Consider the following 72,089-nt stretch of genomic DNA (forward strand, 5'->3'; position numbering starts at 1 on the left):
ACACCAAAGAGGACAGTTAACATTCCATCTGTCAACTACAAAAAAAAAAATAAATCAATTAAGCTCAGGAATTTTAACCAACTGTAAAATTCAACAATATTTCAGGTAGCAATACCTCACATTTGCAATCCACTGTTGTTTATGAAACACAGTTTCAAATACCGCACATCATTTTGTTCTCCCAAGGGAGAAACCCTTCCATGAGGATTTAAAAGGAACATAATCTCCGTGTAGGTCTTCTACTGACCTTCTGTGCAAAGGTGAATTTTATACTCAATGTTCAGAAAAACATTAGAACTAGAGCAACTGGTAAAACTAACTTTGCATCCATGACTATCACATTTTGACATACACTTATCTTGTAACAGCAAATATTTTCACATTTTCACAAAAATATACCGTTACTCAACTTCTATCTGTAATACTTATTCCACTTGTTTTGTGTTGTTTCTACCTCAGCGAAACTGAATTTAGGAAGCAAGAATCAACATGCAACAGAGCTCAAAATGGGTAATTTGTAACTTTTCCATCTCAATTGTGTATCAAATAGCATTCTCCTTCGCCTTTAAAAATACCTTTAAAAAGATCTTGTGTCCTGTTAAACCTTCCCTTCATTACAACAGTTTCCTAGAAAAGGCACAATGTGTTCATACTTCTGCATGCAGTAAATGGACTGGGAAATAAGGATTATTTATTGAAGCATCTTCCACTCAAAGCATCTCCTTAGGAGAGGTTCAAATGGAAAAAAAAAAAATATAATACATAAAAGCATTTTGACAGCAAATTGAGTCCTTATTTTTAGAAAGTCATTCTTGACAAAAAACACCGCACAGTCATACACACACGCACACACAGGACACATGCAGGGTTCTCCCCAGAAAAGTATGGAAGTGGTGGTTCACATATATCTGAGGGAATAGTGTTGGCAAGCCAAAACATGGCACCTTCATACATTATATACCTAAACTGTATATAAAACTAAGGAAAAACTCCTAAGATTTCAGCCTGAAAAAAACTGTCCATTGTATTAGATAGTTTTATATCTGCTGCACTTAGAACTGACAAGTGAGGTTTTGAAGGGCAAGTTCTTGAGAGGTGGGGAATGAAAACAAGCTACTGAATCCAAAGAAGGTGGTTGTAATTACCAGCTACCCCATTCCAGTGAGAACACTGCATGTAGCTAATTAAAGAATAGAAGAGGTGAATAATTAGTGCACTCACTTAAGAATACAGCAACTGTTTTACCTTTCCCTTAAGAGCTGACAAAACTTGAAAACATACGTAATAAATAAAATCAAATCTAAACAGATCAATTATCATGTGGGTTTTTTTCTGTTAGTGTAATATATGGTACACACTGCCTGACTTGAAAAGTGGATGCTCCACCATGTAGATAATATTACAGCACAGTGTCTGACATTTTTTGGTACAAAGTGTGCTATTAAGCTTCTAAACAGAAGTTTTCATAAAAGTCCTTAAGCTTTCCATTTGATTACTGTATGCTGTTACTTTAGAACAAGCTGAACTGGACAATCATTACAGCATTAAATATTCAAGTCACTTTGTATGTTAGAGCTGCAAGTTTTACCAGTGATGAGTACGAGGATATATAGTCCTAACACATTACACAGTGCAGCAAAAACATCACTATTTTGGAGGGACCAATTACCATCACATCTTATTGTGAAGAATGCTTACGAGACCTTATTTTAGATAAATATGTACAAATCGATAAAAGGATAAATCTCTGTAAATATATAATTTGATGCCTTTTGTACTATTAAAGTCTCTGATTTTACATTTTATCCATCATAAAGACTTAGTTAGAAGGTAAGAAGAAAATGCATGGTTTATTCTTCAAAATTGGACTGGGCGTTTTTTTCCAATTTACCTTTGCTAATGGTTTACTAGATGCCAACGTATAAAACTATATACTCTTTCCTCTAAAAATTTCATTCAGAGCAATTCAGATGAATCTCAATGAAATGAGGATGGAGATAAATTTTAAGATAGTAAACAATCTGCAATTCTTCCTCTCTCCTCCCTGCATAACTTTTTTTTTTTAATAGGCAACTAAAAGTCTTACGCAAATATGTTTATAAATTAGGTGAGATTTCCTCCCACTCCCCATTGCTAAACCCAAGTCTTCCCAAAAAAAGAAATATAGCATATTATCACTATTACAGTAAACTCAATGCAATAACTCAGGAAACATTTAGAGTGTGCACTACTGCAGACTTTTCCTCCCAATTGTAAACAAAGCTATCAAACACTGAGGATGTTGATATTAAAGCTAAGGTTCATATAATAAAGAACTGGCCCATGACAAGCAGTTTACAAATGTTTCACCCTTTTCACATTATGCAGAATTTCAATACCATCCACAATGCTAGTACAATAACTGAAATGCAAGGCTGAGCAAGTCTCTGCTTGCAAATACCATCTGACATTTCAGGGAAATATTCCTCTTGATATGTACATAACCTCCTGAGGTGTTAATGGAAGTTGTGCACATACGTCAAGATGTGAAAAAATCCCTTCAAAATTTTACCATTCACGTGCCTTTTTCAAATAAGCGAAAATATTCTGTTACTTAAATATGAAAGCTTGCAATAGCCACCTTCAATTGAGTCTTAAAAAAAGACATGCCTTTCTTTTCTAACAAAACTAAATCCCATGTGGCTGTGGGCATCTTAAAATGTATCTAAAAAGTTAAGCCACAATTACCTGTACCTCATCAATTCATCAAAAGCAAAATATATATGTACCACACAACATACAAAAGTTACACATTAAAAGTGCATATTCGGAATCCATTTGGCCCATTTCTTCAATTTACATTTGGTCATTCTATGCATCCTTTACTCTTCTATGTAAGCATACATGTTGGATATATTTTTTCCATATACAATACTATTCTGTTTTCACATTGAACTCTTCATCTCTCGTTCAGTTCTGCATTAAATGTAAACTAACGATGGACCGTAAAGAAACACAAGCAAGAGGTTTTTCTGTGTTTCTTTTCACCATTTGGACAGCTTTGACACACACACACACGGTAAGCATTACAAACTGTAATGAAAATACATTTCTGGGCCAAACCATTGCATATTTGCCCCCACAATGAAAAATAAATTATGTTCAAAGCAGAATATTGCCATAAATAGCCTGTAGGCATTCGCTGAAGGTAAACAGGCTCCTGCTATATTTACCCTTGTCTAGGGTACATTGTGTGCCTCTGGTTCAAGCGCTTTCAATGAGAGGCAAGTTAAAACCTTCCAGTTAGCACAGGACCAAACTATAAGCATTTTTTTTTCTTCTGAAAATAATGGAAGATCCCTTTCAAAAAATTAATCTTCAGTTATCAACTTTACTGCATTATGGAGCTAGTGCAATCCTGCAGAGCCTAGTCAAAAAGACAAGGCACATTAAGAAATAATAATAAAAAAATCAAGATACATTAGACTATATGGACTAGAGAGTCATTGAAGATAATTTAAGGCCTTTCAGTGAATTAATCAGTCTAATTTAAAGCTGAGGATTAAACCATAAATTATCCATCTGAAAAGCAAACAATAGGCTTTTTCAGCTTCTGTTCTGTGGACAAGGATAACAAAAACTCTTGTTATGGTTTGTGAAAACACCTCTGGACATGGAGGAGTACAGTCAATTCAATTTCTCTAAAGTTCATGGAAGATTTCATGACTGTTTTAGCCGTTTGCGTGGAATGCCAAACTGTGGACACTGTGCAGATGCTAGTGCGCGAAAGGCCTCTGCTACTAAGTGAGGGTGGGAGTGGATCATGGACTTCCAGCCTGCTGTTTCCATTATGTCTGTTGCTTGGCTGAAAACAGAAGTATTAAGAATAGTCACACAATTTTACAAACCAAATGCACAAACGCACAGTGGAGAAGAGCAGGCAAGGCAGAACTACTGCAGAAGAGCAGTTGAGCATTATGAGACAACACACTTCACGAATGCCAATAAGGATGCCATTGGAAAGTAGTAGCAAACTGCAATTTGGGTATATTAATATCATCACATGTAGGACATAGGGTACTTATTCTGCTCTACTTAGTATCTGCAAGACCTCAGCTAGAGAACTGCATCCAATACTGGGCACCGTGTTAAGATAACTGCCTTGAAATTGCTCAGGAAAAACAATACAAATAAGAGGAAAACCAGAGGAACATGAGGTCTAGTGTAGAGAAAAAAAGGAAGGGAAGACATGATAATCTCATTACACAGAAGGGCATGCTCAATTTGGGGAGAGAAGGATGACAAGATGAATCAGCTGAAACTGCAGCAAAAGCGATGTAGTTCATATATTAGAAAAAGCCATGAAGACAGATTAGCTAGCTGACTGCAGAACCCTTCACCGGCAGCTCGCAGTTTGAGTACCAGTGGAGCACACTTGAGAACATTCAATCCTTCAATACAAGACCATGGACTACATTCAGAATGGCTTTCAATGGCCACTGTTGATTTTTAACTAATACAGAAGCAACAACAGATTTCAGCAAGTATCACATTGACATCCAGGAGATTAAAACCAAAGTATTTACTCGATGTATATATTTATTTTCTGTGAAATAATATAAAACAAAACCATAAAATTCACTCTGCACATGAAGAGTAGTACACCGGTTGGGATGCATGCCACATTGACGCAGGATAAATTTGTAATTTGGAACCCACAGCTTATGCGTCAATCCCAGTTTTCCATTGCCTTGCATTTTCAAAAGACCCTCATACTGTTTCAGGAACACTGTTAAGCATAAAGTTAGCAGCTGACCTCTACACTATAGGATCTCTCAAAAACCTTTCGCAGATTTGTAATGCAATCCTTTAAATCTTCTGCTGCAAGTCGGTAAAGGTAAGTACCTTGAGAAACAATACCAAAGTTTAGACTCCCTGGTGCCCAGAGTCAATAAATTCAGCCAGGCCTTCTCACATTATTTCCCCGATTCACTGCAGATGCTTTAGCTGAAGCAAAGATGACCAGCATCTTTACTAGCAATTTTTCAAGACAGAAGTCAGCTCAGTAAGTTCCAAATCACTTGAGAAGGAACACATCAACTAGTTTACATTGTTATGCATTCTGACATCTTGGTTCGTTTTCCTACTGGTACTTTACTATTTCCCTTCTACCACCCCCTTCCTTCTCCACATCATGCTCAAGTGTTAGGCCTGTGAAGACTTTTTTTTTTTATTTTTAAAAAGGAGAAACACTGAAATTAAGAGTGTTTTAAAGTAACTGGTACAATGCAGCTTTTAACTTCTCTGGAGATGCTGATGGTAAGAAATAAGTGCTCTGCTGTTCTTTTACTGTTTCAGTCTACCACTGAAGCCATTCTGAAGCTGGCTATCTTCTATTCCATCATTCACTTGAGCTGCTCTAAGTATATGCTGCACTCGGTCCTAAAGTCTGAGACACATTTTCTCAGTCTACTTCCAGTGTAGGCATGAGCACTTACAGAGTCAGCCAGATCAGAGGGACCTGACTGACTAGTTGTGTGACCTCGACAATACCAGTGCTGCCATGTGGGAAGGTGCACAAACATGTTGCCGAAGGCAAAAAGAGCAACTGCTCTCCTTTCTTTGGAAATCCTGCAGGCTCAGGCAACACTGCAGGCTCAGATTGACCTCAGCAAGCCTTAAAACCACACTGGGGTTGCCACTCCTCCAGGCACAAACCTGGTTAGTCAAGAGAATGGTTTCTTTTCTCTTGTGGTGGCTGCTGCCACCATCTCACAGCACTGATACGTCCCTAGGAGAAGAATGAAAGCGAACTGCTGTTAGATCTCAAATCAGAGGGCAGTTAACTCTCCCTATCATTGAAAGGGGAAGTCACAATCATAACTGGGGTAGCACCTGCTGAATCCTGCTTTACTTACAGTCAGTGACTGGCCTCGGCAGTGTGGAAATGAAGCAATAGTTCTTAAGATCTGCAGTCTATTTAGCAGTGTTTGTACAGAACATCATGAGGCAGGGAAACTTACTTGCTATTCCAGTTTTTCCCATCTTTACACCCAAGTTGTCTAAGAACACTGCACCTGTAAGAGAGAACTGTGCTAATGTTGAAAAGGTACACAAAGCATAAATACAAATATGTTTAGAGTCTCAGAAATATTACTTGCCTGTTAATAAAGTCTATTGCTTGTGCTTTTAACTGTTCAGCGCTGTGCAAATCTGCGAGGATAAGAATGTCAGCAACATTTTCTACCGAGAGGTTACTACAGAGTGCTTCCTCACACATGACCTTCAGCCGTTCCAGTGCATACTGACAAAAGAAAAAACTACACTAATCATTCTTCAAACTCATTCCTTCTACAGTTATCTCTACAGTTTAAGACAGTTCCAGTCATGAAAATGCTTGGTGCCTCCTAAGCTTAAGATCAAACCGCTTCCAAACAGGTTCTTCAAAAATTCACTATGCTGCACTGCAGAGTCCTCAAATGGCAAGACATGCATTAGGTTTGACACAAACTGATCGAATGCTTTACTGGGAGGACTTTTATTAAAACAACAAAAATAACCCATTTAGAAGTTTTCTTTTTGCTTGAGTTGGTAAGGGAGGAAAAGCAACAGACACAGGCTCGTTATCGAAATTGTCATTAGACAGGTTTATATCTCAAAGAGAGGGGCAAGAAATTATACAATGGAAAGTTTCATGAAAGCGTTCAAGATAAAATACATTGGCCTGTTTGAAACTAGCTTGTTCCAGGTTTACTCCCACCCCCATCTCCGAATTTCTTAATTTCTTCCATATCTTTGATGCAGCCTACCAGAAAATGGATGCAAAATAATTACATTCCCATATTACATTTTGCATGAATAAACTGAGCTGCTTTCTTGAAGGATGTCACAGTCTGAACAGGTTTCATTCAGCTGTACACATTTCTACTGAGATCTTACCCATTCCATTTAGTTTAGCACCCTTCAGATACAGTTATCAAGTTTGAAAAGAATTTTAGACGTATAAGTGTCATATATTCAACTTGCCACTCATAAATTTGTATTAGCAACTGCTCTATTCAACAAAGAAATGCCACTGAAAAGTGAAATTAGTGGCCTTGGCCTAACTTCTGTGTTTTGAGATTGACGCATTTTTACTTCCTTTTTATTACTATACTACTCCTCAGGATACCTCTATTTAGAATAAATAAGTATCAATTATAAGAAATCTGTACCTACGAGGTAATACAGCAGTGTAATGCCTTTGGTAATATGCAAAACACTCATTTTCAGATTATTTCACATTCAGAAAGAATATCAGAAAGTTTCTAGCAGTTTTTAACTGTTACAAAAAGCTATATGGACCTCCTAGCTCACCATTTTTATTTCATGCTATTGCAGACAATCATACAACTGTACCTTATAATATTCTCTACATTTATCAATTATGCCCTAAATAAGACCAGCATTCATAAAATAACACCATTTCACCTCCCCGCTTGGGTGTACTGAAACTTGACAAAACATCATCAGTTTTGGAACATGAGATGCTGGCAATGAGAAGTGAAAAGAATGAGTGGTAAGTCACCAAAGCCAGGGCAGTACCAGGTCAAGAGATCTTGGAAAAAAATAGAACACATTAAGTTGCCAGGAAAAAAATTATAATTGTTTCTTGAAATTAACTACTGGGATGATTTATATTATCTTATATGATTTATATTAGGATTCATTATGAGAACAGGCAGTTTTCACCACTAATGTTTTACGGATATGATTGCACAACCAACTCAGAAATTGCAAAGGTAGTTTAAGAAATTGCAATACTCTCAGCTGAGAGTGAATAAGTTTCAGATTACACATACTGAAGTGGATATTTTCTAGATTCTAAACTACTTATGCCTCCTCCGGGAAAGACAACTGTGTCTCCTCTGAGGATAGCTAACTAAAATTTCAAGTCAAGCTGTAAAGCAGAGAAGAAAAAATAAGGTATCGGGTCAAGTTTTTAGGAAGTTAGACAACTGTGAATTATGATATGAAAGGGAATAATCTCACCTTAATTGCTGTACTGTTGTAAGTCCCCTCATCTCAAAAATCATAGTAGAAAAAGTATTTCACAGAGCAACAATTTAAAGAATAGACAAGATCCCAATACAGAAGATATGAAAGGTTACATTTATAGGGAAGACAAAGAGATGAAAGTTCTGAAGTAGCAGTACTTTAGGGAGCACAGTTAACTCAAAGACTTGTATAAATCCTCTTCAAGAATACAAAAACATAGGATATATTTTATTCAAGACTGATTTTCCAAATCATATTAATGGTCCCCAATTTCTAAAAAACTTTGGATAGTAAATATACTTAATATCTGAAACACTTCTGGTCAAGAAAGATTTATCAGCTTTCTAGTGCTAAAAAAAGTCTATTCTTTCCCACCTTTATCCATTTCTGATGAGATCTGTTTCTCAAACTTAAAAGAAAAATCAAAATATATATCAATCTGGAATAAGGTATTCTCTTTGTAGAAGAACATTCCACAAGCAAATATCAGGTTTGAGAACTTAGTAGTCAATTACTTACTTTGTCTGCAGCTGCCAATAAGTTGTCAGCCATTTTTTCAAGGTTTGGAGCTTTTCCTGTGTAAATGAATCTCATCATTTCTTTAAAAACTTCAGGATCTACATCATTTATTTCTACACGATTCTAGTAAAGAAGAAGAATCAATAAAAGCCTCTGGAATTTAGCTACAACATTAAAGTGAACATGTCAAATATTATCTGCATGCATGCTGTAAGTTTTCATTTGCCATCCTTCATACAAAAGCCTTACAAATTTAAGTTAACATTCAACAAGATTAAGCAGAAAGAAATCAAAATCAGTAGCTCTTACAGTCAGGTAGAAATCATTGGAAAAGCTTAGGCAACAAAAAGTAATTGCAACTTTTTTCTAGGAATGTCTAACTCTGGATTATATTGCACTGCTGTACACAAAAATCAAGGCACAGTTTCAGGAATATTTAAAAGTGCTGCTGAGTTTCCAACCTGACAATTATGTGCTTGGAATATCAGAAGTCAGAGCAGCAAACAGAACAAAGTGAGCATTTTTGGCTCGACTTAAATTCAGTCAAAAGCAAACAAAGAAGCACATCTCATTGACATCACGTAGCTAAAGGCCTTCCTAACTAATCTGTGGTATTGCATGCTCGACTCCATCCACTAGTAGTACCCCGTATAAGCAATTAACAAAGTAGGAAATTATGTCAAAGATGTAGAATCAAGCACCATACTTTTAAATGGAGTATAAAAACCACAAACTATCAACACGATATGTACATGTTCTGGTTTCCTATCCACTGAACCACATCCAGTATTTAGGAGTCGGGCTGCACTGGAGATATACTACTAACATGAAGGCAAAGGCCCCTGGCACAATACTGCAGCTGGGACTTTTATGGGTTTCTTTCGGTCCAGAAATACCAATAAAATGCTTCCAATATTCCAATTCTACCTGTGAAAGTTTGCAGACTGGAGAGTGCAGGGAAAAAAAAAAAGCCACGTTTGTGAAACTCAATTCTACTACAGCACTATGTTCATCTGAAGCATTTGTTCACATAAGTGGCATCACTGTAGCCTTCAAGACTAAGCGATGATCATCTATTACAATCCTTTAGTAAGCTGATCAGTTCCTTGTCTTTTCATGGAGTCTGCCTATAACCAACCCATTTTAGATATTCTTCTTCATGAAAGACACGAACAACTCCTCACCGTGGGAGATATCAAGTGCATAAAAGCAGAAGCAGCTCTCTGTGCTGATTAAGTAACTATCCATCCAAAACACTTATACAGGTCAAGTGCCTGCAGAAACTGTGAATGAAAAGGAGTGCTTCACTGCCTCAGGGCTTAATTTGAGTCATAATTCACCTGTTGTTTCTTTGTGTCTTAGCCACCCTATAAAACGTTTTAATACAGTATAGCAAAACCTTAGTCAAGTCAATGGGCTCATGTGAGGGTATAAACTAAAGCAAAAAGGGGCAGAGGTTACTAGGCCAACTGCACCAGTAGCTCATGTTAAAAAAAAAAAAAAAAAACAAAAACACAACAAAAACCACACACCAATCTATGGCAGATAGAAGTACTTGAAAGCACAAATCCTCCAGACACCTCTCCACAGTTGGCCCTATCTGCCCTGCACAAAGAAACTCCTGCAGAATTCACTGGGAAAGTGTTCAGGAGTAGTCCTCATCTTCCTCAATTTGCAACACTTCGTTTTCTGCAACTTTCCCCTTTTTCACAATGTAAAATATTTACATGTAAACTTTTCAGTAAGGCTCACCTTTTTGCTTTCTTCCATTTCATGTTCAAACATTGCATTAAAAACTGGAGATCGCGCTGTAGCAAGAAAAGTAACATTAAATAAATATAATCAAATTTTAAACTTTTAGCAATTTTTTTAACAAAATAATAGCAATACAAAAGTAGAAAGTACCTGCAAGGACAGATTTATGAGCTTTGAATTCTTGTCCTCCTACATAAAAACTGCAATCTGTAAATCTTGTTGTTTCCCAGAGATTCCCTAAATCTTCTGCTAGTCGACATTCAGGTACCTTCAAAGTGTTTGTATTAGACTGTCCTGATATATTTACCGAGTCTTGGACCACGCTTACCTAACAGAAAATCACAGCAAGACAACTCCTTCATAACTGAATGCCAATAATAATGAAATTCTAGCAATAGGTATTGCAATTTCAGCAATTCCAAAGCAAAGCAAAAAAACAGTGGTGTTTCTGGCATTAGGCCGGAACCATAAACCAATGCTTTATAGTTTGCTTTTAAGAAACATAAGTAAGGCTTTACTTAGAGACTCTAACATTGTGTATTTATCCAACCGAAACAAAAAGAAAGCATAATACCACATGCCACCTGACAGAAATGCCAAAGTAAATAAGTCAAGGACAGATATGGTTCTTGAGATGCCAGTGGGATTAAAAAATGTTAATGCTACTTCAGAGCTAAATTAACAGTTCAATACTCTCCATATGTCTAAGTAAAATACATACTTCTAAACAGATCATCAGGATCACAAGGTCATAGAAAAGTTTCATAAGAATAATCCATCAAAGTCTTTAATAGTATGATATTCCTAATTTAATTACAGTAAATCTATACTTAACCTGCAATGCAATAATGCAAACTAAATGCAAGTAACACAGCTCCTTCATTATTTCATTTTACTGTGTCCAGCTGAGGCAGGAATCATGAGTGATTGTCTTCCAAACAAGATTAAAAGCCATTATTTTAGAAATATATTTCAATAAAGTATAAAATGTAGTAGGTAAGTAACTTCAGTAATGAAATGTATGCTCACAGGATGTAATTTCTGTACAGAACTCATTAAGAAAACAGTGAAATACATGTATCTGAAGTTAACATATTGCCGTTATTCCCTACGTTTAAGTCTTTCACATTTTTTCAGGTTTTACTTCTGTCATCTGAGAGCACACGCCTGAGAATAAAACCTTCACAAAGAGAGTCATACTACAAGATCTTGATTGCTGCCTCTCCCAAATACAGAAAATTAGGATTAATATATTAAGAGAAAACGCTGAAACTGTTAAGATCAGTGCTTTGTTTGATTTCCAGAGGCACAGCATCTGGAATAAATCTGGCATACAGCAAAAATAGTACAGCTAAGCTTCACAGAAAGCGAGAGCACTGCCAACCAGACTCCAGATCAGAGGAGGGGGATGATCCAATTAAGACAGCAGCTTGGGGATTTGAATCATTGCCTAATTCCCTGTTTCATCCCATACCCTCTTGTGATTATAAGAAATTCCTTTATATTCTTCCACCTTTCAAAAGGAAAAAAAATACCCCAAAGCACTGCAAAATTCCACTTTCACAGTACAACTATACATTCACAACACTGAAATATCCATAGAGCTATTGTATACTCTATTTTACAGTTCTCATACACACAGACTGATTTCAGGAGATATACATACACACAAACGGAGTTTTAGCTTAGCAACGCTAGTCTTCGGTTGTCAGAGTTCTGCTTCTCCAGAGACTTGACCCAACTTAAAGTTCACGATCCAAGTTGTCCACATAGCATCCTCTCGTTAGCTACAGACAGTGTCATCTCCACATTGTTTGAGTCCACTTAAACTGATCTCTGATGTTCCAAGCTTCCGCTATTTTAGAGTGGTTTCTAATTTATGTTGATATTTGTGCAACACAACAATTCGCTATGACCCACTCTTTTAAGATATAACCCAAGCAAAGTTTTAATTCAACTCTCCTACATCTGAATGGCCTGGCATGTATTGTCTATAGGTTGTAACAACTCCTAGAGACCCTAAATACAAACACTTACAGGGGTCTGATATTTCATATCTCACTTGTCCAGATGATAGGCTTAAAATCAAGTGCATTCTCTTTTTTAAGTTTCTTTAAATCAAGCTGAAATCCAATCAAGCCAATCCCACATAACTACTGAAAACTCATCTTTGGCTAAAAATGACTGTTCTATGATTATCTCAACACCTGATAATAAATGCTTACTTCAGGCACCTTAGAGTTGTGTTCATAAAAATCACTCAGCAGAGTGAAGGTATTTCTTCACTTAACTGCAGGATGATGAGGAGATGCTAGAACTAACAAACAACCTATCTTGAAGAGTCGCAACCATCTAGCCAGGATTTCCAGGTACTTCACAAATTCTGATTTACCTTACTTCTTCGGAAGCTCCCCAACATACAGCTTTTGCACAGCACAGGTCACTTGCATTACATACCCTCACGTGTAAGGGTATATAAAAATGTATAAACTAGGACTTGAACAAGTTCTCTGTGCGATGACAGTTAATATGGATAATGTATTTCGTTTTCCTGGTTTTAAATCTGTTGTGGTCTAATAGTAAGTGACTGCTCTCTCAGTGTAAACCAGGTAAGAGAGCTGTGAAAGCACTCACTAGGAAAAACATCCCTGTGGAGAATTTACTATTCAATTAGCAAATGAAAAAACTTGCAATATTTCAGTAATTTCAGATGACATGGAAATCAAGAACTAAGTGACAGAGAGATCAGTTTGCTCAGAAAAATAAAATAATGAAGTTGTAGTGAATCAACAGGTCACTTGTCAGCAGCAACGCTAGACTTTGCAAAGTACTTAACCTAATAACCCTTCAGAGTTTCCAATCCAATGACATATCCAACTGATTTTAAGAACACTTGGCAAGAAGAAGGAATATCTCTGCTGCCAAGGAAGACCAAATAATCCTTCTGCAGCCCAACAGGGAGTAAAGAAGAGCCAACCAGCACAGCTGGCTGGTGACCTTTACTAAATACCTGCTAGATCTGGCAAGTTTTACCAATTGAAGTGCAACATAGTTTTAAGAAGTGCTAAATCAGTCTTCCAACTAGGATACAAGCAGGAAGGCAAACAGCAAAATTAGAACTTACAGTTAAGTTTTAAAATGACAAAAACTTGAGACCTCTATAGAAACAGGTCATTCAAACAACTGTTACTTCTAATGACAGCTGAACAGCTAGAAGAACACATCCAAATAATCAAATTTTTAAAAATATTTAATTTTTTTTTTTTTTTTTGCTTTAGCCTGAAACAAGCTGGAAGTTATTTTAACATGCTCACTGTGCGCAACTAAATGTTGTACTTCCTTCTGCATTTATAATCAGGGGAGGTCAAACACTTCACAAAAGCCACTCACATTAAAACATTAAGAAGTTTTGTAGGGAAACAGTCATATTTAAAGGTTAGCATCAATATTTAAGTGACAATATTTCTCTCTGGAAAATTCAGTATTTGTTCAATTTTTTTTTTTTTAAACAAACTTTCTCTCTAAAATTAGATAGTGACCTATTTCCAAAGCCAAACACTATTTTTAACAGCTGTTCATTTACATCAAAGTATTCATTACCAGGAAAACTTAAAATGAGAAAACACTCAAAAGTATCTTTACAGAACCATAAAACACTTGTTACATCTGCTTTTATCACCCAAATAATTGTATTCATAACAAATTTATCATGCAGCTAATTTAACTTGTCTAAGTGAAAATAAGATGCGCTATATTTGCAACATCTAGTCTCAGGGGCCACATTTCAATTATTCTTCCTACACAGCATAATGACATATAATTAAATTGTAATCTTGCCAAGACAATTTTACACATTTCCTGTAAATACACAGATCAAAGCAAACTTATTAGCAGTTAGAGCATCTATCATCCTCCTAAGCCACTAATCACTTTATGGCAGCAAAGATAACTGGCCAATGTATATTTAACATACACTGTACTTACATTGCAACTTTCTCTAGTTTCTATTTTTAACATTGAGTAAGCATTTTACTGAATTTTAATATGACAATTTAGGTTACCAACATAACTGATATTAAAAAAGTGACCCATAATACAACATGAAGTTAAATTTATACCACAGTTCTCAATATTAATTCTCAGTATTAAGCAGTCCTTCTACAGGATACTTGCACTTGTTCAAAAAACAAAATGTAACAATGACTATGAAAATAGAGTGTTTCGTTTACTTCAAAGACCTGTTCATTGGTTAAAGCCATCAGTTACAATATTACAGGTATATAGATTCTGACCATGAGTTGATTTTTTGTATAATGCAAACCAGCATGCAGACATTTCCTTTTGCTTATCCAGTGAAAGACAATCCTATAATTCCAAATACAACTTCTTTAAAAAAAAAAAAGTGACCTCAGTAAAATACTAATTCTATAGACAGCATATATCAGCAGCCTTTTGCATAAATAGTTCTATAGTCGAATATAATCCTGGCAGATTCATGAAGAACCAACAGTTTAGAAGTGATCCATTCGGACTTATTCTACACTTCACGAGATGTGAATCCAAAACCAAAATACAATGCAGACAGAGCAAGTAAATGTGCATCTTACCATATTTACAGTTTACAGAAGACAAGTTTTATAGCATATTACTTTTTAAATCAACATAAACCTCTATTTATTAGAGCAGAAAACATTTTATTTTAAAAGCTTATCGCTTAAAAAAAACATACCCACCTCACAAAATAACGTCAGCTTGTCATCTGGTAGAAGACCATTAGCTTCATCTAGTAAAAAATCTCTTCGGATAAATTTCTTAAAACCCCAGTCTTTGCCTTGCACAAATCGATATGCTCTTTGGCTTTCTGATAAAAAAAAGTTATGTACAAATAAATCAAGTTAAATAAAAATATTAAGAAATAACAACACCTAAAAATTCTATATTAAGCCTAAGTGTTAATCCAAAAATTAACCAATTTAACACATTTGGATTGTATGTGCCACATCTTTAGGAAACCCACAACTGATTAAAACATTTTTTAATGCTGTGATAGTGTTATTTCATAAAACACTTGATAGAACTTAGTAGAGCACAATTTGCAATTCAAACCATATCATCTCGTTAGATGTTATCTTAGTCACCAACCAGCAAGAGAGGAGCTTTTCAGTTAATGTTTAAGAGCACTAATGTGTCAAAACAGAAACTATTCACAGGGAAGTACCATTACAATGAATTTGTCATCACAAATGCATTCTGACAACACTTCTGCAGTTGTCATAACAATCTGTTTTGACTTCTTCCTGAAATGATAAATCTTGTTTCACAGGTTGAAATTATTTTGAAATACAGTAAAAGCATTAAAAAAGCAAAACAGAAATAAAAGCTTTCAAGTAACAAACTATTTATTTGGTGATAAAAAGCTATTACTTGTATTTACCTTTTACCCATAGCTATGAGGGGTTTTTTTTTAAGCCATTAGATTTGCTCATTTTATATATACATGCATATAGACAGCATTCTTCTACCATGTCCAAAATAAAGACATCAGGAAAGCGACTTCTCTACACTACAGTTAATTTGGTAGCTTTTACTGGTTCTTGCTGACAACAGTGTTAACCCTCTGAAATTAAATGATCAGTAGCAATTTAAGTATACAAAACTACAAAAGTAAAGCAGCATAAAAGTGTAAATGTATTTTTTTCTTTCTAATAAAGTTAAAATGTTAGTTCGTTACCTATTTTATACACAGCTTCATCACTTGAAGCAGCAGTCTATGCATGAATTATCAATTTACAAAGGACATCTACAGTCAGGCATCATTATACTGTATAAATAAAAACAGAGCATCTCCAGAAGCAGATGGTAAATGGCTGGAAAGTCCAAGAAATAAGATTTCTGTTGGTAATTTTCCAAAATGAAAAAATGTTTATAATTCCTGTACTGCCAAATACGGGATAGCTACTGCAGAAAATGAAGACACATCTACTCACAGGATTTGGGGGTTTTAGCACCCTGTGATTATTGGCATTTGAAGTACCACTTGGCACATAATCTTCAGATGCTCAAAATCCTTCCATCTTACCTTGCGTGTCCCTCACTTAAGACAGCATTATAAAGAAAGCTCTCATACATTTTCTGGAAAATCAGTACAACTGAGTCCCTCTCTGAAGCGCCTGTAAACTCATGTACACAGGATGGGGAAGAAAGAGGAGGAATTCAAGGTGTGTGCAGTTGCAGGGCTATGATCTGCTTGGCCTCACAGAGACATGGTGGGATAGCTCACGCAACCGGAGCGCTGCAGAGGACGGGTACCGGCTCTGTAGGAAGGCCAGGCCAGGAAGGTGAGGCAAGGGAGCTGCCCTTTACGCGAGAACCACAGGAATGCGCGGAGCTCTGCCTCACGATGGATGACGAGCCAGCTGAGAGTTTATGGGTCAGGATTACAGGGCAGGCCAATGTGAGCAGTGTCTCCTACAAACCTACCGATCAGGAAGAAATATGAGACTGGCGATTGGGGTCAACAAATTGTCCCGGTGGACAACAAATGCACAAGAGCCAGCAATGAGCGCCTAAGGCAAAAAGTGACCAGCAGCATCTAGTGAAACACTAGAACTGGTTGCCCAGATAAGTTGTGGAATCTCTGTCCTTGGAGATATTCAAAGCATGACGGGTCCCAAGCAAACTGCTCTTAGCTGACCTGGCTTTCAGGAGCAGGTTTGGACTAGGCAACCGTCAGAGGTCCCTTAGAACCTCAACAATTCTGTGATTCTATTCTAATTATCTCAAAATATTTTTTGATGGTGTATCACACACTGCAGTTTCATTTAATTACACACAGCGATTCACTACTGGACTGGAAGACTGTCTCAAGCCAAAAGCTATGATCCACCAAATGTACAAAACTGTAGCTTTGTTCATAGAAGCTCCAGAACCAGGAGGCTTGCAGGGATTGAAGCAACCAGCTCCATCAGTGAAAGATGATAGAGTGAAATAGATACATTTACTTTCCTTCTAAAAAGTCCAAACATTTAATTTTTAGATTTGAACTCAGTTTTGTGCATTTACTTTAAAGATTACAAGTGGGCAGAGTTACATAAGGAGAAAACAGCATGAACTTTGGGTATGAGTACTGGAAACCTATAGATTTTTTTCAAGAAATTCAGAACTTGCAACAGAACAGACCCTGCAAGATCTCTTAAGCCCTGGAGCAGGAGAAGGGAAGAAAAGTAGACAGATTCTTCATACACAGGCCTAGCAACAGCACAAACTCAGTGCAGACCAGCATTAAATTACACATTTTCATGAGAATTCCAGCTTTCTCAAAAAGTGTTTCCAATGAAGGTTGTGCTTATAACTTTGAAACTCAGCGCCACGCATTTTTCATATCAAGAAGGCAATTAAAATCAAATCACCAATTATTTCAAAGTCTTCTAATTCCTTGGGTACATGGCTCATGTTTTTAAACTGATTACAATGTAAATCAGATGAAATAGACCAAAACATTGTAAAGCAGTGTCTGAAAAAACAGCCATGCATGTTTATCCTAATTAACTATGGAAATCAAACACTTACTTCCACTGTACCTAGAATCAAGCAAATGCACCCCTACTAACAGGAAGCAAGAATAATCTGCTAGAAAACCTAAGTTACAAGAATCTGGAGCGACAGCAGTTAGTAATGCGCTGCAATTTATACCGCTCGGGATAGAATTAACATAGCTCAGTGATCAGAAATGTGTGAAACACGAATAAGATTTTTAATTAAGTTTCTAAAAGGATATTAAAAAAGGTATTTTTAAAGTTTATCTCAGTATTAAATTCTGTTCTCAACTGAAAAAAACCTACAACTCTGATTTTCTTTGGAATGTTCTTACAATTCCACATGCAATACATTAAGAATCCCTTACCCATTGCTTTTGTTTCTTCTCTTTTAGCATTCAGCAGGGAAAATTTGAATTTTGCTCTGACTTCACTTTTTGGACAACTGACTAAAAGTAAATATAATGACAGGTAGTCTTTGCTTTCATCATCTAATCCCTTTGGATTCACTCTCAGGCACCTGAAAGAAACAGAAATCTTACATTTTTAAATTGTACCCAGAATAAATTCAGAAATATTTTTATAAGATACAATGATAGTGAAACAAATGTTCCCCTTGTGACCGTTGAAATTTTGAAATTAAAACAAATACGTACCTATAGTAAAATTTCAAGAGACAATAGAGTTTTAGTATTTATTTGAAATTTAACTTTGCAACTTTTGCAAGTGGAAAAAAAACCACCACAAACCCAAAGCAGTTGCTAGAATAAAGACCTTACCACTTCATTTTGTCATTTGGCCCTGATGAAAAGGTAGAACTCTTTAAGACTTCACCCATTTCTTCTCGGCAAAAACTGAAGTTATTAATGGTCCACATGTAGGAAAATTTTACTACTTTAACCTGAACAAAAGATGTAGACAATTTCAATAAAATTTAACTTACATATCAAACATTAACGATAAGAACTAGTTAGACGGTCAGCACAACTCAATAAGTCTAGGATTTTTTTTTAAATTATTACTAGAAAATGAAGCCATTGGAATTTATGTAGATTACCTGTGTGTAACACCAGCTTTCAGCCACAGGTCCACAGGACATCTCCCCAGGAGGAGGTGGAGTGGGAACCCTTGACATCATTGCCACTTATTGCAGGTTTATAGTCTCAAGATAGCAATCCAAACTTCAGCAATTCTCCTAAAAAAGTAATTCATATATTTTGTTCACCCTTTTTAAGTGTGGAAAAAAAAATAAATCCATATTTTGATATCCATATTACTGTGTTTACTAAATGATGCACCTGAAATTTAAACTTGAAAAGAGGACAATGGCTTTGCTGTTTAGACAAGCTAGGTGTCACACATTAATGACCCCTTGTATTCAAAATCTGCAGGCTGAATCCTCATACAATACTTTATAAAAGCAAGTGCCTATGCATCATACAATACCACTAACAACATTATTTCAACATCACCTTTGTAAATTACTACCTTGATCATTCCAGTCATGTTACAACTTTATTCAGAATCTTTTCCTTTGATTTGGAGAGTAACTAGGGCGCTGTGAGCACACAGTTATTAGTACCAATGCGTTAGCTGTCCACACATGCATAATTCAGTTCTGAAAGAGCCCCTAGCCACCTGGGAGTAGAATAGGTTCAAAGAATCCTAGGATTTCTCAAGGGAGGGCAAGAAATTAAACTTCCATTTCAAGTACACTTTCTTCACACCTTTCATGATTGCCTTGTATCTTTAATACCAACAGATTTGACTGAAGATCTATAATGGTCAGAACCACATGCTTGCTCCTTATCAAATCACAAAGCTGAAACAGTTTCAAGTCAACTCACCAACTCTGGAGAACTTTTTAATAGGAAAAAAAGCAATTTTGTTATGGATTATCTCATAACAGAGCGCTACAATTTCTCCAGCCCATCAGAAATTGGGTCATATGCCCAGATTTATCACAACTAGCTAACGTAATTAGTCAGCCTCCTCACACTAGCCTTTGTGCATAGCTAATGAAGGCAGGCCCTTCAGAGGGTAGCTGGGTTACTGGGCTGACTCTCCTTCAGGTAGGGTTTGCTGTCATCTTGAGACAGACTCCTGCCAGAAGTGCAGCGTCTCACTTAAGCAGCCCCATTAAGCTGCTAAAAAGAAGTTAAATGAACCCTGATCAAACCAGATGAAAGTCACAAGTGTTTCTGCCACGAAACATCTTCGCTCTTAGTACAGAAAGTTTCTTTAAACATATGCTGCTATTGCTAAAGCAAAATCAGAAGGCTACAATATTTCTGCAACATTTGAGTGCTTCACCATATAGGTCTTTTTACTTTAGAACAGCATTTATTGTCTGATTCAAAAGATGCGATTGCACATCACTAATCACGCTGGAACCCTTCCTTCAGGGATGGGCAACACTTAGAAACAAGGTTTATGCAAACATTGCTAAGAAGACACTGCAATACCATGTGCATCTCAGTCACGATGTGAGACAGTTTATTATTCCTACAGGAAGAAGAATTCTCTGTGAATCACTATGATGCTCAGTGGATGCTTTCCCTCCTGCCTTGCTGTTACCTCTTCTCACTCGCTTGAGATTTGAATTAGTCCTTCCACATTAAAGCCCCCTGACATGGGAATTGCTCTGAATCACGAATGTATAAAACCTTAAAACCAAAATTAATTCTCAGGTTTTATCAGATGAGGAAGCAGATGCTATATAATCAGATCCCTTAATGGATCTCTACCAAGAGATCTACTATGACATGATGAAAAAAAGCAATAGCTCTCCTGCAAGATATGGATCACCGAGACCTTCAAGTGTAATCACAAATACAATTCAGCTTAGTTAGCACTTACCATAAATGAAAACTAGTAGCAAATACCCACCCTAAATTTAAGATGATGGAACTTATTTGCCCCATATTTAAGCAGGAATTGCATGTATTGGGGAAGCTGTGTTTATATAAATTTTGTTTACAGGTTTACAATTTGCGATTTGTTTTGATTCTCTGTACAGAGCCACCCAAAGTAAAGTTCCTGGGAAGGATACATGTAAACATACCTCTTTCATAAAGCAAATATTAGTTCTTATATTACCATTATTTCTGGAAGTACATCCTATTCAATAGTAACAACTGAAGGTGTAACCCAAATACATGACGGATTTTATACAAAACCACATCCTAGAAGTGTTAGAACAGCTTACCTCAGCCTTACTAAACCTGTTTGCTCTTCTTCAATTCTCCAAAGCTAAAACCCAAAAGAAATATAGCCCGTTCCTTATTCTGTCATTTGCACGAGATGCACAGGACTGTCTCAGCTCTGATCCGTTCCTCAATTCTTTCAGTCCGTTAGACCAGTCAGCCTCTTGTAACCACGCAGGAGCTGCAGATCTGAGCCAAGTTCGCTCTGAAGGGGTCTCTAAATTGAGAGAGGCTGAAAACTGTTGTATAGCATCCTCTTTAGAGAGTGTTCAGTGACCTTATGCCAGCTACCAGTAGTTACCTGCCCCCTCCTGTCTCACAGCTAAGTCAGCTTGATTCACTGAGAATTTAACTCTAAGCAAAGGTGGTTATTTTCAATTATTTTCAGGTCCATCCGCTACCTTGTCTCTGTACCTGTTCCACCCAGGGCATTTGTACTTCAGAAGCTACTTCCACCTGCTGTGTGGCTTTTATTATTTATTTCAGATTCTGACAGAAGCCATGATTTTACATTAAGTACACTTTTCAGATCCTTCTGAATAGCTTCAGCTTTTTGTAAAGTTTCCTATTACAGCTTAGGACCAAACTGATTTTCAAGAGCTCCCGATATGTCTTTCAGGAACAGTTTTGTATCTCACTTTTTTTTGGCATGGATTTACTAAGCCAGACAAATTTTTAATTGAAAAAATGGGAGAAAGCAATAACTTTGAACAGTTTGATATCATACTAGGGGCCTGTATTGAGGAGCAATCTTTTTTATTTTCTAATATGCCTGGATGCATAATTAAAAAAAAAAAAAAAAAAGAAACCAACCAACAACCAACAGCAAACTGAACAATGGAGAAAAAATAAACAGAGAATCAGATGCTCTGTTAAGACATATGGAAAGACTGCCAGAGAACAGCAGGGGAACGGTTTAACAGTACTGCTGATCTGCCCCTCACTTTACTTAATCCATTAATCAGGATTTGGGTGGGGATGCGGGGATATTTACCAGAACTACAAGGCGAAAGAGAAAGTTTCAAAGATGTTATTGTGAAGCGTAGAGGTGTTTGGGGAAGGAAGGATTTTTCCAGTCCCCAGGCTGACACCCAGATCGAGTGGGCTACCGCATGCCTTACCTGCTTCGTGCGGCCACCGATGGCTACCAGGGTAAAGTGGACCTCCCATGGGCAGAGTGAAGGTGAGAAGAAAGATGCAGCTACACACTCACCCTTTGTTTTACATACTGTACTCTGCTTGGGGAGAAGACTAAATACTACTTCGAAGAAAGTGTTTATGAATCAAGTACCAAACCCTCATCACAGCCTATTAGATCAAATAGTTGGGAACAGACAAAGCTGCAGTTCTCAAAACCAGTCGGAGAATGACTGGGCAGAATTAAATCAATGAAGCGCAGGAAGACACGCCTGTCATCTGCAGGACAAAACAACTTTCATGCTAGAACCTGCATTTATTCCTCTGCAGGCTATCACGAACAAAGCATCAGAGGTGACAGGCCATTATCAGGTCGTACCTCCGAGAGTTTTCAGGCAGTGCCATGTATCATGAACAAAGCATCAGAGGTGACAGGCCATTATCAGGTAATCCCTCCGAGAGTTTTCAGGCAGTCCCACGCCTGTCTGGACGTGGCTTAACAAGCCAGTCAGCGTGGCCACTTTGCCAGGCGAAAGTCTTTGACCATCAGAAAAAACATGCACTGGGAACACTAAAACAAGTGTTAATGGATGAGGGCAAAAGAATTTTCCTGCTTTCAAAATGGAAATTGAGGATGTATTTTTAAAAGAACGTCAAGTACCTTTGTTGCTTGTTTGGGTTTTTTAATGAAGTGATAAAACCACGCTGACTGCGGTGCAGCAGTCGGCGATTATTCCATGCTGAGAGTTTGCTTTCATTGTCTTACCTCAAAAGAGGAAAGAAAAGCTCAAAGCTGTATTACTTAACCTGTACTCCCAGACCCCAAACATGATGGGCTTATCACTTCTACCGGTCTCTTAAGGGAGGTGTTGGTTTCACCTGCTAATCACTGCCAAATAGACCAGTCGCTGTTAAATCGGGATCTCCATGGAGCTGAGTACTACTTTCAGAGTAGTACTGCACAAGTAGGTAGACATAACATGAAAAAAAGTGACTTCTTAAAGCATGTTTCATTTAGGAACCGACTGAAGTATTTTCCTATTCAAACAAATACTTGTGTTAAACTTCAAGCCATCCGAAGTTGATTACCTCTAATTAATTACCTGCACATAGAGTGTAAAGAAAGCATGGGCTACCCTCCTTAACACACATTTACACTAAATTTCATCAAAAGCTGTATCAGCTCCCTGTTTTCCAAACTGAAGAGATCTTAAGATTCAAAGCTACTTCATATATGTTTGTCTGATGAAATTCATGTCATTATCTTCTTGTTCTTCCCAGAAAACAAATATTTGTCAACATTATTCTAGATAAAGTTACTTTTCAACCTCTTCAAGCTAGACAGGAATACATTCCCAGTCTCTTACATCTTGTGTTGGAATCATCTCAACTTTTTCACTGAAAAAAAAATTACTAGCTCATTAAGAAAGTAACACATGCAGATAAACACAAAGAGGATTCTTCTACTCCCCCAATAATAAACCCTCAAAACACTTCATAAACCTCTTTGAAGAATTGCCTCAAGTGTTAACATGATCTTTTGCCAGCTCTCATACCTAAGAGCAGAAGCTCAGTATAACAACTATATCCTAATAGTTCTTCCAGCGTAATAATAGTGTAACAGGTACACATAAGCAGGTGTGCATGTTAACCAGTGACTATAGCAATGTTTTATCTTTGTATTTCAATAAGGTATTACAGTCAACAAGCTACTGGCAGGAATGGCTAGATAAACTGCCTTCTCCAGGATATCCAACACACCCTGAAAGTCAAATCCAGCCTGCCAGAGCCTAACCCATAGCTCAGTTCACCAAGCAAATCAGTGACCTTGTTGCGTGCCCTCAACAGCAAGGAGGAAAGTACATTGTGAAATGGATGATCAGGTCCTGCTGACCCTTTCTGCTCTCCCTTCCATTCCCAGGGCTTAAGCCTCCAGGATCAAAGTGTTTCCCTCCCGGGCTGGCCATATTTTAGGACATCATAGGACTTCCAACATCTCATCACATGGTATAACTGAACATGAGTTGAGCACAGCATGCCCTTATTCTCAAGTCCTGTCCAGAAACTGAGTAACAAAGCAACATTTAACAGCAATGTCATGGTGCGCTTCCAAACCACAATGGCACAAAATCTCCACAATCCCCCAGAGGGGCTACGGAGCCTGTCTTGACTGAAACATCAAACATCTCTACCCAACAAACTACTTCAAGCATTGAACAGCTCGTGTAAAACTTAGAGTAACTTATTATATAAGAGTGACCAATATCTATACCACTTAGTAGTCTCTACGGCAAGCCTAATGAATGACCATACCAACAAATCCCACATGCAGGTATTGCATATTCCATTTGAATGGTGACAGTCTTTTCCTGAACAGGGCTGAACACTTTAAGAAATGCAAAGCTGCTATCAAGTAACTTTTTTCTCTCCTTTGAAAATATTGATATATCATCACTGGCTGAAATAAAAGATTGCCTTCTGAAGGTTAACTGGCATATAACACCCTGTTCCTCCAACTTTTTTTTCCTAGTAAATCCATAATTCAGAAACCAAATATAGTCTGTCTAATTGTACAGCCAAAACTTTAGGTTTAAAAAAAAAAATAATTTTGAAGTGAATAAGCCTTCTATTCAATAAAATCTGTTTCCAAAAACCCATTCAAAATAAACATGCTCTAGCTACAGAGATACTGATTTCATTTCCTCTCATTAAATGATCACCATTGAATAAAGTATTAAATAGTACTATATATTACAAGTATTATATATAATGCTACCTATCAATATTTGTTATTCAAGAAATCAGCTTTGTTTTTCAAATTATTGAGAAGGCAAATTCTTGGGAAAAGTATTGAATTGCTTTAAAATTCACTATCTTATCCATTTTGGGGTGAGAGAGAAAATATATATGCAGCTAAAGACTGAGGAAACAAACAAACCATATTAAAATGGTTAAGTCCGCAGTGAAAGACATTTTAAGGCCAAGGCTAAGTTACTTTTGCACACCTCTCCCATCTGAAGCAATGCTCCAGTTGACTTGTGCAGTTTTAGGTAGCACCAACTTATGAAGGTCAAACTGTTTAAGAGCCAAGAAAACCCCTTTCTCCTTGGTAACAGCCAGCCACCACCTGGGTCAGTCATCCCTATCCAGTAGCATGAAACTCCTGAGGCTTATTAAACTGGCTTGAATGCTGCTCAAATCAACACAAGAGCCATTATCTTTCTCTCCAAATCTGAGAGACTTAAAAAAAAAAAAAAAAACAAACACAACAGTTGAAGAGAGAAATTTAGCATTTTTTTCTGTTAAGAGTTTGTCTTGCAAGCCAATTATGCTTACGAAAATTCATAAGACATTACCAGTAGAAAGAAAAAATCTGAACTTTGTGAAAGACGGGATTGTTTCTTAATTAGCAGGATTTGCATCTCTTCACAATTGATCTTTTTGAAAGAATTGCTGCACATTTCCTATATAGCTAACTATTAAACTGAATTTTCTGCTGGATGATACACAAGATAACAGACATTCAAAAGGTCTATTAAGCACAGGCAGTTTTCCAATTTGTTCAGTATCATCACTTGCTTCTCTGAAAACAGACACAAGATATACCTAGAAAATTTAAGTACAGTGTTTAGTATTTATTGAATTTAATCCCCATCTATCACTGCAACATTTGAGTGACCAGTATTACTAATAATTAAACAATTGCAGTCATACATATCCACCCCACTAAGTCAGAAAAACTGTAAGTTGAGGATATACTACATTTTACATTATTTGTAGTACTTCTAACAAGCAAAATGTTTCCTTTTCAGGGCAAGCAGAAGGCAATAGCAGTTGGGCTATGTGCAAGAAAACCCTATGACACTTAATGAAAAAGTGAGAGCTCTATAATAGTTAAAAGGAAGAGGATGGGTTTTTTTTTAAACATAATATTAAAAATGGTTATTTAAGTATATGTTTGCTTTGGAACCACACAGTAACAACAAAGTTTACACAAACCTAAACCAGCTTTGGGGCTTAAATCATAAGCTTTGGCTACATACTTCAAGCTCAATATCTTATCCTTGCCATCCACCAGCTCTGCTGGAAGCTACCACCCAGCCAGGAGAAACACACACACACACTTCAGCACCCACACCAAAAGCCAATTCATAACCCTCTCCCCACAGCTCTCCAAGTGGGAAAAAAAAATACTAGCCTGGGCTGGACTATGACAGCTGAGAGACTACATATACATTGCCTGTCACCCCTGCTCCACAGAGAGTGAACTCCAGCAGAGATAGGGCAGGAAGTTAGGGTCAGAGACACCTTAAAATAGCTGCAACTAAGACTCCAGAATTTAAAAGCACGTCCTCAAGGTAGTTCCAGCAGAAGAGCCCCAGAGAGGCAAAACCCAGCATGTGAGAAATGCCCAACTTTTCAGCAGGATGGTGGTGTAGCTTTAAACGGTAACACTGAAGTCAGCAGCTCAACATAAGCAAAGTGCACTATTCGTTGTAAAAACTGTAAAGCAGACTACACATAGTTTTCAGGCTTTTTCTTTTCTATCTTAAGCCTCTGAAAAATAAAGCTGAATTTTACCTCAGCTGAGAGAAAACCTAGTGCCCAGCTGAGCTGGAACTGTAACTGTCTAGTTTACATCATCCACGCTTATTAATAAAAATCCCTCAGCATCAGCTTTGCATTACTGTTCTGTAATATAAGAAACCCATTGCGCTCCTTTATTTAATAACCTAGACCATTCCCTACAGGAGTCATCTATGCATTTTCCCTGGAGAAGAAATGCAAGATTATTTCTTACAGCATATTTCAATTCCATTGCCCATTTTAGTTTTATGGGACCTAAAAGACAGGTATTTCCACCACGATTCCTCTTGGGAAGCTATTGTATTTGAATAATCTATTGCTATTGGGTTTTTTCCTGGTATACAGCCAAAGTGATCTTTTCCCCTCCTTAGTTTCACTCCATTACTCTTACTCAAACAAATCATTGGCATGTGAAAGTACATTAGATGCAGACATTTTTTCCCCCTAAATACTTCAGTTACACACAATCAAGAGTTCACCAAATTGAAAACACTAATCATTACTTTTGATTTTGCAGGTGAAACATGTATGTATTAGCCAACAGAAAGTAACAAAAAAATAGCTTTCTTCAGCAGATTCAGAGTTAGTTTGGGGTGCTTTGTTTTGTTTCTCTTTTTAATTTTGTAAGATTTCTGAAAAGCACTGGAGACAGGTGCTTTCACTTGCTGCAAAGAAGTTGTACAGAGCAACAGCAGCATAATGCTCTTCTCATTAACCCCTGCAGATTGTTATCACCTGCAAAGTTCACATTGAAATGGCACAACTGCTTTCAGCAGCCAAAAGTTCATACTCACAGATGTTATCAGGAGAGGTTTTCATTCATTTGTCACCTTATTACCTACCCTAGCAAACAGTGGACAAATTTGTGCACACAGCTGCACCTTCATGGAAATGTGGAGAGGTACAGCTCTCCTCAGGCCTGTTCTGTGCCTCTTACCAAACCAGTCACAAAGAGCATTACACTTTGTGCAAAAAAACAACTGACACTTACATGCTAGGAAACAGAAGAAAAACTGCATGTGATTTCCAAACCCTAAAATTCAATTCTGCCATAGGACCAAACTGCACTTGATGCTAGTTCTCCCAAACAGACTTGAAACTGAACTAATTTCAATGAACCGGGTATTAAGTTTCATCCACAACAGTTAATTAGGCAACATCCTAGGAAAGACAGGTAGGTCAAGAGGTAGAGACACACACTCACTTGCTTTGGTGAATATGAAGTAGGAATCTCTGAAAGCATAGCTGTATGAAGACCTGGTGAAAGCCATCAAGACAAGAAAAACTTGACATCTCAGTCTTCGACTGCAACTAAACAGGTTCAGACACAGAGTTAAAGAAACTCCTAAAAGTTCAGTCTAATAGAGACTGGTTTATAGAGTCATAGAATCATTTAGGTTGGAAAACACCTTAAAGATCACCAAGTCCAACTTCTGAAGTTCAAAGACAAGTAGACAATTTCTCCTGTTCCATTGTTTCGAGCACATCCAGATATTAGTTGTTTTGGTTATACTTTTGGATTTAAGAACAATTCCAAAATAAGCTCCTTACTCTCCATTTTTCCACAACAAAAGCAATTCAAACCTTTGCAGTTTCCTACAACTTTTCCCACCTACAGCACAGTCTTACTTCCTCAAGACAGAACAGAATTTTTGAAGTATCTCTTAACTCTCCAGACAGAGAAGTTGAACAAACTCAGCACTCATAAGCTTTTAAAATTATGGATTAAAAAGAGTAAGTCCAGAGACCAAAAGTAGGATTCGCATTTTTTCCTCGCAAAAGTTATTTTTTTAAAATTAGTTACAAGATTTCTATAGCTTTCAATTTCCATGGAACCATTTGATGCCTTACAGGAAAGTGCTACTGTGCAATAATGGCTTCTTGCTTTGCAACACCAAGCCCTGCTGCTTCACCAGCAGTTGAGACTGCAAAACTCACTGCTCCGATTTACAGCCTTGGACTGCTTATCCAAGGTGAGAGGGAAAGGGAGCAGGAATGGTGCGGTTTGCCCCACATCAGGCTCCTCTGCTACAGGTCTTTCTCCAAAAGACTAATGTGTCACCTGCTCACTTGACAAAACCCGTGCAAACTCTTTGAGGGTTAAATTGAGGCCTAAAACAATATTCAAAACTATAAGAAAAATGCTGTCTTGCAAAAAGCCCTAGCTACCAAGGTGCGAATGTGTAAAATCTTACTCACAGCTTGTTGAACAGGATGTTTGCTCACTTTTTCCACCCCTTTCAGCAGTCTCCTTATGCCATCAGTTTGTTCCTCTACAGGTAGGTTGTTTTACTTAAGTTTAACAACAACAGCAAGGTAAACACAACGCAAACAGGCTGGCATAGGGCTATTGGGGTGGCCCCGCTAATCCAGGCACAGTTAAGCAGATTTCAGTTTGACAAAAGCAACAGGGTTGATAAAAAGCAGTTAAGTTCTATCAGACCAAACTCTCTTTTCATAAGCTACTCCAGCTGCGTTTGACAGGTTCTTGCTGGCAAGATACTCCACAAACCACCATGCAACCAGCAGTAGTAATTCCATCACCAGAAGCCATGCCTCCAGAAAGCGTGTTGCACGGGCTGCAGACCGCCCAGGCAATCACCCACCAACATCTACTCTTGAACAAGCCAAATATGCCTCCTTGCTTTGCTGATGTCCTGGCACGGCTGAGCTTGCAATGTCTTCCACTGCCTATGGCAAGGAAATAGATTCAGTTTCATCTTTGGTGCTGTCAAATACAGCAGACCAAAAGCAGACGCAAGTTTGCTGCTCTTTCCCCTCTGTCCACAGGAGACACAACCCCGCTGTGAGTTGTTCCGACAAGGCTGGCTCGTTAAACCTAGCACAGTGCAGTCACAGAAAATTGCTTTCACAAAAAAGAAAAATCAACAGAAAGAATAAATGCAATTTAATACCAGGAAATCAAAAAGTCAGCTAATACCAAGTGATGAGCCCAAGTGACTCTGAAAACCTCTGTGAAGGCTTAGACACTATAATTTATTAGTTACCCAGACTAGCATTTGATAATGCTACTGCCTTTTTTTTTTTTTCTCCTCTCACCACTCAGTGAGAAGAGTTTCAGAGTTGTTGGAGGGGAGAGTACATTTCCAAACACAGCTGGTATTTAAAGTATTAAAAGTGATGCCTGGCCTGTAAAATGATGTTCAGAACTACTGACTACAGAATAAGAATTGATTTTTCTTGATAATCTTCTTAATATAATTAATCATAGCAACTAACTCTGGATACAAAGTTTACCACATACAAATTTTGAGTGGGCTACTGCCTGTGTAAGCTTTTCTTCCACTTCTACTAATAGCATGCTTCCCCTCCCTCCCCTTAAAAAAAAAAATAAAAAGAGAACCACCATACTCTAAGAGAACATTATTGAGAAGGCATCTTTTGCCATAAGCAAGACAGGACCTCCCCTAATCAGAAGCCGCTCAAAGGATATAATAGTATTAATTCAAGTCTTTCAGGTGCATTTACTGTATTTCCTGCCCCTCCCTGACCAACCACCTGCCCAGTGTATTTAGTAAAACTTGCAAAAAATGTATTTATGCGAGCTTCTTCAGTATAAGAAGTTTCAGTTTCTTATCAACTATATCACCCATTGCAACACAAATATTATTCTGCTGCCATTTTTAATTTAAGAAGTTTGTTTGCTATGTGCACATAAGTAACAAGCAAAATCTACCTTGACATATTCTTCAGGGAGATAAAAAAAAATCTGAAACTAGATTTCATACATTCTATTCTTCTGAAACCACCCTATGCCAAACACTGTAACAGACCTAAGAGTAAGATCACACCAACTTTGGCAGTCAGTACAGAAATATATTATATGAACCCCCAGTTACACAAAAAAGCTACAGATTTCAGACAATTTGGTTTCTAGTACAACATTTCCAGAACTGAAGTAGTATGATTCAAGTCTTCAAATGAGTTTATACAGACTGTCAGCAGAACTTTCAGAATGCATGAAAACACACCTAAAAATAGGTACAAATCCAGATGTATGCAAATAATTGCTGCAATTAACTTCACACTTACCAGAAACACAACACATTAGTTGAAATTACTGTATTTTATCCTCTGTTACAAGAATAGTTACTGAATTTGATATGTAAATATCAGTGTGACCACTGGTACAAATGATGTTTATAAAAAGGAATTAAAGTTCAATATTTTCATTATATATTGCTCCATCCCAGAAGTGGAAGCAAGCTATACTAAGCCCTTGTTATCTAAATTCATAACAAAACAGTTCTGATTTTCTCTTCAAGAGTTTTGATTACAAACAAACAGGCGACTCAAATTAAAGCCAGTTAACAAGGAGTCCATCTGTTTTAAAATTCAAGAAAAATTGCCACCAAAGAGTGCTGGTTTGTTGCTGAGGTAATGTCTACAGATTAAGTAATTCAGAGCCCTATTGTATCAAATGCTGCAGACAGTAAACAAGCACCTCCTCTAAAGAATTTTAAGAAAGTATCCGCTAACTAATCTGAATCATTAGATTAATACGTTAAGCGCTCAAAGCAACAAATTACTCGTATTTAGATTTTATTTCAACTTAAACCAGTGATTTTTTTACTTTAACTCCATATATTGAAAACGGCTGTCTTTCACAGGCTACAGGCCATGCTGATGGAGAAAACAGATCCATCAATTAGAAACTGAGTATGAATAAAGCAAGCCAGGAAAAGTAAAACTTTTGGGAAAAGTAGTTTCCCAAAGAAAAAGTCAACATGGAACAGAGAACTAGAAAGTATGACACCAGAGGAGAAAGTTATACCAGTTATTCCTCAGGCCAGAACGAATTCTGCACCAACACGTAATTTCGGTTGTGCAGGAAGCAACAGCTGATGCAACCAACCCCAAACCCTTTTAGAGGCACCCAAGTCTAATTAATTTTTCAAACATTAAATACACAAGAAAACAAGCCATTTGAAAGAAATCAAGTGCAAGTCATCACCCCCTCCCCCCCATTCCCTTCATCTCCATTCGTAAGCTTACTTATGAATTGATTTTGCAAGTGACTTGACCAACTGGTAATTGAGCTCCTGGGAGGGGAAAAACATTAAAGGAACAATCAGGAAGGAGGCCAAGAGAAAGCTTGGCTCCCGAGTTTCACCCAGTGATACTCTCCGCTTCACAACACAGGCAGGTACCACAATAAGAGGTTCCCACCCCATGAACTTTGGAAGTTTCCCAACCGCTGGAGACATTTACTCCCCAAGCAGCAGCACTGCCTATGCCAAGAGCTACTCTGCTGCATTCTCCCTGGCACACAACTGCTTTTTCTTTCTATAAAGCAGCCAATTAAATTACACATCAAATGATAATTCACCTTTGAACTACTTAAGAAGTCAAGTCACAAAATAGTGCAAAGAGCAAGTGTCACATGAATTAAGGTGGATGGAACTGGCACAGACTGTTCAGTATTCAATTGATAAAGTACCACTAATTAAAGGCTAAGCAGCTGTCTATTCTAAACCAATCCTGCAGCAAGCATACAATCAAACTAGAGCTTCAAATAATGCTTATCAGCTAAGTAAGCTGAGATCCAAAGTTGGGTTTTTTTGATTTTTTTTTTTAATTAAACACTCACAGACACACAAGTAGTAAATTACCATCTTGCAATTGCTCACAAAACCCACCAGCTTCATTCCATATATTTAGCAATGAAATCAAGGGAGAGCATACTAGATATTTCTAATGCTTAAAAAAAAGTTTACAAAGTAGATACAACAGCCTCTTTTACAGAGGCGAGAACTCAACATAGAAATTCTTCTCCCCGTTCACCTAGCATTCAACTTTATGAAGTCGACTCTGAAATGACTTAGTCCATCCTCAGTCTCTGAACAAGGACCATGGAAAATAAACCAGCTTTTTTCACTAAAGCAACTGTCAAATTCTGGAAATACTATATTACATTTATCACCTATTTTTGATGATTTCCACAGAAAGAGACAAGTTACCAATGAAAGCATAATATTTTTCACCAAAAAAAAAAAAAAAAAATCAAATAATAAATGGCTTTTGGAAGATACAAGGCAGTATCAAGGATAGGTAATCTAATTCTGGGAATTGGTACAAGTGAGCTCTCTAGATTATTCCACACCAATGAGTTTCTGAATCAGCTAAAAGAGTATCTCACTTTCCATAACATTTCCTAGATGCTATTTGCAAACACTGATCACAAAAACGTTGACAGATACATGCATGCTTGCAAAGTGATTACTTGTAAAGAACATCAAAAACCTTTATAGCTGACAAAGAATAATTTTAAACCAGGATCCCAAAAAAACACATTGGAAAGCTACTAAACTCAGGTAAAACGGGGTCATGAAAATTGAGTTTTTTTCTGTTTAAGCTCGCTCTGATACTGACCATATACTCCTGTCAAAATTCAGCCCCACCGCACAAGTTGAACAGCTAAAACATTAGCAAAGAAATGAAATATTTGCACAAAATAACAGACTCTGTAACATAGTATATATGCTACTTAAGAAACCCACTGAACTGGGGCAAGTGACCATCTTCTCTCAATAATAACTACTGCAACACCTAAATTGCCACTATGGAAACACCTTCACCCCGTAACACAGTTGCAACAATTCCCCCCTAAGTACTGAGCACAAACTGAAAGAGAGATTTCCTACTTCCATTTGAAGGGACAATTCCAATACGAGTCCTTTTGATATGGGTTGGACAAGAAACAGAAACAAAGTGCCATAAGGACATAAACTGGAAAGTTTCTCGAGGAATCAAAGCAAGGAAGAAGTCTCTTGTGAACATGCACACATTTTGCAGAGGGAGGAATAGGAGCCAAGAGCTAAGGTATGAAAGCCTCTTGGGAGAGAACATCTCTGACGTGACGGAGCAGGCATTAGACAACCACTGAGGCAAGGGCCTTCTATTTTGCACTAAAAATGCAAGGCCCAGGAGACACATGACAACACAGAGCCTCTTTGGCTACCCATCAGTCTGATGACCTCTGCAGAACGAGGAGTGGGCTGCGTGTGCCTCCAGCTTCACTATGCTAACAGACTTCTGAAATCACACGATCCACACAAGTTGATATATCATCAGTCCACCGTTGTGCTGCCCTGTCACTAGCTGACTGTGTGGCATATTACCCGGTCGGATGGAGATGGGTAAGGAAGCACTTACTCTGACTCTTAAGAAGGCAAAGTGTTTTAACGTAAGTAGTGAGGGGGGAAAAAAAAAAAAAGGTGGGAAGGAAATGTCACTGACACTTTTCAAAGTGTTTATGTTTTGATCCAGGGCACCATATTTTGAGAATCACAGGATTTTATGATTACAACTATCAGGTTACTGCTTTTAATGAGTGTAACAATCTGGTACAGATTTCCTTACTCTTACCCATGTTTTGCCAAATACACAGGAAGCAGAAAGGTCAGCATGTTGTAGACTGCTTTTTACAAAGAGAAAGAAATGCCTATAAGGCATATATAAGCTTGTCACAAAAAATTGTCAGAAAAATGTACCACAAATATCCACTTGTCATCAACAGGGAAAGAGCCCCCAAAAATGACAGGGTGGTTTTGTAACACAACATATACAGAAGCCTACTTCTCAGCACACCTCAGAACCTGGAAACAAATTCAACAGGACAAATTTCAACCTACGATCACTGCTACGAAGGATTATGATGTAAAGAGAAAAAAGCGAACAGGTAGAGATGTCAAGAGACTGTATACGAAAGAGTGGGAAAACCACAAATGCAGACAGAAAACCAAGGAAGAATGAATAAAAAGTCAATGAGATTTACGTGCAAGTCTTAACTACACTACCTATTACTGTCCTCAGCTATTTTTCCACTTTAATTTGTGCTGCTAATGACAACTGGTTTCATTCTCTCTCCTGTATATTTATGTTTAGGTGCTTTCAAATGCACAAAAATTAACAGATAAACACAACATATAAGAAAAAAAATAAAGAGAGAAAAAGTAATTTTATAATATGTGACTTCAACCGAACATCGAAGAACTGTAAGCAGTATGCACTGACAGTTGAAATTGGTGATTAGGCCAGAAAAAACTTGGTGGCTTTTCAAATTCATTTTATATTTGTCCATAGCATATACAAGTTTTTAATAGCAACAAGTAGCTCACAATGCCTATGCAAGTTCAAAATGTAATTCTTTATTTTCAGTGACTGTTTAAAAGTAGACTGCAAAGTATTGAAGTTAAGAGTTTGACAGAAAGCTGTTTCAAGGCAATATAACACCAAGGATATTTCTGGACATTTAAAATCTCAGGTTTCCAGAAGAGAGTTAAAAGTAGATTCTGGTGATGTACCAAACGCTGCCATGTTTGCAGCTTCATATACAAAAGGCATATTGTTTAAAAATTATTTTCCCTTTCCCCGAGCAAATATCCACTTACAGAGCGTGGGGGGGAAATACTATGCAGTAGACACACACTGGAAATCCTTCACAAACATTTACATTTCTCATAGTCACACATCCCAGGAGGCCCAGAACGAGAAGCCAGGTACAACACTTTCAGCAGTGACAGTGACTGCTAAGCGTCCCTCTAAGAAGGGATTTTTATTTCTAGAAATAATAAAATTTTGAGTAAAAACAGAAAAAGGAAGAAAAACCTTTTTTTTTTTTTTTAAGCAGTTAAACAACATGCCTTGGCAGTCATACAAATGGCTCAGCTTCAGCACCACTGTGGCACAAATTCCTCTAACCATATGGGATATCTATCAAAATAATGCATTCTGCAGAACTGATAAGAATAAGAAATGACCCAGCTTGACTCTCACAGATTGTTCTTCCTGGCAGGAGGTTAGAAACAATTCTTTTTGTTCAAATCCTATTTTTATAACTCTTTAACACCCTTTTAGAATACAAGTTAAGAATATCTTCACGAAGCAAAGCTACATTTTAAAATAAACTGTTGATTTTACTGTATTAAAAAAAAAATATAATGAAAACATCAACGGCACTCATGTTGTTTCCTTTGTTTGGCCTTTTCCCATTCTTTATGCCCCCTCCCAACCACGACTGCTCTCCAACAGCCTCAACATGACGCAAATTTCACCGGACTCCAGCGAAATTTCAGCGGATGACATCATCAGGTGAAACCCCGATCTTAGTCAACTCCACTTCCTGACCACGTATAAAATGGTGCGCGCAGCGCTGATGAATCAAGCAGGAGCTTTCAAACATTATTCACTTGCTGCTACAGCGTCCCCGAAAGTTTGCCACAGGCCAAAGACGGCGGCCAACCCCTTCCCCTCCCCCCCCCCTTTTTTTTTAATTTTATTTCATTTTTCCCCCTTATAAGCTGAGAACTTCTCAGAAGGAGCTGTCACCTCGCGGTTGAGGGTAACAAGAGCTCATCAAAGGCTCCGGACCGTTCTGCAGGAACGCCTCCCGCAGCCCGTGCGGCTGCAAGCGCTCACGCCAGGGCCTGCAGAAGCGTCCTGCCCGAGGTATGGATTACATACGTACGAACACCACCACGACCAAGCCTCTTCGGTGCCTGCCCGCCGGGCCAGCCCCGGCCAGGCGGCTTCGCCAGAGCGGGCGGGGGAGCGGCCCTCCCGACAGCACCGCGGCCCGCCGCTCCCGGGAAGGGGAGCGCACAACAAAGGCCTCCCCTCCACACATACACCCCCCACCCCGACGCTGCTGCCCCCACTCCTCCCCCGCCTCGGCCCGGGGCGGTACGTACCGGAGCGCGGCGCTGGCTAGGCGGCGCGGCGGGTCTCATACTGCCGGGGCGGGGGAAGGTGTGGCGGTCACCGGTGCCCGGCGGCAGGGGGAAGCGGCAAGGCCGGGCGGTGGCGGAGCCGCATCGCTGCCGGCGCCGAGACCCGCTGCTGCTACCGCTACCGCCGCCGCCGCCCCTCACCCGCGCTCGGCCCCTCACGGCTGCCGTACGGCCCCGCTGCCGCCGCCACCACCGCACTTCCGGGCAGGGAGGGGTCACACCGCCTCGCGCCCCGCCGCTTCCATCCGGGCCTTCGCGGGCGGCCCCGCCCCCTCACCCGCGGAGCCCAGGGCGGGGCGCGAGGCCGGCCGTTGGGCGTGGGGCGGGGCGCGAGGCAGGCCGTTGGGCTTGGGGCGGGGCGCGAGGCCGGCCGTTGGGCTTGGGGCGGGGCCCGAGGCCGGCCGTTGCGCGGGCCGGCTGAGGGGGCGTGAGGCGATGGCCGGAGTAGCGCAGTGACCGGCATCACAATCCCCACTCCCCCCGCCCCCTCCACGCTGTGTGGGGATCGGGGGCGGGGCAGGCGGCGGCGGGCAGGCGCCCCGTGCCCGGAGGAGGCGGCGGGGCGCCGCCGGGAAGGCTCTGGGTGAGGAAGGGGCCAGGCAGTGCCGGGGCGGGGGGAGCCCAGGGGTTTGCCGTGGGAGCTATCGGTGGGGTCGGGAGCTCTCCCCTGAAGCAAGTGCCCGCTCTTCACCCCCGCTTACCGACTGGCTCACGCTGCGGCGGATTGGGGACTTCTGAGGGCTCCTTTTTTCTTTTTTTTTTTTTTTCTTTTTCAGATGAAGCTAACCTGCAAATTGCACTCATGAGCCCCATCTGCTACCAGGTATTTGGACCTGACAAGAACCCGCCCTCCGTAACTGCTCCCCACGTACAGTGCGCTGACGTTGGGATCTCAGCACCTTACCCCATGCACGGATCTGCTCTTCGCTGGCACAGGCGTGGGCTTCCAGTCCTTCGCTGAACAGCTCCCTGAACGGGCTGCTTCTCTTCCTTCCCACATACGTTCACCACCCAACAGTTCTGAGAGTTGTCGTCGGTCAGATCTGTTTCCTTTAGCCCAAGTAGAATGAATTTCTTTAAATCATTGACGTATCTTCCTAGTTGCTTCTAAGAACAAATGAACTTATCATTGTAAATTCTACAGACAGTACTGCAAACTTCTTTGTGGAGGGTTGGAAATGAAACTTAAGCAATTTGTTTTGTTTTGTTTTCCTAAGGGCCAGGGCTTTAAGGAAAATATTATCTGTGGAGACAATTAAGACTTTGTGACATCTTAATTGCCTTCCTTGAGAATGAGTGCTGAGAATACATATACAGAGCATTCTACTCCGTAAGGATACCCAAGCGAGCAAGGTCTCAAAATCAATACAACTGCATTAGTAAGGCACAGTGCCCTGGATAATTCATCCTGCAGAGAAAAACTGCACTGACAGGGCCATACTGCTTTTGGTATTAGTAGTTCACTCAGAACTGTTTCAGCAACCTGTCCAACATTGCACGGTATTTTCAGATGGCTCCGCTTTTTTTATCTGTAGTCTTTTTCATACCAGTCCTTCCAGGAAATAGCTTCACAGCCACAACCAGGACTTACTCCGTTTAGCTTAACAGGATGCTTGGAGGAGGACCAAGCTGTTACCTCTTATATGGCCTGTTACTTAGAAGAAAACACAGTATACCTTTGTCAGTTGTATGAGACACAAGTAGAACACGCTTTATCAGGATTTTTGGTATTGCAAACTGAATAGTTCAGTCCTCGGAGATGCTGTTGCAAATGGGAAGTGAAAATTATCCACTTTTTCACAAGACAGTATTCAGTCTCTGCTATTGGAAATAAGGGGTGCATTCCTAGTTCTAACTGAAGAGTCAGTAATGGAAATCTTATGATTTAAATAGAATAACTTAGCACACAGGAAAAACAGTAAGCCAAGTTAATCTTTGAATATAGTAACTAACTTCCATCTCCCTTCCTCTCTAGAGAACGTCTGCAAAGAAGGATCATTAGCAGAAGCTGTGAAAAACCACATGCATATTTGTCAGCACACAAAAGGTGAGATTACAGCTCATGCATCCCTTGGGCTGAAAAGTTCTTTTTCTCACCATCAGATATATAATATTCTTGGGGGGGGAGGGGGCGAGGAATGCTACAGAAGGGCGTTGCCAAGAAAAGCAACTAGCACTTTTCAGACCTGGAGTCTCCAGTTGGTTTCAACAGAAGTTTAATTTATTTTCCTGTACTTTTAATCCACTACTGAGTCCTATTCCCCGTTATTCCCCCTTAGATTGCCATTTTAATACCCTGAGTTTGTTTCTCCTCTCAGCGCTAAATTAAAGTGCACCATATAGTACCAGCCTCTTGTGTCACGTTAGGGTGAGATACTGTAATGTCAGGCTGCACCAGCATTATTTGCATTATGGCAGCACTTAGTGGATCAATTGACATGAGTGGACCTTTAAGCCAGACATTTTACAAAACATATGAGACAAACACAGAGTTTCTAATCTAGTTAGTCAGGACAGAAAATGATAGAGAAAAACTAGATGGGGTGAAACGATTAAGCACGCTTACAGAATAAGAGACCAGAGGGAGGACCAAACTTTCCTGTGTCCAGAGTGAATGCTCTAGATCGTACTGTCTCAAACCAGACAGGAGGACCCACAGGAATATGCGCTTAAAATACACACTATTTTCTGGCAGAAACATGGGGGTATTTATACTTTTCAAAGCTTTTCAGGTGAAGGTGCTGTGTTACTGTATTGTCTAAAAAGAGATTAAAGCCTAAAGAAGAAAATCACTGTTGTAGGTGTTCTTTGCCTCCAGCTTCCACTGGGACAGAGCAATGTTTCCACTGCACTGTGGTGGTGCCATCCTTCACTTGAAATTCCTCATATTTGGAATGGAATGGAATGGAATAGAATAGAATAGAATAGAATAGAATAGAATAGAATAGAATAGAATAGAATAGAATAGAATAGAATAGAATAGAATAGAATAGAATAGAATAGAATATTCAGAAGGTACCTACAATGATCATCTAGTCCAACTGATGATATTCCTCTACTACAGTCAATCTGGATCTCTTCTTGAGGGCTGACTTTTTTAAGCACCTTACCTAACAATTCTTAAGTGTTTCTTTATAGAATAAGTTTAATTAAGAATGCTTCTAGAAAGAATAAGAAAGCATATTGACATATAGTTATAAAAGGATTAGTATTTGGAGATTTTAAGTGCTGTAGTCTAGGCAGGCAACACAGTCTTTCCTCTTTCCAGGGTGATCAAGTTTCAGATTGTTGGGACTTTCACCTTAGAGAAACCCTTAAAAATACAAATTCTGTCTGCTATATATTAAACATCAGATTTCCTGTGCTTCTATTTAAAAGAGAGAATATATTCTAGGTTATTGACCAGATTTCCTCACCCTTGTTTTGTGATATGAGGTGAACTGTCTGAATTCAGCTGCTGTACATGATGATGTTAACTCTCAGAGTATGCGAAATAGATTGGTTTCAGTATTAGACATATGAGCAGTCCCACAGATTTAAAGGAAGTAGTTGCATATGTAAGCATGCATTTAAATGATTTACAAGATGAAGTTAAAATTGGAAGTCATTCTCTACCCAATAGGTAGCCACATTTCAATGGTGAAATTATATATCCTAATTACAGGTTCATTATAAACCTCTTTGACATCTTTTTGGTGGAAGGAAGAATTATACATACACATGCACATAAACGCATTCCTTATGTTGCATATGTTTTCAAGATTCACAACAGGATTATATCAGTATGTTTTAATCAAATTAATTATTTTTAGTAACTTATGCTTGAAAAATCAATGGCAAGCAACCCAAGATAGCGTTAGTGTCATATGCTTTCTGTTTTCCTTTCCTGTCCATTGTCCAAATGAGAGCACTTTCTGGAGGAATCATGATAAATCCATAATATCTTATTTTATTCTACCTTTTCTTCTACTTCCAAAATGGCAAGCAGACAACACTGCAAATGTACTGCCAAGATGTATGGGTGATTTTGCATTAAGTAAATGCAAAGCCTGATCTAGCTGATATGAGTCACAATTTTGTGGACAGTTTTAAAAGTGTATAAAATTTCAGCAGGGAAGTTTTTAGTCTTTTTATAATACAGTGGCTTTGGAATTTGAATTGGATTGGGAATTTGAAATTCCAGGATATTAAGGTGTTACCCAATTTAGATTGACTTTTCCACCTTAGTTTCTTTTTATATTTTCCATCTAGATTTTCTTCCTGAAAAGGAACATAATAAAACCTGTTAAGCTGCAACAAGCGACTAATTTCTTACAAGTTAGTGATACAGCTCTAAAATTGTTCTCTAATGTTTCAACAGAATGGGTCTTCACTTGAAAAGGTCAGTGTTTTGAAACCAGCACTCTTCACTGTAAAATATATGCTAGTTTTGGCAGAAAGGTTTTTGCAAAGATGCAGTTTCTTCTGAGGGAGGAGAGTGAGATTATATGCATAAACAGTGTTCCAGTGTCTGTAGCAAAGAGCCTACCAGTGTTGGGTGAGTCAGTTTCAAGTCTCTGTTTTTCATGATTCTGTGAGACTTTTGATCTCCTCCTGTCCTTCATATCACAGATAAAACCTTAACCACCAAGCTACTCGCTGATACACAATTAGAATCTTCCCTGTTCTTCCCTGTTTATACTTTGTATAAACAAACATTAATTTTAGCAGGGACTTGAACTTGGGACTTCCAGTCTTTGCCTGAGTTCAGCAGCTGTTCTAGATGAGCTTTCCTTTCTTCTTTCATTAAAAACAAATAAACAAACACTTTGAAGATTTTAATGAAAAATGTGAAATGTGAAAACATTTGAGTTTTCTAACTTCCACAAGACAGACAAATGTTTCCCACACAGTTTCAGTCCACTTTGCAACACATTTTAGTTCAAGGAAAGCTTATGTGTTGATAGCATTAAAAAAGAATTATTAAATAGAATTTGCTTTGTATTGTCATGTTCCTTTCACTCAGTTTCTCCTTCTGTGTTTTCTCTATTCACTGTTACATCTTAAAATATATAATAAGGACTTCGAAGCTGGTATTATATCTTCCTATGGCTTTTTCTTTAGTGCATAGTGGCAGAAAACTCACTGGAGACTGGTTGCAGCACTACATGACATTAATTTTTCTGTAGAATGGCAGGCTGCAAATTGCTGATCATCTTTAGTTAGTTCCTCCTCAGTGTTCTCTAACACGTTATCACCAATTTCTTGTCCAAAAAAATTCCCAGATTCCTTTCAGTCATCTACCCCTACAAATCTTCCACTTTTTTTCCTTATTTTTCCTTAATGCAGGTATAAGTTGTTGAATTTGTTCATATTTCCTAGAACTCCACAGCTATGACTGTATAACTGTGTCCTGTGTCCCAGGTTCTTTCTACTTTAGTCTCCTTTCACTGCCATTGCAGTGTCATTGAGGATCACAAATAAGATGGCAAACCAGTGGTATTGTTTGATATGCTCAATAAGACACATACCTGACAGCTACTACTGCTTAAAAGTTCATGTTCCCTGCTGCAATCATGACAAGTTTACAGGTCTTTCAAATTAAACAACCCTTTCCTCCCCACACACATGCATACAATGAGATGATTTTTTTTCATAATGAGAAGTGATAGGTGGTCTGAATAGAGGAATCAGTACTGCTGGCTGTGTATACAATTAAAAACAAGAACTACAACAGCCATTGTGCATTGTTCAGATCTCTTTATAAATACAGTTTCCCTTGCTGTAACCTGGAAACTAAATACATTCCTGGATGTGGTAAAATTTTTATAATGGTGTCTAGTGGGAAAGATGATTTTTTTCGGGGTGAATTTAATAGATTCTGTTCAGATCTTGCTAAAGGATGAGAAAGCCTCTTTTAAGTTCTTTGCAAATCAGCATTCCTCTCCTCTCCCAAAGAAAAGTAAAATCAAACCTTATATTTTTAAATGTAATCCTTAATCTTTCCTTCTCTACTCCCTTCTGCTCTCTATAAAGCAATGAAACACAAAGGAGCATACCCTTCTACAGACTTTTTGTTTCAGTGTGGAAACTTCTTTTTATACCAGAAAGCAACAATAAAGAGCAAATTTTACTTTGTGGCTTATACTCATAAATTTGATAATGAAGCCAAATGAATAGTCTTTTCCTCATTTCAGTACCAAGTAACTTTTAAAATGCCTTTAAAAGTCACTTTCATAGAGGGAAGAACAAGCATGAAGTTCTGAATTTTATGTGGGCCCCAAACATCATAATTTATAAATTCAGATAAAAACAGAATCTGAACATAATTCAGTTGGCTCAGAGAGCACACAAATAGATGCACAGAGGAATCAATAGATTCTTCACTGAATGAAGATCAAGTTGATAAGGCACATGTAGAAGGGAAAAACCACACTTCAATTCAGAATGTAAGGAAGACAAGTTGTTTTGAACCTTACCTTTTTTTATTATTATTATTTGAGATTTCTGTGGTGTTGCCTCTTGAAATGGCTGTCTGCTTCCTAGCTGATAAACAAAATCCTTAATTATACTACCCACAAGAGTAATTTTCAACATCAATATTCCTCAACTTCTCTGGAGTTTCATGACAGGGCTTGGTTCAGTTGTCTCTACACATAATAAAAGCCCAGTATTCGTTCTAACTTTGCTTTTTATAGAGACTGAGCTCTCCTTTCCCAGCAATGTCTGTTCTTTTTTTTTTAATTTTTCAATTTCACCATCCCCCCAAAATCATAATTTACACAACTTTATTTACCACCATATAATCGATCTGGTCTTTATAATATTTAAGTAGTTAAAATGTAAGGGTGCAGCTTTCCTCCAAATAAAATTAATTTAAAAGTGTGCTGGACCATGTACACTACATAATAAGCAATACTTACATGTATAAGCATATAATAATATATGTATATAATAGTAGTCAAAATAGCGTAACCTTTGTAATAAGTATGAGTTTCTATTGGAAAATCTTCTAAGCAGAATGGTTCCTGAGTTTTGCTGAAAAGATATGGGATCACTGAATTTCATCTCTAAGAAATATTGGAGATTTGTATAATAAGTGATTCACTTTTTGTTAAGAATAGAAGTAAGGATATATAGCGTATCCTGAATACCAGAAAAAAAGAAAAAATCAAACACCTTTCAGGATTATTGGAAGGATACCAATACAAATGCTAAATACCAAGCTGAGAACACAGAACTCGATACTCGAATTTTTGATGTAGCCACCTTTTTCATTTTAAGACAATACAGGGATTTCTTATCTATTTTTATGTATTTTAGTATCTATTTAGTTTTAACACCTTTTTACATATGACTGTGTACTTTAAGTACTGTAGTTCTCATTAGCACAGTTTTTGCACTGTTGATGTTTTCATCTAGTTCATTTCTCCTTGCTGGCAAGCATTTTGTGTCTCAAGACATATTATGATTCATAAGATGAATAGCTTCCTTTTGCTCTGGGATTCATGAGACCAGCAAGGAAGTGTCCTACTCCTAGAGTGAAAGCTCAGATGAATAATGTAGTATGACTAGAGTGTATCACTCAGTGATGGAGATATTCTGGCTGCGTCTCTTAAAACTGCAGGTCACGAAAAGGTAGATTAAGGCAAATAATGGTCTTCTGAGTCAGATTTTCTCTGGCATAAGAAATATGTAGTGATAAAACAGTGTTAGAATTATTTTGCAATACTGTAATTGGATGCAAACTTCATTTGAGATTTTAGCTTTCAACTGCTTTACCAAATTTACATAACACAAGTGCTAATTGGTGAAGAAAATCATACAGTAAACTCTGATGCACATTACGCTTAGACAAGGTCAAAATCCCACTTTTATCAAAAGGTAAAAGTAGCTTTTTTTTTTTTTTTAAACAGTCTATTGACACCATTGATTTGGAAAGATGAGAGATTTTCAGTAATTATACATCATGATACAGCATATTTACATGCGGGGTTCATTCTGTATCTCTTAATTAAAAAAGAATTTTCCATAGTTTTCCCATACATATATTAAAAGCCCAATTTTCTTGCAACTCAGAGTTGAGTTGCTTAATTTCTTTTGACTCTTGTTTTGTACTGTGACTACTTTACATTAAATACTTGAAGTTTAGAATCTGATCTTTTAATGTATCTGTTTTATGCCTGAGCATCTCTGTTGATTTCAACAGAATTATCAATAGTAGTATAGAAGCCAGTTCAGTAATGATCATATCCAAAATGCAGTAATTCACTGTGGAACAATTGCAACATATTGTATTTAAATTCAGAAAATGTAAATAACGGTTCCCTAGTGAGTCCTGGTGATAAAGACCAGATAGCTACCAGACTGGACAGATATCTTGTCCTTCAGTTGTTGCATAATTAAGAGCTGGAATGTTGTCTGTCCTTTGAATTTTAGTATTTCAAGGTGTTTTTACAAGCATATAAGGTAGTTAATTAAAAGGAAAGAAGTTAAATATGTTCATCCTGGATAACTACCTTGAATTGCCTTTAAGTGCTAACAAAAACTTGAAGATTAATTGTTTTATCTCAAAGTCATTGGCAATCATGGCTGGAACTCTAAAAAAATGTCTTCTAAGAATTCAGTCAAAGATCAGATTTGTCATCTAAAACATCTGTTTGGTCCTGCAAGTTTTAAGATAACAAAAGACAACAGCAGCATCTCAAAATGAAGAGATTCAAAGCAAGCTGCGATCTCATAAACATAGAATAGCTTGAGGCTATCCAAGGTTCTCTGAGTCATATCTCCCTAATGATAATCTTAAGGTCACTGCTGAATACGGTCAGTTTATTTTGAGAAGCAAGAAACAATACCTGGCAAGAAAGGAACAGAGATCACTTGGCACAATACATAACTGTAGTTCAGTTAATCAAAGTGCCTTTGAAATACTTTTGATTTGTAGCTTTGGTATTTGTTTTTTCTAGAAAACTGTTCTAATTTTCATCCAGTACTCTATGAAGGAGTCTATGAATTCCATAACATCTGGATAAAGAATGATTTAGGTTTAGTACTTTAGCCAGTCTTTGTTGACAAAGCTTCATCAACCATTACTGAGATTAATTTTTACTACATACTGTCGTCAGCGTGGCTTCTCTGAGACCTCTTTTTTAGAGCACCTGTATGCAAGTGATTAGTTTGCATCAGCAGGGGAAAAAAAGCAAAACAAAAAGCTCAAAACATAGTGGAGGAAAACTTCCCATCTACAAGAGAACAGGTCTGTCACCTATGCTGAAAACAGTTTATGGTGGCATGTTTTGATTAATAGAAAGAAGCATATAAACGTAGATGCTTTCCAAAGTGTTATTTCTGGTCCTGAAAAACTTGTATGTCCAAGTTAAGAAAATAAGAAATAAATAGGATTAACCTGTAGAATGCAGGCTACAGAATTTCATTACATAGTTCTCATGTCAAGCCTAGTAACACTTCACCAAAATCATGTATTACTAGTAAGTACATCAGTTTTTATTCCAAAGATTTTATGCAAAGAAAAGACCTTTTGCATATGTTAATACTTTGGAGTTACAGGCTAATTCAAAGCCTGGAACAGTGGGGGAAATCTTGTGTTGGTATGACATCTTTGTCAGAACAGCTGCATAGAAAATGAAGGAAAAAATTTTGTCTATAGAATAACTTCCATAGCTGTGTCTGAGAAAGCAGAAAGCCTAAAGAAAACCTAAAGCTAATGACAAGACTTCTTCACCAGGTGTACTATACATGTACACATGTGCAGATAAAGAACATTTTTAGGCAGCGAAAGCAAACAATTGATATAGGAGGAAATTCAAATATCAAGAGAAATTTGAGCTGGTGCCAGAATGAATACTGTAATGGTTTTTAATATATTTTAAATAAAGATTTGCCCGTGCTGTTTTAAGAAATGCGTACATATCCATCTGCAAAAAGCCAGCACTCTAGGAAGCAGTGCTATTGTAAAGAATCTACTCCTGCCTTTAATGGAAATGTGTAAGTTCTCACCTTCTCATGTGTAACAGAAGGATCCATGCCCTCTGACTACTCCCAACTACCAGTTTTCTAGATGTGGTCCTCTCTAAACTCGCTGTATGGCATCCCTAGCTTCCACCCATGTGAGCTGAGAACTGCCTTCCTTCAGTCCAAGAAAGGACTGTTAATACTGAGTCCTGAAGTTAACGGAGAACTAACTGTCCTTTTACTCCAGAAGTACTATCTGTATCAGGTAAATTGACTTTCAAAATGTCTGACATGAAAGCTCATTCTAGGCAAACTTTAAGTAATCATCCAAGATATGATGAAGATAAATAATTTCCAAGACTTGTTTTCAGTAGTGAATCCCAGCTATTAAGATGATCTCTTTTCCAGTGACGGAAAAAAATTCTCTTGTACTTGGCAACTGTTTATCTGAGTTCATATTACCTTTCACTTGCCTCTAGTTCCTTGATTACTCATGTGCATAGAGATGGATAGGACTTATCTCATAACCGTGTGCACCTTCTCTCAAATATTTTTACCCAAGCTTGGGAATTTGGCTCTTTTGTACCTAAATGAACAGTCATAAGAGGAACTTAAAAAGCAGCTAGTTCATGAGAGTTCCTTATCAGTGGCAAATATATTCACTTATGAAAAATGTCGATGGTGACATTGTGTTTCTTTTGGCTTATTTAAAAAGATAAGTCTATCAATATTTTTCTTTGAAATAAATAGAAAACAGTTTTACATTCAGTTAGCCTCTTCATCAGAGTATTTCAGTTATTGAATGGTCAATACTGCTTATTCTTCTCCCTGTGCACTGAATAATAGAGTACAGATATGCAAGGGGACTTTCAGAAAAAGTATACAAGAAGAGTGGAGCTTTGTGCAAACACATTTGTACAAATAAGGGATGCCTCCAAGGTCTTGATCTCAGGACTTCTGAGTGTAGAACTACCAGAATGGTTCCTGGGAGCAGTTAGGGACAACACTGAAAGAGAAAAATCCATGCTCCTAATGGGACAACATCTTAGTTCATAGCAAAGTTGCAGTAATGTAGTATGGCATGCTGGTTAATAAAACCTGACTTAGCTCTTCTTAGACCCAGCAACCTTAGAAGTGTAGAACCTGTTTGTACCCTATTGCTGACGGTTGTATCTTACCTGAAAGAATGCAAATTAAGAATGGTGTTAGTGCTAGCCATGAAGATGAGGCTTATGCTGAGCAGCAATAATGACTTAAAACCTGGAATATTTGAAGCTTTTCCAATTATATGCTATAAGGAGTCTTTCATGCAAGTAATAAATTGCATGGCACTTAGATGAGAAGCACAGATTGCAAGAGATGAGAGTGTAGATGAGACAGCACCAATCTATATGCATGACTCAGACATTTGCCACAGTTCTAGGATTTCTGTAAGTAGTAGATAAAGAGCAATTTGATTCTAAAGCTTGAGCTGTTACTATTCAGCACTCCCTAGATGATATTTGATGTCATTGAGCAGATTCATGACACCCACAACATGGCGGGAAATGCAATTACCAAGACGAAATACAACACCTACAGACAGGCCATCTGGTCACCTGGATATACAGACCAGAAAGAACAAGAACCAAATCTTACCATAAACTGACCTGACCATGAAAACAATGATGAAAAAATGAAGATAAAATCGGGGGTTTCTTGTTATCTTTTTGTTCTTTTTTTTTCTCTTTTTTTCTTTTTTTCTTTCTGTACTTTCCCATTGGGAAGCAAGGACATAAAATGATTGACAGTGTTACTAGGAATGAATCCTGAAATACTGAGGTAGGTAATAAGTGTCTGATGAGAACTGTGACCTGAGACAGAATGAGGCTGTAGAGTGAAAAGGATCAAAACATTAATAGCCATTAGCGCTGAACAAATACAAAAGTTCAAGGTAAAGGAACTGGGAAGCAGAATAGGCAAACACTCTCTGAGAAAGCAGACGTTGCGGTTCAATGTAGAGAAAACAGACAAAAGGCAGGAAGTAAAATGCTTAGCCTAAAATATTACTGAGAATTGTGTGGGCAAAGAAAGCATCACAGTGTTTGTTCCCTAAAGGAAATTAAAGTGGAAGCACGTGTGAGCACATATAGAGACTATCAAGAAAGAACACAAGTTGTGTGACAAGATTGTCTCCAAGGTTCTCCATATGCACACTTATTTTCCAGAAAGAGTTGACTGTATTTTTGCCACTCTGCTATAAGACCAGTAACAACTTAGGTTCTGGCTGACTGGCAGAGCTGCAATCTTATTGCATCAACACTGATAAGCAGCTGATATGTGACCATGAGAAGAGAACTTCAGCGTTGCAAGACCAGTAGACTGGCTATCAAAAAAATTCCTCACAAGATGATATATTATTGCCTGAATTTTTTAACAACTGGCACAGAAATACCCTACCTTTCAAGAAAACTGCCACCCAAAAGAGCTGAGTAAATCTCAGATGAACCATCAGCTTGACCCACCATAGAAATGTTTCACTTTTTTCTAAAATCAAGTTACGTTTCATCTTTTTTCCATTTTTTCTTTTATTTTAAAATGACTTCTAAAATGTTTCATAATGAAAAGCCAAAATTAAACAATTGTGTAACATAGACACAGAATGTTTCCATTATTCCAAAACATGTTGACTTCTCTCATTACCTGCTGTTTTTTTAGACATACCTAGACAAAATTTGACTTGAAATCACAAATAACTTTGCTTCTGTTCAGTATTTTGGCAAATAAATATTTGGCCAAGGGAATCAAGGAACATGTGCCACAATAATGAAAAAATGTGCCTTGATAGTGAGTAGCGGGCAGAATTCACTGCTCTGGAACAAGGAACTGATTCCACATGAGAGACAGGACAAAGCCTGAGTTTATAAAGCTGTCTAGGAGAACCAGAGACTTTGCAAGTCCTCTGTTTTGGAATGTTTATGAAAACAAAGCTCTCTGTGAATTACTGTGTTAGTTTCACAACTCACAGTATTACAAACCCCAGTCTTTCTTCTAACAAAATTTCACAAGTGACACAATTATAAAAGTAGACCGATAAACATTAAAACTGACAGGATATAAAATGTTCTCAGTTCAGTAGCTTGGATATAAACTAAAAGCTCAGAAGACAGCACATGTTTCTGCACTTGAAAAACTTCCCCCAGAATCTTCTTTCAGGGACAGCTTGAAAAGACAAATTGTACTGGAGTTTTTCAATCTGTCACAGTAGAGGACAGCTTCTGAGCTGTAGAGAGATACCTTCAAATAAATCATATATCATTTTATCTGAGCATTTATAAGCCTTTCTAGTTCAGTTAGGGTTTTTTTTCTGTCTCTTCAAATATCAGAAATACACCATCCAACTCTAATCCAGTACATACTACCAAAACAACTATGTTAATCTAAACCAACTGTTGGAGTACCTCGTTAGTTGGATTTTGGATATTCTTTTATGCTAGTTCTCTCTTCAAAATTAAAATATAAATGTAGAGCAAAGTGAGGAAGCATCCATGCTTTAATGGGAACTCCAGGCTGAAGATGATAGCCCATACTGTATGAAGATGTAATCCAGGCTCAGTGTAGCTCATTAGAAAAAAAATCCAGTACAGGTGAGAGGTTATTGTCTCTTTTGCAAGAAGAGAGGATATGTCTAAGACCCTACACGACAGATTAGTTTTAAGGCTAATGAAAAACTACAAACCTCTTACTTAAAATAAGGGAACTTAACCTTGGAGTTTTTCCTGTTTATGAGAAATCTGCATCAGTGCACAAGAACTGATAGAATCTCATCACGCTTGGATATGATGCACATAAAATTGAAAAATAATACAGTTGTTTTTTCATCGAATGGTTCAGCATAAAATAATTTCCTTGGTGGCCGCCCATTCAGTACTCGTCTATGATCATCTGTAGGGTTGTACTTTCCTATGAACTCTGTTCTAGCATGCTGTCATGGGTGATAGCCTTTACAGTTTGGTAAATTTCTTTAAAATGACCATTTTACAACTCACTCTCTTCTTGTTGTGATTCCTTTTGTCAGGAACTATGCTAACTGCAGGTTTTATTTTCTTTTCCTTGAGGAAGGTTCACATATATTATTTTTCAGTTAAGCATTTTGATTAACTGAATCACTAAGACTTTCTGTGAAGTAAGTGAATAACGGTATTCATATTTTATAAATGGTGAAGCTGAAGAACAGAGAAGGAAAGTGACTTTCATGGTGAGTGGTACTGTCAGTGGTAAGGCTGGAATAGAATCCGGAGATCTTTATTGCCAGTTCCACTCTAATCGATGAAGACCACTGTCCCACAGGTGACATCCCCACATCCCCACACAGAGCTACATAAAAACAACTTCAGCAGAGCAAAATCAAGTATTAACAAGGTATGAAATGACAAACTAAGGACGCTTATATAACTTCCATTTCCAGTCTATAGGCACCTGTTCTACTCTGTATCTTTCCTACCACCCCATTTTTCCCCCTACTCCAGTCAATGTTGAGCATCATCTTTTTCCACAGATACTGAGTACTATATCATTGCCTGATTCCAGTTCAGCTGCATGAGCCTATCCTATCCCAGAATGCTACAGCCCATTCAGACTGGCTTTAATAAGAAAATCCAAAAAGCACTGGCTGATGTAGGCTCCTGTCATAACCCTTCCTTAATATTCCTTTTTTTTTCAGTAACTTACTTTTATTTTTAAGGTGACTATCCTTGTGGTTTTACACAGATAGGCAATGCATTAAGTGACCTTTAGCTGTTTGATGTAATTTTATTGAAAAATAGCAGAAGATAATACTTTAGCAGTGTCTTGGAGAAAATAAAAAAAAATGCATATCTTAATTCTGTTTCTTTTGAATTTTCAAAAATGTCATGGTTTGGGCTGGACTGGCCACTCAGGTGGAACAACAGATGTTCTCCCCTACCCCTCTCAAGGAGAGGCAGGAGCAAAAGAAAGAGACTTCTGAGTTTAGAAGGAACTAAACTACTCTAATGAAATATTAATAAAATAATAAAAAGAAAATAACAAAATATATTTAAAACCATATCAAGCTCCCAGGATGATGATCACATCACCGACAGGCTCTGGGAAGTCCCAGACTAGACTCAGTGACGAACGGGAACTGGATTCTGGATCTGGATTCAGGATCGGGATCAAAAGCAGATGAACAGACAGATTCCTCCTCGGACACTGGCCATTGAAGAAAGAGGACTGATCCTTTGATCCCTCAGCTTTTATACGGAGCACGAGGCAGATGGGATGGAATACCCCGCTGGTCAGTTTTGGGTCACCTGTCTGGTCTGCTCCTCCCTGCAGGTGGGACCTCTCTACACTTCTCCGCTTCTCACCCTCCAACGGGGCAAGTAACAGAGTCAGCTGCCCTTAGGTGTTATAGCAATAAGTGTAAGCAGGAGCCTCTCTGCATACCATGCCTGGGCATCAACTATAGACAGAGGTCTTATCACTCTGAAAGTGAAAAGTTTCTGCACAATATGCTGTTAATTTCAGTAGTTAGAAGAGGCTTAGCTAAAAAGTAAAATTACTGAATATAAAATTGATTCTGTTTTACATCAAACCAGGACATTTGTCCTGTCCTTGGATAGTTTTTTTTAACTGGGTTATCTCTTAGGCCATCTAGGTGGCTGGCGCTCTGACTGTTCCCAGTTGTTGGTCTGTTCTTGCCCCTCTGTTCTCAGTCTCATTCCCGATGGTTTTCCTATGCTTGTTCGTTCTGCCTCCAGTATAAGACCATTCCCTCTCAAAAACCTGTATGCCAATAGGATCCTTATTCAAGGTGACAGGAAAATTCAAATTCCATATCTTGGTGACAGGCAACAAGGAAGTCAGTAAATTGCTAGGGCCATTCTCTGATTGTGTTCCAAGTTCTAGTTAGAAGAGCTACTTCCCGATCGCTTACCCCATCTGCTCTTGGGCAGACCTAGGCATTTCTTTTAAAAATATATTCTTGCAAACTTTACACCAGGTGGCAAGCAGAGCTTGATGACCCCTTGCCAGCATGTTAGGTTGAGGAACCCCATGTAGCAGCTTCTGTTACTGTTTGGGGGTGGGAGGTGAGCTGGATTGTGTGGAAAAGCTGCATGGAATGAGCTAAGACATTAAATAACAAGTTTCAGCCCAGAGTAAGATTTTTATGCCTGAATTATAAACCTCCTGTAATAGAAACTGTAAGGGAAATTCAAACAGGCTATTAATTGTAGCAGTGCCAATATATTAAGATGAATAAGATTTTATAAATCTTATTTATTTATAAAGGTATATACTAAGCAATTTCAGTTCCTTTTACTTGCTTCATTAGAACTGAATTCTTCATAGCTGCCTTTTCAATAAACGTGTGTGCTGATTTAAGAGCTCCTGTATTGGAGTCAGTCACCTCTGCCAAGGCTCAGAAAGCACTACATTCCTAATGCCGCCAGGGTTATACTGCTGTTACATGCTCCACTATGCCTTTGGCTTTCTATAATCTTCATCTGACCTGTGGTAAATCCATGCTGACTGTTCTCACCCTCAAGGAAATGAAGTGAGATTAAGGCTTCTAAGGGTATAAACTTTTGAAAATGGATCTCATAGTGCCGAAGCCTCTTGGCTGTTTTAGCAAATGGTACAAATCCGCTGGTCATGATATTTTGTTCAGTTGACAAAACTGTTTTGAGGAAAAGCTGAAAATTCTCCTTTGAGAAAGGCAGTTTCACTTGTTCTTGGTCAATGAAGATTTACCTGAAATTGTGCCTGAAATTTCAAACACAGAGATAGAGGATCAATCCAGTATTATCCATGGCATGGTGGCTCTGTCACACAATGAGGGAAGAAAGCTGGTTTAAGTTCTTTCTCTGCCTGGTTCATGGCAAGGATTTGAATCTCAGCTGAGGCTCTTGTCATAGCACTCACTTCACCTGGTCCAATTTTTTAATTATTTACGTGAACTAGAACAGCTTTTAAGAAAGATACTGAAAAAAGGAAATGAGGAGTGACTTAATTTAAAAAAAATTCTTTGAGCAGCAACTCTTTTACCCAGACCTCATTGTGCAGGAATAGATGGAGTGATGCTCAGAATACACACTGTTGATCCTCATAAATGTGTTAGCCAGAAATCAAGGCAAAAACCAGAGAAGATTTAACCTGAAGTGATAGTCTTAGGCACACTAACAAAGGACACACAACAGAATTCTAGACTGAATTAAGAACTGTGTCTGTGAAAGTGATTCTTGTCATTGGAAGAAGAGAACAATTTAGTTTCCATGAAGAATCATCTGCATCGGGTTCTTTCTAGTTGTGCATGAGGCAATAAGGTTGTTTTATTCCATTACTGTTTCTCCTGTGTTCTCACTCTGCCAAGCCTCTGCATATGCCCCTGTAAATAGAAACTTTTGTTACATCACTGTAGAAGTGCTTGCCATTGTATGTCTGTCAGCTTAGATATATTTCAGGAACAGGCACCTCTGCCAGAAACAACAGAGTGAAAAAATATGCATCAGCATAAAAGTGTCCCTATTTTTCCGGAATATTCATATTCTCATGGGAAGTATTTCCACAGACTTCCTTTAAAGGAATGAAGTGCTTGGAAAGCCTAGAGGGACAAAACCGATTTCCTCTGACTCAGCATCCCTAAATCATTAAACATCATTTTCAGAATACACAAAAATATCAGCTACTTCATTTGACTTGTTCCATAAAATATTGTTTGTCTGCCAACCTGTTCTTTCCTCAGCTTCTCTGAAAAAGATATTTCCATTCTGAGGTCAGTTGCAGAAAGATTAAGGAATCCCATGAATGGAATAAAAAGAAATACCAACTTTATAACAGATGAAATTGTTATCACAAAAGACTGAAAACAATTTCTCTTTTGTGTTTGTCAGTGTTTCATTGTGTATTTTTATTAAGGCGAATCCAGAACAGTGCTTATTTCTGTCGGTCCAGGAGCATATGCAAGACAGTAACTTGTCGCTATTTCTAGCTACTAGGTACCTGCCACACCACATTTAGCACTTTGAGTTCCAGGTGTTTTTTCACAAGAGATCCAAAGACAAAAAATAAAAGCTGTTCTTTGTAGCTACCAGCCTACCAGACTCAGTGAAGCCATTCCGCTATATGTAAGCTGAGGATCTGGCCTACAAGATGCAGTGGTGTCCATCAGTACAGGAGCACTGTTAGGAGGCATTTATACTGGCACCAGATGTGCTCCTCTGCTTTGTTTCTTGCTCGTTTTCTCTGCACTGAAATCATGGAGCTTTTTTCTTAACTGCTATTCATTACAGTTCTCTCCTGGAAAAATACCAGTAATTTAAAGGTTAATAGAATGCTGATGTCACTGTAATTAGAGCAGAGGAAAAACATTTCTGTAATTACTGTTAATGCTTTCTTGCTGCTCAACCAATGAGATATGGCCCCCAGTCTGAGATGGAAGGTGGGTGTAGAGATCTGTGTGAGCAAGAACTTGTGACAAGGTGATCAGACTAGTGCAGAAATGATGCCTGAGTCACTTTGGAGCGTGCTGGAAATTGGTCATCAAGCAACCCATCTGGGAAATATAGAAGCCAAAATGTCATGGATGAGCACGTCATAAAAATGTAGTTTATGGAACTGGCTAGCCTGAAAAAATTCGAGACGTACAGTTAATCAAAATTCATATTTTTTTTTATTTTCACTACACTGCATTACAAATGAACCCACTACTTTAGGAGGTTTACATTTTCAAAACTAGATAGTGATACTGCACAGGTATCCATACAAAAGAGCCTGTGATAGAGACCCCCGAACAAGGCTGGAAGTCAGTTGCACCCGGATCATTATTCCTAAAGTGGTTGGTCGGTACTGTGCCTGGTCACATGCACCAGCAGCTTCCCATGGAGTGAGTTAATGCCTTGAAGTGCACAGCGAGGTCTCTGTTCTGCCTCACTGGGTGGGAAATGGCGTTTCAGAGCTCAGTGGATTATCTGTGAGCAAATGGAATAGCTGAGCTTGGGAGGTTTTCTCTTCTGCCCATGGGAGACCTCTGCCTGAATGGCTGGACCCCCAGCTGCGCTCCCCTGGGTACTCCAGGGGGGAAAATAGAAATCTCTCCCACTGATTATTACTACATCCCGATAATGGGTCCAGGTATCTTTCTGTGAATGGGCCAATAGCAGTTTATCAATAAGAACAATCCTTACTACCTAGCAGGGTGCCCTTATTGAATGAAGGGACATAAGGCCATAGCCTGGCTGCTCTGTGCTCTGCAGGTTGTTGGCTTCCCTGGCAGTGCTAAGGGAACACAGCCTGTGTCAGACGGACCTCCGTTGCCATGCTGTCAGAGAGAGAGAGTGCAGTTGCGTGATAAAATGTCTCAACCACAACTATATTTGGTATATGAACACATCTCAAATCCCTTATTACCTGTAATGACTATATCTTTCTCAGGTGCACTATTAGTTCAGTGTGTTTTAATTTCTCTCTTTGAAAGAAGGAAAGATTTACTTCCAAAATCTATTAAGTTATAAATCTTGTAATTTTAACTTCAGATTCTTAGATTTCTGAGCTCCCACTATATGTTTCACTATCTGTAGTTTATCCTGTATGGCTGACTTGATCATGATGAAGATTTCTATATTTTGAAGAACTCATGGTTTTGGATAACTTTATACAGATCTTAGTAGCCAGTCATACTGTTTTAGTCCAGACCACTTTCCTTTCTGGATTATAGGTGCTTCTAGTTAGTCAATTATAGTATTAAGCAGTCTGTAAGCTGGGCCTAAACACTTTAATTCACATACGTTTGCGTTTTGGAAACTTTTAATGGCTGCCTTCATCTTATAAGTTTATTTCTTCTATTTTGCTAGTTTCTAACATGGCTTTTTTGATGATCATCACCTTAATTGATGATTGTGATTAATGGTCAGCTGATTGTGGTCAGCAAGACTTACTGGCTGAGGCTTGTGCTCCTTGAATGGCTTCATTGGCTCTGTCTGTTATACTTATGCAACATGGACTTCTGTTATTAGTGTATAGCAACATTTTCACAGGGCAGTATAATCTTGCAATGTATAAAAATACTTTTTTGCTATTTTTTTAATGTAGATGGAAATTAAATTTATAGTTCGATAATCATAGAATTGTTTAGGTTCGAAAAGACCTTTAATATCATCGAGTCTAACTGCTGATCTAATGCTTCCAAGTCCACCACTAAACCGTGTCCCTGAGCACCACGTCTACCCATCTTTTAAATACCTCCAGGGATGGTGACTCAACCGCTTCCGTGGACAGCCTGTTCCAATCCTCGACAACCCTTGCGGTGAAGAAATTTTTCCTAATATCCAGTCTAAACCTCCCCTGGCATAGCTTGAAGCCATTTCCTCTTGTCCTATCACCTGTTACTTGGTAGGAGAGACTGACCCCCACCTCTCTACAACCTCCTTTCAGGTAGTTGTCAACAGCAATAAGGTCTCCCCTCAGCCTCCTTTTCTCCAGACTAACCAACCCCAGTTCCCTCAGCCGCTCCTCATAAGACTTTTTCTCTAGAGCCTTCACCAGCTTCATTGCCCTTCTTTGGACATGCTCCAGCACCTGTAATGTTGAAAGAGCATAAAAAGAGAATGATTTCTGCATTGTAGAAGTTATTTCAAGAAATGTCAAGAAATTACTTTCCACATCTTCCAAAAGGCTGTTTTATGTGCATGCACCTGAAGTCACCCACTTCTGGGTGACCGATCCCCATGGTTTCCTTCAGCATTCAATATTTTTTTTCATCACACACAAACAGACCGTTATTTTGATATAAGTATGTGTATATTTATTTAATGGACAGAAGTTCAAAAATGGTTTTTTACTCGAAAGAGTGTTTACAGAATAAAACTACTTACAAATCAGTCATCATACGGGTTTTGCTAACTTTAATGGAGTTGCATTTGCACAATTGCTAATTAAATTATACACTCTGATGGATCCAGAAATCATCAGGCTACCACTGAGCAAGCTTGTGCAGTGATAGGGCAGAGTGCAGTATTGTGAAGAAATACTAACTTCCTTCTTTAAAGCTGTGTAACACTGCTAGCATGGCACTGTGCTTAGGCTAATTAGCTCTGTCCTGCAGAGCCGGCTCATTCAGTACTAGCTCAGGTATCCCTGTGTCCTGTAGTATTGCACAGTGCAGACATGCTCTAAGAAACTAATCAATGAGGAGTAGAAAAGAATAAATTGTGCTATTGCTATTTTTACTACCAAATATTTCCCAGATTCCCTTTGGTAGATCCGTTGTTAGTCACCTCATAACTTGCATGTGTCACAGTAGATGTGGATTTTAAAAAAAGGGTTTGCAAAAAAATAGCTTTATGTTTCAGTTCAGAGCTGGCATCCCCTGGAGGAGCTTGGGATGAGAGAAGCAGCGAGTGCAGGTGAAGGTCAGAAACACTGGAGAGAAGTTGGATGATGTGATAATAGACAGGAGCAGATAACAGTAAAAGTTTCATTGCAGAGAGAACAAGCATGCTAGATTAGGAGGAAGATAAATAGGCCTTTGAAACTTCAAATCTTCTCCTTTGCAATTTAACATATGAAAGTGAACTATATCTGAATGCTTATGGGGATGTAAAACTGAAAAATAGCCAAGGTTCTTTTCTGACTTTTTTTCAATGTTCCTGTAGCTCAGTTTTCACTTTGAAACACAAGTGGCAAGCAAAATTCTCATAATGTGATCGGTTCATTTTAGAAAGGCACATCCTCCTGAGATGATTATTACAGCAGCGAGTATTCCTTTCTTGTATCATCACTGCAATGATCAGGACTCTTGTACAGACTCAGAATGTTGTACCAAACTACTCCTAAGTGATTTTAATGATTTGGAATTGCAAATAAGTTGTAGTTTATCTGTACTAAGTCAAATGTAATACTGAAACTGCATCTTTAAGTATATATTTCTGTACTAATTTTAAGTAGTCTAAACTATTTTATTTTTACCTGGTGTTGTGTCTGTAGTCTGCATTAAATTGTGATAGTGGTTAAAAATCTGAAAGACCTGAGTTCTTCATGGTCTCAGACTTAGTACAGGCCTTTTTCATACAGGCCAAACTGATAAAGAAAAATTGTAACATCTGCAGACTTAGCATAAGTTTATTATCTCTAATTCTTTTAAATCTGTTTTCACTGAGTGTGACATGGAGTATGGATCAAATAGGTTAGACATTTCAAACAAAAACAGAAATCGGTGGAGTTGTACCTCTTTTATAGATCCAAGAGTTCTTAACAATTCAGGTAATGAGTGCACGGGAGAATGAAGGATATCCTTTCTATGTGGACAAAACTTGCATCTTCAGAAATTAGCAATCCTTCCTTTCAGTTAACTGTAATGGCTGTAATTCAGTGCAAATATTAAATTAATCACTTTAGGAGGGTGGGAGGATCACCGTTCAAAAGATAGTTCATCCCCTCAGTTTTAGGTTCAGTTTCCAGCTCCAGCTTTTTCTAGCTGTCACTTCTGTTTAGACTACATCAGGCTAAATTGAAACTAATCATAGGCTTGCAATGGGGTAAATCTGCTTGATGAGAAATTACTCTTCACTCACTCTTCTCGTAGGACTAGGTCGTCACACTGTGCTCATTCAGCCAGATTTTCTCCGGTCAACAGGGTGACTAAAGGTCCTGACCTTAGTGTTTTCCTCTGTCTCAAGGGCAAGGCATAACGTGGCAGCTAGGCGAGTCAAATATGTCTATGCGAGAAACTGGAACTGTCATGTTAGACAATCAGCAGTATTTGCATTGCTGTAAAACTTAAGGAAGCTGTGGCCATGCAGAGATCCTCCTGGCGGGGAGCATTTTCAGAGGACTTGTGGTTTGTTCAGACTGGAAAGGGGTTGGCTTCTTCAAGCTCTAGGTTAGCAACCCTTGGACGTGGAGAATGCCTTTTTAGATTGTGGATGGACCTCCACAGAAAGGTTGTGATCTTTGTGAAGGCCATCTCTCTTCAAGTAAGAATGGTAGCAAGCTGCCTGACCAACAGTCGTAGTTATCAAGAGAATAAATCCCCAGCCTTCTCCAGGAGGATCCGTGCATACTTCTGAGTCATAGTTTGCCAGTGAGTTGGAAGCTATGGTATTGGTGTCTATGAGCTCTTATGCCTTGTTCAATCTTTAACATGCATTTTTTCTCTTCTTATTTGTGTTGTCCTCTGCTTCCTGTTCCCCTTATTCCCTTAAGCCCAGATTTGTGAAGACATGGTGACAATATGCAGCTAACAGTTCTTTGTCAAGTCCTTGAAAACAACGTGTACATATCTTGTTGTCTTTACAAGATGTTTCATTTTAATTTGGTACAATATGGAAAACTGTGGGTGATATAAAGAACCCATATTGACTGTTATAAACTTCTTAAAGGAAAATCTGATATGGATTTAATGCACATGTTAATGAAAAACAGCATGTCGTTTTCTCAAATTGACAGCTAGTGGCATGGAACTCTCAAGGACACTTAATGAGACAGTTTTGTAAAAGAAATTGGAAGAGTTAAATCACCAAATACCTTTAAAACTAATAAGTGTTCATTATTGCTCTTTCTCTGAACCTGTGAATAACATTTTTACTTCATTTTTAAACACCCATACTGTCAGATTATTTCAGCAGCTTCATGTTCAGTTTTATGTAGCAGCAAGAGGGATAATTTGCCCAGACATGATTTGCAGTTTCGTGGTAAGTAAGAATAGTAATAAGATAATAGTTTTGCTACTGCAATTAAAGGTGAAAATTATTTCTTTTCAATATGCAAATATTTTCAGTAGATACTGGGCATAAACTTACAGACAGCCATATAATCACTTCGAGAATCTGCACTAATTTTTGAAGGTTGAAGTACTAGCATAAAGAAGGCAAATGAGATGTAATGTACTTAGTTTCTGTGATAACTACTTTCATAAGCTGCTATCAACAGCTCTGGTATTGTAATGAGGAGAATTGTCAAAACAGGCAAAAGATTCTGTACCTTTTATTGTAATCTGAAATTTATCTTCATAAATATTTTTACATGCACATTTGTTAAATGCAATAGTCACTCCAGCTGAAATGATTTTCCCCTTTACCTTCTCCCATATATCTAAGCATCTAAGCAAAAATGAGTTTTCATTTGTTTCTGTCTTAGCACAATAGTTACACAATATTTTTTCATGCCAGAAACTCACAAAGCTCTTCATAATTTATGAAAAAAACCCCAACCAAACAGGAACAGAATACAAAGGAGAGGAAAAATTAGCAAAAAACGTGGGATAAAAACCTGTTAATAATGTTTCTGCTATGAAGTGATGCCTTCTGTGCATTTAGACTTGCATTATTTCCCTTGCCAAATGACTGCTCTGTTTTCATGTGCTGGCTTTTGCCTCTTTAGATAGAAAATGCTGCTGTGGTAGTATTAATAGTGCAGTGAAATGGTTTGATCGCAGGAAGGGACAAGAAGTTTCCTTGTAATTGGATAAGAGTATCTTCCCCTGACTGAAAGTTTAGCTTGTGGCCATTTATAACCTTTCTATTTTCAGCTGAAACCTGAATCCCTGTTCTTTACGTGGAGAATGTTGTTTTCTGTAAATATTCCCCTATAATTGAGAGGCATTGATGGTTGAGTGTGTAATTATGGATTAATATTAGGCTACTCAATTCTTCAGGGACACATTCACTTCTATCAAATTCTTTACTGAAAATACCAAGTATGTTTAGTAGCTCTATAGATCCCTTGTCATGACTTAGCTGACTAACAGTGATCCATAGACCACACTTTGAGAACCACTACCCAAAACCATAGAACCATATGAAATGCAAACATTAGTAGGAATTTCTATTACAGCTGTATTAGGTTGTTCAGTACTGCAGTATCATGCTGATTCTTGATCCTAGTTTAAGAGAATTTTCTTATCTATAAAATAGTAGTAGAAATGGTAACCACTGTATGTAGAATAAATATTTCACTCCACAGCATGACTGTTACAGAGTAAAAAAGTAAAGAGCTATTTCACGTTTTTGTGGGCACCAGTGGATGTTTGTTTCCACACTTTTCACTGCAGGGAAATGGTTATTTCCTACTATATATGAGCTTGTATCTGACTATAACAAAATATTTTTAAATTTATATTTCAAGTGTGCTTAATTATTATATAACCAAGGTTCAGTATATGTCTTGAAATTGCAGCCTCTTTGTCTCCTCACTCTAGTGCAGCTAAGAAGGGGCAATTAAGCTTAGTTATTAAATGTGTATTTCACAAGAAACTGCAGCAGCCTGAAATGCCCTCTGTTCATGATCTCATAACTGAAATATGTTTTTATTCAATGAGGTTGTATTAGGTGCACAGCATGAGTCTATATCGTACTGAAGACTCATTGTAGAGATAGCTATTCTGTAAATATTCTTCAGTTTTTAGACGGGGAGAAAAGTATAAACCAAGAATCAAATCCTGTTAAATGGCTGCATGTTGTTACTTACGGCAGGAGGACTGTAGTTAGTTATATATTTTGATGGATGCAGTGCATAATTTGTATTTTGCCTACAGCAAAACATTGGGTGAGAGAGCTTATTGCAGGACCTAGGTATTGTACACATGAAACTGGCAGGTCCTTTATTTTAGTAGCAATTCTGTCATTACATTTCCTATGCAAAATTCTACAGTTTCCCCCAAATTAGTTTTAACTTGAATTGAAACAGCTTCTCAGGTATAGATTTGCTTTAACCATCACTTTCATTCTCTTCTTGTGTATGCGGTGGGCTGTGGGTTTTTTTAATGACACTTGGCTACCTCTGTCACTAGGCATTTAACCTTTTTTGAAAATAGATTTGTGGAAGGCCTTTCGTGAGCTAGCAGAGCTTGCTTTCAAAACTCAGTGAGTTCCCAGTTGTACAAGCCCTCTGCAAGATTAATTCAAGTCAATAGGGGATTTAAAAGTGAAAGGGGAGAAAAATCAGGTCAGCAAGAAATATGAATAGAATGATTAAATCAGTGGGAAATGCTGTGGTAAAAGACAGAGGATTCCAATTCTAGTTATTATAGATTGGGAGGCTGAGATGCTTAATAGCAAGGAAGGAGAGTATTGCTTGAGAATTGGATTGAATTGGCAGAGTACATCCAATCAGTCTCCTTCTAATAGAATGGTTGAATATGTAATATAACGTGATAAAAGTGTTTGGTCTCTCTGCTTTTTAATAGGACTACTGTGAACGTAGCTCCAGAGGAATAGATCATTTGTGTTTCTTCTCACCAAAGGGATGACATAGCTAAGCATGCATTTAATACTGTGTGGTTTTGTGGTTTCTGTTTTAAAATAATGTTGACAAAATCTGGGTGGACCTAGTTCATCACATCCTAGTCAGGAAGCCCAAGATTAAGTCCTGATGCGAGGGTCAGTGCCAGAGTCCATATCACCAGTTATATATTGGTATCAATATCTTCCAGATGATGGTTTGCTGTCTTTAGTCCTATCTTTGACAATAGTAAAAACATTCCCAGCTGCAGTGAAAATGGATACAGACAGGAAGGAAAGCAATTTAGGTATTCTAGGAAGAGTTAAAGTTGAAATTAAAATCTTAACTTCTCCTAAAACCTATTTATCAGAGTATCCAGTCCTGCTAAAGTGTGATGCTATGTGGGGTTTGGATGATGCGAGGTAGATGTTCCCTGGGGTTTCGTCATCTCCAGAAGAGATAAATATTCTAGGCTTGTGATTGACTTGTTACAGGCATGCACAAAATTACAAACACAATGGAACCCCAAACTTTGTTGGGGAATCTGGCCACTGCTTCTGTATAAATATTCAACAGTAGGAGATGAGACAGACTTTCTCACTATGGCATTATAGATGCACCCAGCATAATGGCATTCTAATTTTGTTCTCAGATGGCACAGTACTGTCACCTCCCAGAAACTAAAGATTAAAAAGTCTATGCCAGCCTGTACATTCCCCATGCTACAAGGAGGAAAAGCTAACTGAAGTAACTGAGGGCACAGAAGCAACAGAGAATGCCTAGATTAAAGTTTTATGACAAAGGTACATATACCCTGAAGATCTGACTTGTATCACTGTCATCTGATGCTTCAGAGTGCTGTTCAGCAGAGTGTGAATCGATGACATGCTGTTTACTCCTCCTCATGCTAACTCCCTGTGTGGGCACGATTTGTGTATGTATATTAAAGTGGACTCAGCTATCATTGCTGCATGGGGATTGAGTGTAGAGCAGCAAGAGATCCAGAAATTTGTAGCCCAGCTTATTGTATGCCAACTTCCTTATGTAGAGAGACCCTACCCTAATCAAATTAAAGCCACTATAATTATACGTGTCCATGGAGAGGTTTCATGCAGTTAAATAAACCAGAGTAAACCATGTTACCTTTCCTGTTTGCCCCTCTGTAGGTAAGCCCTAAATATCTTTACCATTTTTTCTAACAGCCTTCATAAATCCTTCATGAGTCCAGTTTCCTGATGTCAGAACAGGACTAGGATCTGAAACCCAGATCAAAGTTAACTTGTGGGATTTTTCATTGCTTTTCTTAGCATCTAGGGATGCTAAGCTTCGATAATGTGCTTAACACTCTAAGAAGCAGTAAAAATGACACTTGTTGGCCCAAGAAGCATGCAATCTAACAATAGAGAAACAGTGCAAACTGTGCTGTGAGACCTGGCAAAGGTACTTGTTAGAGAAATGTTTCTTTTTTAAATAATGGTTGGATACCTGACAAAATTTACATTAACATTTATTAGTATTCATGGCTTCAAGAAAGATGAGAGTTTAGAGAAGGGATTTGGCTTCTGCAGATTTTATTCTACCACATGCAGAGGGATCAGATCACTCGGCCATTGATGCTATAGTCATATATATTCCTTCCTTACTTTTTTTTTATGTGGTATTTGAGCTTGCTTGTTGACCTGTGCTTGCTACATTTTACACCCTAACTGGCTACTCACAAATGCAGAAGTGTTTATGTCCTGCCAAATGTGTAATTAGTACAGTACTCTAGGCATTTCATTGCATACTTAGGAAGTTTTGCTGGCCTTACATTGATGTCAGATATTGCTGTGCCAAAAAATCATCTCCAAGAAAATAAGCTTCTTTAGTCTATGGTTTTTAGTAAGTCCTTCAAAGTAAAATTGATATATTTGAGCCCTTACCTCCTTTTTCTTAGTTATGTGAATATGTGTAGAATTAAAACTTATTTCTCTATTAGTGATTGTCTATCTTCTAGTTAAATAAATATCTTTATTTTTTGAAGGGACAATTCTATTAGTAGCAAAAGGTGTCAAGTCAAAAAAGAAAAACTTTCAAGCACAGTAGCAGTGCAAATTGATAAGTGGTTTGGGGCTGATTTTATGATAGAATACATATGAGAAAATAATTTGGCACGTGCTTAACTTTAGTAGATCTATAGCTTTACTCAGATGGCAGCAGTTACTGTGGTCATGATTTGTCATAATTAGTTTGAGAATATTAATTATCAATTTCTCCTTAGTCTATTTACTCTAAAATAGGCAGTAACCACTGATAATGACCAATTTATCATGGACTGGTTTGTATTACCATTCTTTCCTATGTTACTGCTATTGCCTTAGGCCTTACCTGCACTGGGTGGCTTCAACCGGTAACACTCTCACTGTTTTGCAAGAGCTTCTGTAACTCATCTGCTCTGGGTTCAGAGAGTCCTCACAGAGACTGGTTTTACCTGCAGATGTTATGCAGTGTTGTAAATTAGTGTTTTGTTGTCTTCTCTACAGTGTTGGGTGGGAGTTTATTTACAGTGTACTGTGGGATGCCTCTCTGGGATTGTGAAATCCTTAGGAACAATTCAGTTGGTACTCTGCACCCCATCAAACTTTGTTTCACAAACTTGGTGTTTGTTTTAAACTTGTGTATCAGCTTCTCTTTAAAAGAAAGAAATAGTGCCTGTACAGTTACCTTTTTTTCCTAGTACTTCAAACTACACTTTCTTGTGATTTCTGATTTGTTTTTCAGCAGAAATGGCAATTCCTAGGAGGCTATGTTTCTAGCTACTTAGCTCTAGAAGCAGACAATTGAATTTAATTAGATGAATGTGTTCTGATGATGTGATATGGAGGCTTTGCCCAGCACCATTGGCAGCACACCTTTTGCCACAGCTCCATACCTGCCTGGTCTGAAACAGGGCGGACTGGGGGTCAGAGCACCCTTTTTGACCAGATCATGGCTCCAACAACAAGTTTCAGCTTGACGCGTTTCATCTTGGTGTGCCTGTGAGTATCTCAGCAGAGTTTTGCAGGCTTTGACTTGTCAATTGCTAAAGCTATGCCTCCATTGTCAGGCAGCGCAGACTACTCCGCAGATCTGAGCTGGCTGCATTTATTCCATGGGTTGCACACTGCTGTAAGCGTTCGAGCCACGCACCAGCAGCCCATTCTCATGAGTGGGCGGCAAAGCTTTGTCAACAAAGTCCAAAGAGAAAATACTAATATAATGTGGGAAGAGAGCTGGTGGCTCAGCTGTACTGAAATGAATTCAAGTTCTGTCCTTCATTTTCAAGCTGGCAGGGGCTATGAGTGCTGATAAGGCAACATACTCAGCTGGTGCAAACGTGCCTCATTTCACTGTATCTCAGCTGCTCTCCAGTGTGAGGTACATCCAACTTCCCATGACTGGACAGATGATTCAATATGAAAGTTTTGTGGGTTATGATGAAAGGAGAAGTCCAAGGCTGTGAGAAAAAGAGGAGGAATCTTCATTTTTGAAGAAGGGCAGGGAGGACAGATTTTGAGATGTTGTAATAGAAAATAGAAGTAAAAAACATACTTTGCTGTGACAAAATATTGCTCTTCGCTGCTCTTCATTTGTGAGCTTTCATTTGAGAAGAAATTCGGAGATTGCAAAGGGGCTTGCATATAGACTGTGTTTTCATGAAATATATGCTGTTGTTGACAAAGCTTTTTATTTCACCTGGTAAAACTAAACAAATTTCAGGCTGTAATAAGCCAAATTCAGCATGAGAACAGGTCACTACAGCTGCTAAAACTTGGCCATGTATATCCATAGAGTCAAGAGCTAGTTTTTTTAAAAATGCATATTATATGTTTTTCTTTTATTTTGAAAATTGACAGGATAATAAAGATATCAAGCATTTTTCTAAAGTAATTGTTGAATTTAAATCTCACAGTGGCAGTTAGGTATTCCATAATTGGCTAGAGAAACATATATGTCTGTATGTATTGACTTTTTAAAGTGTTTTGTTGCAGTTCGATGATGGTTTTGGGATACTTGGCAAGGGGCTTTACACTTCAGCCTTAATGCACAAAAGCAGAAACCAGCAGGAGGTTAGAGAGCATACAGTGTTGCAAGTGCAGGCAGATAGTTTACAACTGAGACTTGTTTCTTGCAGTGAACATTTTATTTTCTTTAATTCAGAGATTGTAAAATGGCATAGCAGATAAAACATTTGATGTGTATAAATGATTAAGTTAGAGGCTGTGGTGTGGGTCAGTCTGAAACATGCGTACATAAGAGACATGGTTGGTGGTAGCAATAATCAGTTTTTCCTGTGTGATTCTAGTGATCCTTACAAGCTTGCCAGGACATTTTGTGGGAGAGAAAAGAGCTCTGTTGATGTAGTAACGCTGGAAGCATGCCTCAGAGCTTTCCAGATCACCTACAGCTGTAGTTGCTAATGGGTTGCTATCTTCTCTTCTCTCATGTCTTTGATATCCATCAGCTGCCCATCCCTGTCAAAAACATTAACCTCAAAATCTCAGTTTGCTTGGAAAGCTACTCAGGTTTTGGTTGTTACTCCACCCCAGATCGGCTGCAGTGAAGCAAAGCGGTCAGTGCAAGTTATCTGATTGTGCTTTGTTTTAACCTGTTGACATTAGAGAAGATTCAAATAATTCAGTAAAGCTTCCAGCAGACCACCACTCATAGCTTAAGAAATCACATTTAAATGATTCATAAGCTATCGTTGTGTTGTATGGTTTTCAGCAACAGGTAGAACCGTTAGCATGGCCGTATATTCTGTTGGGCAGCTGGCCTCTGAAATTTTTGGAGGCTGACTGTGCAGATGGACCCAGAGAAGACAAAGCAGCTTCTGTGCCCAGAAGAGCAGCCAAACTTTTGATGTCTGAAATCTCTCCGTCCCCACCATTAAATTTCTGTAGTGATTTCCAGAATCTGGTAATGAACACTCAGTATCTCTGCTGCATAACTGCCTCCATTGAACATCCACTTGATACTGCAAAGTGTGTGTGCGTGTGTGCTATGCACCTGTAAAACACATGTTTATAAAAGAGAAAGTGATAAGATTTGTCTTTTTAAAAGCAGTTGCCATTATCAGGACAAATGATGGGTACTGATTTTATAGCATTAAGCTATCCTGCTGGATGGAGGGAAAGAAACATGGCACAAATCTGTGAAAAGCTGGAGAGTTTACAAAGGAATGAGCCCACAGCTTCTAGCAACAGCAGCTGTGCTGTGACATACAGACTGATGTACCGGTTGTCTGATCAATAGGTTTTACTTCTAGGACTATTATTTCTTGGCAGCCAACCTAATGTAATTACGTATGTTTTCCTGCAACAAGCAAACACTTTATGCGGTTGAGGAAACAGCTGCAGTACACTGAAGAGCTCATTTGCATAAACATGAAAGTATAGTCACAGAATTACAAAATTACATATTGTGTAGGGTTACATGTTAATGGCAAGGATTATAAATACCTATAGAGATTAAAATACCTATAATGCCCTCTTATTTAAAATGAATTAGTATTTAGCCATTTTGAGCATTGAAAGACAGTTTTTCATCTGACTATTTAAAAGCGTGACTGTTTAATCTAGAAATAACTTTGAATATGATTCTGAACTGGAGATCTTTACATCCTTCCTTATTTCCTATTTTGAGCCGCTCCTCAGAGCTGGAGAGGCATGGGGAAAACTTCAGAAAGGATTGCCAAGCCAGATGAAATTGTTTTAATTTCTTTCAAACTTAGACTAGGCTCCTTGTTTTTAAATTTGTAGATAAGTTTCTGAAGCAACCTAGTGAAACTTTTCATGTATGAACTGCATAACACAGAAACTAAATCCCAGGTTGCCAGTAATCTGCAGGCTGTTAATACGTGACCAGGGATATTTACTGAGTAGTTACATGAACTGCTCCCAGAAAAGACCTAGTGACAGCACAAGCATTTGCAGATGTGTGTCAAAAAGAACAGATTTGGTGGAGCAAAACTTAAGAGTTTTGTTTCAGTCCCTCATCTGCTTCACTTTGTGCACATACAAGAGAGATGGTAATGCAAGATAGAAAATGAAGGCTGAAAAGGTGGAGGTTGTGGAGACAGTGTCAGCCTATACTGCCCTAAATTATATGTGGAATAACACCATCACGCTAGGACAGTTGAACTCCTGCCCTATGCAGGGGCAGCTTGGCAGGGACACCTCATGAGGAGGTTGTAGCTTAAGTGGTCTTTAGCCCAATGTTTTAAAAGAAACTTGGTGCCAATTCTGGGTTACCGTAAGACAAGAAGGCTGTAAACTACACACACATCTGCAGTGGTGCACAAGCCTTTCAAAACAGAGCACTGTAGGCTGCTGGGACTGACAATTGTGAGATCAGCTCTCTCTGCTTGTACATCCAGAGCCCTGTGTGTTCACAGTGTGGTCAGCACACTACAATGCTGACATAGTTAAATGGGTCCAACTGAAGCTTTTGGTGCTGTCCCCATAGAAATGTGTTGATTTGATTTCTTGGGTGGTTTTATGCAGATTTGATTGATGTGGTTGGTTTCAGCTGACAGATTCAGTTGTGCAATTTGTTCAGGTCTTCATGAAGTAAGAACAGAAGAATTCTTCAAGTTTCATGACAGCATGATCAGATGAGCTCTAACTCATCTACTCATGATATTTCAAAATGTATTGCCACATTTTCCTACAGTTGTTCATTCTGCCCATCTGCTGGATGTTACATTTCTTGCCGGCAGCAGAAAAATGAGCCTTAGTGCCCAGAGGGTGATGGTTTTTTTTCTGAGTTGGTTTTCACTGCCAGTTTTAACTTGTATCTAGACTTGGCACTGAAGCAGCTCAGGAGCATGAACATGATCTCTTGAACGATAACGCAGTTCTAAGAGCTCACTAATCTCAAAGAGGATCTGCCCTTGCCTCTTGGTCTCATCCTCTAGGAACAAATCTAACATTAACCAGAAAGAAAATTACCCATATTTTTGCCAAAGCAGCATGGGTTCAGTGACTGGAGAGCACAGTGAGAAGCAGAAGAAGAAGGAGGAAGAGGGAGAGTACCAGCCCTCCTTTGGGCCAGCTGTCAAACTAGCTTACTCAGTTTACTGATTCAGCAACATGACCCCACTGTCACCTCCAGCAAGAAGATGGTAATCCAAATCTGGAGGGAGGAATTGTCTAAAGCTTTCAGAGATTATTGTCCTGGTTTGAGGTAAAACAGAACCAATTTTGTTCAGTAACTTCGCTTCTTAGCTGGGCCTCTTCTAACTACTGAAATTAACTGCATATTGTGCAGATAGTGTTCACTCTCTCAGAGTGGTAAGACCAATTGTTTATAGCTGATGCCCGGGCATGGTATGCAGAGAGGCTCTTGCTTATACTTATTGCTATAACAACCGAGGCCAACCAACTTTGTTATTTGCCCTGTTGGAGGGTCGGAAGCAGAAAAGCATAGTGGGGTCCCACCTGCGGGGAGGAGCGGACAGGACAGGTGACCCAAAACTGACCAACAGGGTATTCCGTGCCATCTGCCTCATGCTCAGTATAAAAGCTGAGGGATCAAAGGGTCACTCTCCCTTCAATGGCCAACGTCTGAGGAGGACTCTGTTCGTCTGCCTGTGATCCCAATCCTGAATCCACATCCAGAATCCAGTTCCCGTCTGTCACTGAGTCCAGCCTGGGACTGCCCCAGTGCCAGCCGGTGACGTGATTGTCGTCTCGGGAGCTTGATACAGTTTTGTATATATTTTTCATTATTTCTTTTTATTTTATTATTAATATTTCATTAAAGTAGTTTAGTTCCTTCTAAACTTACAAGTCTCTTTTTCCTCCTCTGCCTCTCTCTTTGAAGAGGGGTAGAGGGGAGCATCTGTTGATCCCATCTGGGGTCCCTCAGGTCCCCAGTAGTGGATTTTGGCCTAAACCACGACAGATTAATTGGCGCCCAATGTGGGGCTCGAGCAGTGCTTGACCAGAGCTGTGATAAATTGCCCAAACAGTTTGAATTCCAGCTTGTTCAGAGATTAGAACAGACAGCTTACGTCATGTCGTTCTTAGACGAAATATTGTATCATGCCTTTAAACAGCTTTGTTTGACCTTAATGCAGTCAACTTGGTTTAACCTGCCAAATGTGTTGCAAAGTTCATCTATTCTTTGTCTTTTTATACGAAGGTTTAAAGGTGCTGTTTTGGTGTGATTTGCAATTCAGATGTATAACATGATGAGTTGGGTAATGGCTCTACTTGTATATCTCGGGCATCACGTGATGGATTCTGTTATTAGTTACACTTTCGGTTCTACCTGGGGAATTTTTACTTCACCCTTTGATAATTATGCTAATGTGACACCATCAGAGCTGGGACACAGAAACCTTCTGGGCTCTGAGGATAAGGACAGGTGACCCAAAAATGACCAACAGGGTATTCCATCCCATCTGCCTCATGCTCAGTATAAAAGCTGAGGGATCAAAGGGTCAGTCTCTCTTCCTTCAATGGCCGACGTCTGAGGAGGACTCTGTCTGCCTGTGATCCCGATCCGGAATCCAGATCCGGAATCCAGTTCCCGTCCATCACTGAGTCCAGCCTGGGACTGCCGCAGTGCCAGCTGGTGACGTGATTGTCATCTCGGAAGCTTGATATGGTTTTTGTATAAATTTTTCATTATTTCTTTTTATTTTATTATTAGTATTTCATTAAAGTAGTTTAATTCCTTCTAAACTCATAAGTCTCTTTTTCCTCCTCTGCCTCTCTCTTTGAAGAGGGGTAGAGGGAGCATCTGTCAGTCCCATCTGGGGTCCCTCAGGTCCCCAGTAGTGGATTTTGGCCTAAACCACAACAGCCATCTTTAACTTTTCTGACAGCAGATTGTTGAAGCTATTGAATGATTAGTTTACATTGGCACTTTGGGCCTTGAGGACTCTTACCAGTTATTCCTGTTATCTTGGGAAGAAGGTATTGGATGTCATAGGAGTGCTCACTCAATTTTGAGCAAGGCAAAATGGATCACAGGAATTCTACTTCTGTGAGAAGAAAACAGTAGAGAGAAAATGGTGTGCTTTAGGGCCTGAGGCCGTTAGTCTGTGTTGCCACACTAGCTAGCACACGGGATATGTGCCTGATGACGCTGTGGTCAAGAGCAGGCAGACATAGGTGAGTTCTGCCTGCCATCTGAAGTGCTGGGGTACAAGCTGCTTTGTTTTGGAAGGTGTCTAGGAGGTGTCTTGAGAAAACTGAGACTAACTTCTTTGGGTGCAGGCCTGTGGCTGATAAGCCCATCCCATGTGGCACGTTTGAGAAGCTTGTCAAGTGTTCTCCACAAAGTGATATATATAGTCCATGTGAAGATGTGGTGAAGATGAGATCAGGAGGGACTGGAAGGAGCTCAGATCATACTTCATGTGAGCTGCCAATTGCCCTGAA

The 72,089-nt window shown here is 38.5% G+C and overlaps 1 protein-coding gene across 1 annotated transcript; it reads right to left on the bottom strand.

Annotated features, from left to right (window-relative positions):
- Positions 1 to 3,565: 3,565 nt before the first annotated feature.
- Positions 3,566 to 36,494, bottom strand: SPOPL (speckle type BTB/POZ protein like). The gene is made up of 11 exons (XM_082483277.1): positions 36,469 to 36,494; positions 18,883 to 19,020; positions 18,605 to 18,726; positions 18,194 to 18,345; positions 15,024 to 15,151; positions 10,441 to 10,618; positions 10,288 to 10,343; positions 8,536 to 8,658; positions 6,141 to 6,283; positions 6,003 to 6,056; positions 3,566 to 3,844 (listed from the first exon to the last, which is right to left on the bottom strand). The coding sequence occupies exons 2-11, from the start codon at positions 18,961 to 18,963 to the stop codon at positions 3,700 to 3,702; spliced, it is 1,182 nt and encodes a 393-aa protein (XP_082339403.1). The 5' UTR covers positions 18,964 to 19,020; positions 36,469 to 36,494; the 3' UTR covers positions 3,566 to 3,699.
- Positions 36,495 to 72,089: the final 35,595 nt, after the last annotated feature.

Source organism: Vanellus vanellus, assembly GCF_965231255.1.
Source record: "Vanellus vanellus genome assembly, chromosome: 5".
Lineage (NCBI taxonomy): Eukaryota > Metazoa > Chordata > Aves > Charadriiformes > Charadriidae > Vanellus > Vanellus vanellus.

What these genes read in the sequence shown, in the direction of transcription:
- SPOPL (XM_082483277.1), bottom strand. Translation starts at nt 18,963, where the DNA reads ATGATGTCAAGGGTTCCCACTCCACCTCCTCCTGGGGAGATGTCCTGT. An exon ending in CCAAATGACAAAATGAAGTG is followed by an intron (nt 18,346 to 18,604) that starts GTAAGGTCTTTA and finishes TGTTTCTTTCAG; the next exon opens with GTGCCTGAGAGTGAATCCAA. An exon ending in AAATGGAAGAAAGCAAAAAG is followed by an intron (nt 8,659 to 10,287) that starts GTGAGCCTTACT and finishes CTTCTTTACTAG; the next exon opens with AATCGTGTAGAAATAAATGA.